Source organism: Ictalurus punctatus, chromosome 3, assembly GCF_001660625.3.
Source record: "Ictalurus punctatus breed USDA103 chromosome 3, Coco_2.0, whole genome shotgun sequence".
Taxonomy (NCBI): Eukaryota; Metazoa; Chordata; class Actinopteri; order Siluriformes; family Ictaluridae; genus Ictalurus; species Ictalurus punctatus.
This window is the reverse complement of record NC_030418.2, coordinates 27,249,207-27,308,641: the sequence shown is the minus strand read 5'-3', so window position 1 is coordinate 27,308,641 and position 59,435 is coordinate 27,249,207. Positions and strand designations below refer to the sequence as shown.

General features: G+C 38.1%; 1 protein-coding gene across 3 annotated transcripts; it reads left to right on the top strand.

The window, feature by feature from the left end:
• Window positions 1-27,566: 27,566 nt before the first annotated feature.
• rgs17 (regulator of G protein signaling 17) lies at window positions 27,567-58,122 on the top strand. Of its 3 annotated transcripts, XM_017462917.3 has the most exons (6): window positions 27,567-27,750; window positions 32,940-33,184; window positions 47,819-47,949; window positions 52,823-52,897; window positions 53,256-53,487; window positions 54,971-58,122. In XM_017462917.3, exons 2-6 carry the CDS (start codon window positions 33,182-33,184, stop codon window positions 55,154-55,156), a joined length of 627 nt encoding a protein of 208 aa, XP_017318406.2. In that variant the 5' UTR covers window positions 27,567-27,750; window positions 32,940-33,181; the 3' UTR covers window positions 55,157-58,122. The 3 variants fall into 3 exon arrangements, with proteins under 3 accessions (XP_017318406.2, XP_017318412.2, XP_017318402.2); XM_017462923.3 differs by lacking the exon at window positions 32,940-33,184; XM_017462913.3 differs by lacking the exons at window positions 27,567-27,750; window positions 32,940-33,184 and adding an exon at window positions 44,781-44,876.
• Window positions 58,123-59,435: the final 1,313 nt, after the last annotated feature.

Below are 59,435 nucleotides of genomic sequence, written 5' to 3'. Positions count from 1 at the left end.
AAAATTTCAAGCTTCACCCAGTAGCATTTTCTCCTCTAAACTCACCTCCTCCTTTCTGGAGCTGTTTAAATGCACTCCAAGGATTGTGGATTGAAGTAAGAAAAGTTATTCCAAAGATAAACAGATTAGCACAATTATCATTCCAGACTCATACTACAGTTTTCGGAATTAGATTGGATATTGTGAGAAGAGAATAGTAGCCTAGAATTAAAAAAACACTGCAGATAATAAAACACATGTTCATAAAAACAAGTGCAGTTATGTTTGTCAGTGCTAATCCTCTAAGGTAACAGTAGAGCAGTCAGTTCTAATAACTGGGTAACACAGTTAGTATTCTCAAATGTCAATTGCCATCATTTGGAGAAACTATCAAATAAGAAATATTGGATGTGATCTCAATTTTAGATATACCTTTCCCACTGATAGTCATTGAGGATGGCAATTAGAACCTCATAATTGTGTTGTGCTCTTGCACAGGGGAAAACTGAGTGTCCATGGTAACTAATAGAACAGCCAGAGAGTGAGTCATTGATGATGTGTTCATGTGTGTATAGCTGATTATGAAACACTTGCCACGTAAAAAAGGTGACCACTCAATTTGTTCACATCTATTGCATTAAGAAAATGGGAACGCTTTTCATTAGAGGGAAAAAATAAGCCATAAATGGGAGTGTATATGGCTACACAAGTGATTTCAGGCAAACGAGGAAATAAGTGCAAATTGCATCTTGGTAACACTTAGATAGCAGTGTGTAGCAAGGCAGTAAGAGCTCAGTGATTAAGGATCTGTACTAGTGAATGGAAAGTTGTGTTTTAATTCTAGGGCAGCCACAGAGCCATTATTGGGGCATGAGTGTTCAGTTTATATTCTGTCTCACTAAGTTCTAAAATGAAAATGCAGAGCATGCAATACCAGTATACTGAAAACGTAGGGTTGCGGGAAAAATTTCAAAATTACATAGTCATAGAATCTGGATTTCCTGATGAGGAAATGAGTGTAGCATATTCACCAACCTATACTAGAATTAAATACCCTATATGACCAAAAGTATGTGGATACCTAACCATCACAATCATGTGCACTACTTGAACATCCCATTCCAGAGTTTGCGTCCCCCCTCACACTTCTGGGAACACTTTCCACTATTGTTTGCAGCATGAATGTGGGGATTTTCCATTCGGCCTTAAGAGCATTAGTTTAATCAGGCATTGCTGTTGGTCAACAAGGCATGGCATGCAGTCGGCGTTCCAATTCAGCCAAAAGGTTTTCAGTGGAATTGAGGTCAGGGCTCACTGGAGGCCACTCAAGCTCTTCCACACCAACCTTGGCAAACCATGGCTCTATAGACCTTGCTTTATGCATAGACTGGTACGAGAAACACAGAACATATACTTTGCAATGAGTGAGTGAACTGAATGTCCTTATATACGGTGAGGTTGCTGTGAAGGTGATTGAGACCAGATGTGTGTAATCAATAATCAGGTGAGTGTGAATGTGAGTAAGTCTGGTTGGTGTAGTTCTTAGTGGTCATGGTAGTAGGCTGCATTGTTTTCTGGTAAGTGTAGTTATATGCTGAGTCCGGCATTGTCATGACAGAACCCCCTCTGAGGCCCTACCTCTGGAAGCGCTTCTTCTCTTAGGCCTCCCCCTAGGATGTGGGTCTTGGCAATTGGGGTGGCATGCATGAAAGTCCCGACACAGTAGGGGGTCGAATACATCGTGGGCTGGCACAGAGCATCTTTCCTTAGGGCCGTAGCCCTCCCAGTCAATAAGAAACTGAAGTTTACCACCTCGATGTCGTAAATCTAGTATTTCTCTTACAGAGTAAGCTGGCTCACCTTCAATATCCAAGGGTGCTTGAGGTGTGTGTGTGTGTGGGGGTGTCTTCTGCCCCTGAGTGACTGGTTTGAGGCAGGAGACATGTAAGGATGGAGCAAGGCAACTGTGGCGTGGTTATAACAGTTTGTAGGTGACATTGTTTATTCTCTGGAGAACTTTGAATTGGCCAGTGTCTCTGTGAGACAGTATATGGCTTCCCTCCTTGACCCGTAGGGCTCTGGTAGAGAGCCACACTCGGTCACCTGGCTCGAGGCTGAGTGTTGCTCCCCGTCGTTTATCTGCAAATCTCTTGTTACTTTGGGATGCATGCTCAAGATGTTGGTGGGCTTGTTCCCACACCTGTTCACTTTGCTGGAACCAGCTATCTACAGCAGGTGAGTCTGTGGCATTGGTGTTCCATGGGAACAGGGGTGGTTGGTACCCCAGGATGCACTGGAAAGGGGTGAGGTTAGTGGCAGAACATCTAAGATATTTCTAGGCATACTCTACCCAAGGGAGAAATCCTGCCAAATCCTCTTGACTGTCGGGGCAAAAAGTTCTTAGGAAACACTCAATTTCATGATTAGCTCTCTCCACTTGGCCATTAGCTTGAGGGTGGTAGCTGGACATCAAGCTTACCAAGTCCCCTAGCGTCTCCATGAAGCTTTTCCAGACCCAGGACGTGAATTGAATTGGACCCCCTGGTCACTCACAATATCCTCCGGGATGCCAGAGTACCAAAACACTTGCTCGAACACCAGTTTGGCTGTTTCAAAAGCTGATAGCAGGCCCAGCAGGGGAATCAACCATAGGGACTTTGAGAACCAGTTCACAACTGTCATTATGACAGTTTTGTTCGGAGAAGGAGGAAGATCGTTAATGAAGTCTATGGCTATATGTGACCATGGTCTTTGAGGTGTTGGCAATGGGAGGAGCGTTTCTGCTGGTAGTGTTCATGGTACCTTGGCCTTGGCACAGACAGAGCATGAGGCTATGAATCGTTGAACATCTCTGGTCATTTGTGGTCAGTATTTTCCCTTAAGCAGTTGGTATGTTTTGTGAGTGCCAGGGTGTCCTGTGGCAGGTGATGTGTGAGCCCACATGATTAACTTGTCCCGCAGTGATAATGGCCCAAACTTCTTCCCCACTGGGCACTGCATGGGGATTCTCACTATGTCCCATATGAGTGTCCCAATAAAGCATGACTTGAGCAGGATACATTCTTCCGTAGTCTCAAATGTGGGTGTTGGGTACAAGTGGGAGAGGGAATCAGCCTTAGTACTCTTTGATCAAGGGCAGTAGAACAGAGTGAAGTTGAACCTGGAGAAGAGTAGTGCCCAGCATGCTTGATGTGAGATGAGCCATTTAGCAGACTTGATTTACTCAAGGTTCTTGTGGTCTGTGTAGACAGTGAATGGGTGCAGACCCCCTCCAGCCAGTGGCTCCACTCTTCTAGAGCAAGTTTGACTGCAAGGAGCTCCCGATTACCATTGTCATAGTTCCTCTCAGCAGAAGATGGCCATGGGGTGGAGCTTGGGTTTCTTTCCTGATCGTTGTGAAAGGATGGGCCCCACCTGGATTTCTGAATCATCAACTTAAACTATGAATGGCTTGGTGGAGTTGGCATGTCACAGGATAGGTGGAGTGGTGAGGGTCCTCTTCAACTGCTCAAAGGCTTGATTGGCGGAGGTATCCCACTGCAGATTCTTATGAACCGTCGATAGAAGCTGGCGAATCCCATGAATCACTGTAGTACCTTGATACTGGTGGGGACTGACCAGTTGGTTACAGCGAAGACTTTGTCCTGGTCCATGAGCACCCCTCTGGCCCTGTGATGTAGCCTATGAAGGCCACCTTGTGCACATGAAACTCACACTTTTCCCCATCACATAGAGCTGATGCTTGAGTAACTGTGATAGAACTTTCTTGACATGCTGGACATGGGTGGTTTCATCAAGGGAATAAATCAGAATATTGTCGATGTAGGCAACAACATACTTCCCAAGCATATGTGGCAGCATTTCATTGATTAGGCACTGGAACACTGCTGGTGCCGAAGATAGCCCACATGGCATCATGCAGTCCTTGAAGTGAACAGAGGTGGTGCTAAATGCCATCTTCCATTCATATCCTTCCCTGAGGTGTACCAGATTGAAGGCATTTCGCAGTTCAAGCTTTATGAGATTCTTGCCTCACAGAGCAGTTCTAGTGCAGCTGGGACTAGTGGCAGGGGATAACGACATTTGACTATGACTTGGTTCAGGCCTCAGTAGTCAATGCATGATTTTAGTCCTCCCCTTTTTTCTCCACAAAGAATAACCCAGAAGAAGCAGATGATGTGGAGGGGCAGATTTACCCCTGTTTGAGGGCCTCCTCAGTGTATTCCTTCATGGCCTGTGCACATACGGTTGCGTGGGGGCACAGCTCTGGGCAACAATTCAATTGCACAGTCATAGGGGTGAGGAGGAGGGAGGCCACTACCCTTGTTTTACTGAATACCTCCTGATACTCTTGGTGTATGATAACAGGGTCTGTGGTTTCTGGACCTTCAATGGAGGTAACAGAAACCTTAACAAAGGGCAAATAAAGACAATTAGCATGACAGCGGTCTGACCAGCATGTGATTTGACGTTGCTCCATCAACATGGGATTTGTCACTGTTGCTCTGTTATGAAGTGGCCCTAGACCACCTTCTGCATCCATGGTAGGCAAAGTATTCTGTCACGAAGCAGTTGAAGACAGAAGTGGAGGTACTCAAAGACTTTAATGATCCAAGCAAACAGTATAAGGACATAATCCAAAAAAAGTGGTCATTGAACAGGCAAGGATCAGGCGATGTGAAAACAGTATAAACAAGGGCAGGCAAGATCAAATACATAAACAACAAAATGAGGTCAACACCAGAGAAACAAACAATGGAACAACGGCTTGGAATAGACTGGTACGAGAGACAAAGAGTGTATACTTCATGATGAGTGAGTGAACTGAATGTCCTCATATATTGTGAGGTTGCTATGAAGGTAATTGATTCGAGGTGTGTGTAATGAATAATCAGGTAAGTGTGAACGTGTGAAAGTCTGGTTGTTCTAGTTCTCAGTGGCCATGTTAGTAGGCAGCATTGTTTTCCAGGAAGTGTAGTTATATGCAGAGTCCGGCATTGCCATGACAGTATGGTTGAAATCGCCCATTAGAATTATTACAGAGTCTGGGTTTGTTTTTTCAATCACTGTAACCATGTCTGCTAATTCTTGTGTCTGGTAAGTGTTGGCCAATGCAGTAATATAAATCCTAGGTAGGATTACAGATGAAAATTCATTGGTGAGCAGAAAGGATTGCATTTGAGAAACATTACCTCCATATTGACTCTGCAGATATGTCAGATATGACAGATATGTCTTTGCACCAGCCTTGAGTAATATAGAAACACACACCTTTTTTTCTTTTTTCAAGGATCAGGGACTCAATCCGCTCTGTATAGTTCAAATCCTGGTAATTCCACTATAGTGGTAGGAATTGCATCGCCATGTCTCCATGTAGCAGTAAACTAAAATCAGTGAAAACTCCTTTTTTGTGCTTGCAAGGTTTTCGCCTTTGTCAATCTTGTTATAAATTGAATGCACGTTAGGCAGGAATATTCCAGGGAGTGGATATCGCAGACGTCTCTTCCTAAATTTGACCAGTGCTCCAGCATGCTTGCCTATACATCTTTTCCTTTTCCACGTGGTTTGGAGAAACACGGGGCGTACTTCAGGAGCAGCGCTAATAATGCGTGGATTGGGTTAAAAATACCGGCCACTGATCATCCAGTACAGTTCTTCTGATATTAAGAAACATGTCTCTTGAATATTGAATCTGAACTGGATCAATATTGACAGAAAATACACAAAAAGACAGACACAGGATGAGACGCCAAAACATCGTGGCTGGCATCTTGGGCACCAGCACTAATTTCTAATTTCATGTACTGAGGCTGCATTTAGGTCTGGATCCCAAACCATGCAATTAGTCTAGGGTATTAGACTTTTGTTTGCAGATAGCTTTGCTGCAACAAATAGTCAGTATTTCTATATTTGACTTGAAATTAACTAACAAGAACTTATGGGTTAGTGAACTAGCTGATACCACAAATGCATTCTTTTTAAGTAATAACATAATTCAGTGAAAGACATTAAAAGGGATAGGTGTAGACACATGAACAGGAATTGGTGAATGTTTTAAAATGATTACCAGTTCATTTTTAGATTACAGATACAGTTAAGTTTTAGGGGAGCCAATGACCCTGTGCCCCTACCATTAATGGGGCAACAATGAATTTATGTTTTTATGCTTAAAACTAAATGCATTTACATCTATGGTATTTGGCAGACACCCTAATCAATAGCAACTTCATCTCATTTGTACAACTGAGCAGTTGAGGGTTAAGGGCTTTCCTCAAGGGCCTAGCAGTGGCAGCTTGGCGGTGCTGGGATTTGAAAACACAACCTTCCAATCAGAAGTCCAACATCTTAACCAGAGCTACCACTGAAATCTGCAAATGCACATCCCTCATAAGTAATCTGTACATAGAAAGTGAATAGCAAATAACACTTTCCATGAGGTTTTGCAACTAAGCAACATGTAAAAGCTTTATAGATGGTGAGGATACATATATGAAACAACACATGGAGTTTGTCATAAGATCTAGATTGACTGTGAATTAATATATATATATATATATATATATATATATATATATATATATATATATATATATATATATATATATATACAGTGAGGGAAAGAAGTATTTGATCCCCTGCTGATTTTGTACGTTTGCCCACTGACAAAGAAATGATCAGTCTATAATTTTAATGGTAGGTTTATTTGAACAGTGAGAGACAGAATAACAAAAAGAAAATCCAGAAAAACGCATGTCAAAAATGTTATAAATTGATTTGCATTTTAATGAGGGAAATAAGTATTTGACCCCCTCTCAATCAGAAAGATTTCTGGCTCCCAGGTGTCTTTTATACAGGTAACGATCTGAGATTAGGAGCACACTCTTAAAGGGAGTGCTCTTAATCTCAGCTTGTTACCTGTATAAAAGACACCTGTGCACAGAAGCAATCAATCAATCAGATTCCAAACTCTCCACCATGGCCAAGACCAAAGAGCTCTCCAAGGATGTCAGGGACAAGATTGTAGACCTACACAAGTCTGGAATGGGCTACAAGACCATTGCCAAGCAGCTTGGTGAGAAGGTGACAACTGTTGGTGCGATTATTTGCAAATGGAAGAAACACAAAAGAACTGTCAATCTCCCTCGGCCTGGGGCTCCATGCAAGATCTCACCTCGAGGAGTTGCAATAATCATGAGAACAGTTAGGAATCAGCCCAGAAGTACACGGGAGGATCTTTTCAATGATCTCAAGGCAGCTGGGACCAAAGTCACCAAGAAAACAATTGGTAACACACTATGCCGTGAAGGACTGAAATCCTGCAGCGCCCGCAAGATCCCCCTGCTCAAGAAAGCACGTATACATGCCCGCTGAAGTTTGCCAATGAACATCTGAATGATTCAGAGGACAACTGGGTGAAAGTGTTGGGGTCAGATGAGACCAAAATGGAGCTCTTTGGCATCAACTCAACTCGCCGTGTTTGGAGGAGGAGGAATGCTGCCTATGACCCCAAGAACACCATCCCCACCGTCAAACATGGAGGTGGAAACACTATGCTTTGGGGGTGTTTTTCTGCTAAGGGGACAGGACAACTTCACCGCATCAAAGGGACAATGGACGGGGCCATGTACCGTCAAATTTTGGGTGAGAACCTCCTTCCCTCAGCCAGGGCATTGAAAATGGGTCGTGGATGGGTATTCCAGCATGACAATGACCCAAAACACACAGCCAAGGCAACAAAGGAGTGTCTCAAGAAGAAGCACATTAAGGTCCTGGAGTGGCCTAGCCAGTCTCCAGACCTTAATCCCATACAAAATCTGTGGAGGGACCTGAAGGTTCGAGTTGCCAAACGTCAGCCTCGAAACCTTAATGACTGGGAGAAGATCTGCAAAGAGGAGTGGGACAAAATCCCTCCTGAGATGTGTGCAAACTTGGTGGCCAACTACAAGAAATGTCTGACCTCTGTGATTGCCAACAAGGGTTTTGCCACCAAGTACCAAGTCATGTTTTGCAGATGGGTCAAATACTTATTTCCCTCATTAAAATGCAAATCAATTTATAACATTTTTGACATGCATTTTTCTGGATTTTTTTGTTGTTATTCTGTCTCTCACTGTTCAAATAAATCTACCATTAAAATTATAGACTGATCATTTCTTTGTCAGTGGGCAAACGTACAAAATCAGCAGGGGATCAAATACTTTTTTCCCTCACTGTATATATATATATATATATATATATATATATATATATATATATATATATATATATATATATATATATATATATATATACATATATATATATATATATATATATATATATATTTCAAACCTACAGTGACAGTTACAAGTTAAAACTGCCACAAATCACCGGATTGTCAAGGACAGACGAAGATTCATGGCCTCAGGAGGTGTGAAGTAGCTGTCTTCTCAGATATAGGCATGTGGATGCAACATTCTCCCTCATCTTGTTCCTGCTTCCCTTATTTCACAGAAAAAAACATTGAGTGATTAGCAATACTCTACACACTATATCCTGTAATATTGTGGTAAAACTGCCAGTCACAAATGGTTAATGAGTCAAATGAGGTATAAATGATTGACCAATGCTCCTTAAGGGCACTGAATAAAATAGACCAACCACCAAAAGGTACTGAGGTGAGAAATAAAAGCAAGTGACAATATCAGAGCTAAAGTTCAGAACAAGCAAGTGTGTGGCTACTTTGACCTTATACCACTGCACCATCTCATCACACAGAACAGGATGAGACACCAAAGCCAAAATCAGGGATGTAGGAATATTCATTGAAAAGGTTACGTGTCAAAATATGAGGAGAGGCTTTCTCCTGACATGCAAATGTAGGAGCATAAAAAGGCTATAGCAGAGAACCTGACATTAAATGCATACTATTAAAATGACTTTTTACCAAGCATTGCTCAGTTTAGTACATATTGCACTAATGGACAAATACACATATATGGAGGTCTCATATTTTCTAAATGATTGTACGCTCTTAGATAAAACCTAGAAGCATTGTTTGGTTAGTCAATTTGGAAGAACTCTCAAAGGTTATTTAGAATCCTTCAACACTTGATTAATTATTTTTAAAAAGCTTTTGAGGAACCTTTTGTAAGGGTGTATTTTATAAACAGTTTGTTGAAAATGTATACATCTACATAGCCTTACAAGATTACTCAAGGACAAAAATATTTGTGATTAAGTCATTATATAATTTTATATCATGGTGCTGTTGATTTCTCTCTCTCTGTTTGGTCAGAAGGTGTAGATTAGTTTTCTATAACAACATAGGTTAAATTTTTATGTGCTCATTCTCATACAGGCACAGGCACTTGCATGGCAGATGCTCTTTATAATTAAACATTAATAATAAACAAGAAAAACATATTTTCATTGATATGGTGAACCTTTCTGTAAGGAATCATTTGTTTAACATTTATAGAAGGAGTGTCCAGTGTTTTCAGCTTTTTGATAGTCTTTATGAGGACTTTATGATTTCTGCTTTCTCTGTAACATGACAAGCTGGGTTTTATAAAACTTCAAAATAGAGAAAAAAGAGAATCTGGTGAGCCTGGTTATAGCTGAAATAACTTAATAACAAAATAAATAAGTAATAACACAAACTAACTTGTTTCATGGACGTTCCACAACATTAAATGTAACTACAAATTATTAAAGAACATGATGTGCTGTTCATTAACAAATTGAAACTTGCAATCATTGGCAAATTGCTGTGTTATGAGAGGAATTAAACACACGCTGATTTTAGAAAATAATCAACTTTGTTGTTCCGAAGGTCCCATCACACCTCCCCAGCACTGATCATTTTCCTAAGAGCATGTCCTGTTGTGTTTTATTCCTTAGATATGTTTTAAAATGATAACTCAGCTGTGTTAAATTAAAGTGGAAGGGTGAACTCATCCCTGGTGTGTGCTGTAGGCTGCATTTAATAACTGCTGTTGCTGTGTACCTTCTGCTGAGTTCCATTTGATTCTTATTTGTATTAAAGAAAGATAATGATTAGTGATTACTGTTTCTTGATCTGTATCTAAGATCTCAGTTTTAACAGTTCCAAGAGTGTGACGTGGTCCATCCAAAAACAAAAGTAAGTAACCCTGTTTTCTAAGAGCCTGAGTGTATTTTCTTTTGCTGTTATGTGGTCTAGAACCCTTAATGAATGTCTCTCTGAAGAAACCCCTAATGGTCCTATGTTAGTGATTACTGTACATACTGTATGTTTACAATGTTACAACTGTGATAATGTTGTTGTCACATAAAGGAGGTGAAGGTGGGTGGATGCAAGTGCAGTTTTGAGTTTTAATGAAAAAACTAATAATACAGACAACATAGCTAAGACACATAAAAACATCAATGAGGATCTCAAGGCAAAAAAAGCAACATAATAATGGCAATGGACAACAATGGAAGACAAAAATAGACAATAAGTGAGGTGCAATACATGACTTATAGTATACACTAGTACTTATTAACAAAAACATGAAACGGGTGCAGGCGGTCATGTGACATGATGCAGTGGGGTGCAGTGGCTGATGGGGAATGTGAAGTGTAGATTCAGTCATAATCCTGACAGTTGTGTTGTGTTGTGTGGTACTCATTGTACAGATTCTTGCTTGGCATCTATTTATTGTGTTGTCCACATTGTACTGCCACTTTTTAAAAAGTGGCAGTACAATATTTTCTAAAATTGTGCACTACCTATAGTTGGGTGCATCTCACTGTTGTCACTGCAATGCACCAATGCCTTTGAGAATGCAATTTCATTCTGCTGTATACTTGTATATGGCTAGAACGACAATAAACCTCTCTAATCTATTCTAATGTAATCCAGTGATATGATCCATCTCATGTGGGAGCTGACCAGAGGGCATCCATTTAAAGTGCTCAACCAATTTCACTTGGCTGCTCTTAATATGGGGGAGCAGCAGCTCTACTCCGGGCTTCTCCCAGATTGCCTACTTCTTCACCCTTTCACAGAAAGGAAACCCAGCAACCCTGTGGAGGAACTGCCTTTACTTGAGATGTTCTTCTTTAAGTCATGAGGAGTTTTTGTAACACTGGAATGGTGAATGACGTGTGTGTGTGTGTGTGTGTGTGTGTGTGTGTGTGTGTGTGTGTGTGTGTGTGTGTGTGTGTGTGTGTGTGTGTGTGTGTGTGTGAGTGGTCTCTGTTCTGTCTGCAACCCTGCAACCATCTAACACTTGTTTTTGGCTAGTTGGTGGAAACTTGGTCGTGCAACACTTGTATTTCTGTCATTATTTTTTTTTTATCAGCTTAATGCTCGGACTGAATTCTACTTCACTTGCTATGTTATTCATGGTACAGTGTACATATCTCTTACTTGCATATATTTATATTTATATATCTATTATACTTTTTCTATTATAATCTATTGTAATGCCATTTGTATTGCTCATTAACCTACTGTACATATTCACTACGTGTGTATATATATATATATATATATATATATATATATATATATATATATATATATATATATATATATATATATATAATCCCCTCTAAAACTATTGGAATGGCAAGGCCAATTCATTGTATGTGCTATACACCAAAGACATTTGGGTTTGAGATCAAAAGATGGATATGAGATGAGACTTTTGGATTTCAGCTTTTATTTCCAGGTATTTACAGCAAGATGTGTTAAACAACATAAAACATAGAACCTTTTGTATCAGACCACCCAATTTTTAGGTGAGCAGAAGTATAGAAACAGATAAGTATTGAAGTAAATTTAAGGAAATAGCTCTTAATATTTGATATATTATATATATTATATTAATATTATTTTTATCCCTTGCTTGCAATATCTGCATCAAGCCTCCGAACATTGACGTCATAACTGTTGGTTTCTTCTTTTGTGATGCTTTTCCTGGCTTGTACTGCAGCCTCCTTCAGTTGTTCTTTGTTTTAGGGTGTTTCTCCCTTTAGTCTCCTCTTCAGGAGGTGAAATGCTGCTCAATTGGGTTAAGGTCTGTTGATTGACTTGCCCCCAAGCCCCCCAATTGTGATGCATTTCTTTGTAAATTTGGCAGACAAAATGTTTCTGTAAACTTCTGAATTCATTCTGCTGCTACCATCATAAGTTACATCATCAATAAAGATTAGGGGAGATTCCAGAAACAGCCATGCAAACCCAAGCCATGACACTACCTCCACCATGTTTCACAGATGAGCTTGTATATTTTGGATCGTGAGCAGATACTTTTTTTCTCTACATCACTCTGGTAGAGGTTAATCTTGGTTCCAACTTTTGTTGCTCATCTCTGTATTTCTTTGTGAACTTCAATTTGGCTGTCTGATTCTCACTACTGATTAGTGATTTGTATCTTGTGGTATGGCCTCTATATTTCTATTCTTGAAGTCTTCTTTAAACGGTGGATTGTGATACTTTCACCCCTGCCCTGTGGAAGTTGTTGGTGATGTCACTCACTGTTGTTTTGGGGTTTTTCTTCACTTCTTTCAAATGTTTCTGTCATCAGCTATCAGTACACCAGTGGTTTCTTTCTTTTTCAGGACATTCCAATACAACAGGACAATTGTTGTATTGGCTATGCTCAGTGTTTGTACAATGCCTCTGAATGGTTTTCCTTTTATCAGCTTCAAAATGGCTTGCTTTTCTCCCATAGACAGCTCTCAGATGTTGGTTATACTTTTTAACACCAAATGCAGTCTTCACATGTGAAACTGAATAATCACCCTATCTATCTATCTATCTATCTATCTATCTATCTATCTATCTATCTATCTATCTATCTATCTATCTATAAGTAGTGATGTTTGCCAAGGAAATAATAGGAAATGTGTCACAACAGAGCATATATTAACAATGGAGGCGTTCATTTATATCTTTGATTTTTATCCTGCCTGATTCTCTGACTATGAGTTCATCTACTGATTTTGATTTTCAATAAAAGGCTCAAGCTTACATGCAACTGCATCTGCTTTGAGACAGATCAAAATGCATTTATAAATATAAATAAGCAGGCAGTGAAATTTGGGAAGGAAGACTGAAGCTGGATAAGGGGAAAGCTATTGGAAAACAGAGAAGCATGTGATTCTGTCTTACAGTAGGACTAATCATATGCATATATATTAGTTTTAAATTAGTTTTAAATATTTTAAAACACACTATATATTCACAGCACTATAGAGACTGTGGGATTTTATATATTAATCTTCCTTACACAAAAACCAACTGCATAGAGCTTTTTTGATATGCTCTTAGTAGCATTCCGTAATAAGACTGAAAGCTGGTATGTTTTTCTTTCCAGTTTTTAAAGGATGGCAACAAGGACATTTTGAAGGACATGTGCCCAAGCATTGGGCTTAAATTGTGTTTATTGTATACAACAGCAATAATTCAACTGCTACTCATCAAAATCTGTTCAAAAGACTATTATTGGTGCATAAATTAACACCATCTGTACTGCTGTCAACATCAGGTCTGGTGATGATGAATGTGTAAGAACTCTCTTGATGAATGGGTGAAACTCTCTTCAAAGGCAAAACTGTTTGGAAGCCATGGTGGTTTTGGAAATGAAATCTCATAGTGGTCTGAGACCACTAGTGAAAATGCTTCAGTTTGGCATTCTTTTTCAATTCAACACAGGTTTTCATTATAAATTATATTATCAGCAATAACTTGAGTGAAAAGTAGAATCTTAGAAATATTGACATGTGTTTCTTAGTATTTGGTTACTTTAAAGCATAAAGCTGACACAGACTCCACAAGTTTGTCTAAAACCTGATGAGTCATGTTAGATCAAATATACTGGAGTGAACACGTGCTTCAATGGAAGGGATAAGACTCACAGAAAATTTTTACCCTTTATAAAAAGGCATTAACATAGTCAATATAACAAATTTGCTTAAAATTTGCTTAATTAATGAGAAATTGTGCAACATATTGAATATTGAATAGTGAAGATTTTGCACATTTCCTTTTTTGTTTTAGCATTTTCAAAATTTTAAAGCTTTCTGTTTGTTTCCATTTTTAAATAAATAAAAAAATACCAGATTTTCAATGTTGTCAAAGACTTTTGAACCCCACTGTATGTCCATATTGCAAAATCCATGCCTTGTAGAAATAGCCACTAACATAAATATACATCTATTAGCATGCATTTATGCACAAAAATAATTTTTTTAAACATAAATGAGCAGGCTATAAGTTTTGGAGGGGACACTGAGGTTAGATTATAAGATATAGGAAAAGAAAGGAGTATTGAGATTAATTCTGAACCAAAGAAGCATGTTAGACTCTAATTGCTAAATGGACGAAGGTCCTGGAGAGTAAGGGCTATTATGCAGAAGGCAGAGAGTTGGAGAGAGTCAGTGGAAAGATGGAAAATATTCCAGAATGTAGCAGACTGAAAGGTTGAGGGGGAAATGAGCAAAGTAGGAACATAATTACATAAAAGAGAACAAAAATGGTAGAGCACATTTTGCAAATGAGCATATTGTACTTCTACCAGCATTATGACATCCCAGTACTGAGACTCTATGAAGATATACATATATATTTATATTTAAACCACCCACTAAGCAAAGAAGGGCAAGAGCTGGTGGATCATACAAAAAAGGGCTATTTCCAATCATACATGATGGATCTGCCCGTTTTAAAAATTCCTACATAACAAACAAAAGATCCATTAACAAATAAAACTCACATGTCAACATCCTTAATGACACTATGTTTTTTTTTGTTTTGTTTTTTTAAATCACAAGGTTGAAAAGAGCTCAGGGGTGGTCTGGTAATTTACTGTCTGAATACACAATGTTGATTTTGCTCCAATGCATTGTGTGCATGCATGTGTCAGCTACTGTAGGCACTCTTATTTAGATTAAATAAATAAATAAAATTGCCAAGGGGCACCAGGATACACTGGCATCATCTTCTTTGGATATTTTGTAAATATATTTTTGTCAAGTGCTGTTCCATCATTCCAGTACCCGAAGACCTGTCGACCGGGCAAAAATTATGTTGTCTACAGTAGGTGCTCTCATTTACATAATTTTTTTTTTTTTTGTAGCCGAATACGCCACCTAGAGTTTAAAATAAGGCCCTAGGAATACTAAGCAGTTTCGTTATCGGGGGAAAGGATCAGTGGAAAAGCAACACCCAACAAAGTTCAGAAAAAAATAACCTTTTATTACAATGAAATTGATCAAAAAAAGGATCAAAGATCACAGAAGTCCAAGACTCAACAAGACAGTCCAAGTTCAAATCAGTCTCTGCTTAGCATCTGAAAAGCGTCTGACATCCGAATCTCTCAGTCCTGACAGAGGTCGTAACAGTGGCGATACTGGAAAACAGAGAACTGCCAGCATCCACGGCCTAATGTTCCATCACTTAATATCCACACAACTTGTACATTTATTAAGTAAAAACTAGCATATCATAGGAAATAATCGGGCAGTAAAGAGTCACTCGTTTATTATAACAGTAAATGGCACACTTATATAGCGCTTTTATCCAAAGCGCTTTACACTGTGTCTCATTCACCCATTCACACACACACACACACACACACACACACACTGACACACCACTGGTAGCAGAGCTGCCATGCAAAGCGCTACCTTGCCATCGGGAGCAACTTGGGGTTCAGTGTCTTGCCCAAGGACACTTCAGCATGTGGAGTCATGCAGGCCGGGAATCGAATGCCAACCCTACAATTAGTGGACAACCACCTGAGCCACAGCCACCCAATTAGATCCAATCAGATTTCAGGCTCGTTCTCTTCTTTTACCAAGACGACTTACTGAATATTAGAGGGTCCACCACTAGATCAACTCTGCTACACAGGCCAGCACCGTCAAGAGCTTAAGAAACACGACTCATTCCCTCTGATCTCCATGGCACTCGCAGTAGATTCCAGCAGCTGGTCATCAAACCATCTCACACGCTGTTATTCCTACAATGCTCTGCACACAACTTCATTCATCGTCCATCTTCATTCATCCACAGAGTGTTGTGCACTCACACAGCCTTAGCCGTTTCACCACACATGAATGACTCACTCCACAAGACTCCAGCGCAGGTGAAAACGTGTCTCTTCACTCACTCGCTCCTCTTGTTAGGCTGTCTGTAGTTACAATTTGCACGGTGCTGCCCCCTCATGTCCCAGCCACAGCCGCCCTTTTATAGGAGAACATCTTCACCATTCCAGTTCAAAGTCTCATCACTCATTAGTCCACAATCAGTTTGTTTGAAAGATAGCGGCATGGCCTGAGAAATACTACTTAAAAATTAAAGAAAATCACAGCAATCCAGACAAAAAGAAAAACACAGCAATTCAACGTGAACACACATACACATATGCCTATATATAAAGGAAAAAATACATCATGCAACACACAAAAATTTACCCATTAACCCCCCCCCCCCCCCCCCCCCCACACACACACACACACAAAAATATAAGCAGTCTCTGACACAATTTATAAAACTCACTTTCTATGTCTTGCAGGTCACAACCCAAAATTGATACATGTTGATCGTCTAGCAACATCCTTACCCACATTAACAGGTTCAGAATCTGGGGCAACCCAAACACTATAAGGTACAGGGTCCCAAGCCATGGCTGCAAGTATAGTATTAGAGGTGCTGGGGTCGATACAACTTCCACATCAGGGGCAGTACACGGTTTAAGTGCATTACAATGTAGGACCTTCTCCTTCCCTCCTTTTGCAGGCCTTACCCGATACACCAACCAAATCTCCCCCAGTGTTCCAACTACCACGTGGGGCACTGGACCCCACCAACCACACAGCTTCCCAAGACCTTGCCTATTATGATCTCTGACCCAGACTCGCTGACCAATTAGAAGAGTTACAAGCTTAGTCCTATAATCACATCTGTTTCATTGTCTCAGCAGCATGATCCATCTTACTCTTAGCTACAGCATAGGTCCACTTCAGCTTCTTATAATGATCTTGGACCCACCCTTTCAAATCCCACTTCTGCTGATCAAGCACTAAGCCCAATCCCAAATCTACAGGTATCCTCACTGTACGACCAAACATCAAATATGATAGGACAAAGCCCATAGCACTATGTATAGTGTTATCATATGCTCGCATCAATTCAGGGAGGAAGTTAGGCCGCCTGTCCTGTTTCTCCTTTTTCCAGTGTACAAAGCATATTAAGCAGTGTCTGGTTGACTCTCTCTACCGTGTCATTACCCGCAGGGGGATAAGGTGTTGTTTGACTCTTGGTCATCCATATAACTGACAAAACTCCTGAACCAACTCTGACTCAAAATTTGGTCCTCTATCTGAATGAAACTGCAAGGGGCAACCAAAGGTCTGTACCACATGAATCCAAAAGTGCCCTCACTGTGGTCTGAGCAGTTTGATCTTTTGTTGGGACTGCCCATGCATAGCGTGTAAACATATATATCATAACTTTTTTGATAAGGTATCATTAGGCTGTCCTAAGGACAAAAAGTCCAAACCCACTACTTCCAATGGACAAGATACTGAGATGGGATTAAGGGGGGTTTTACGACTGCCCCTACCCTTCTGCTGGCTGCAGGCGACGCACCCAGAATGGAACCCTTGCACCACCTCCCCCATCTTGGGCCAATAGAAGTGGCACCTTTCTCTGGCCAGCATATGTTCAATACCTGCATGGGCCAATGCTTCATGATAGTACCTCCACACCTACTCTTGCTTGATGGCTGGACAATCAATTTACACTCATGGGTATTGAATTAATCATCTTTTTATATAGTACACCATCAATGATTGCAAGTCTTGACACATGGTGAAGCAACTGTTGTAGAATCAAAGGCAATGTTCTCCTCTCAAGGGCAGTTGGTATATTAACAGACCTCATGTACTGCATCACTAGCCAAAGTTCATCATCCCCTTGCTGTGCCTTGCCACTTATCAATCCCCAAGGCACCGGAAGGGGTAGCACCTTCACTGGCATCTATCTGTTGTACAACATATCTGCAACATATCTACAAGCTGATTATGTTCTGCCGGGAGCACAGGTAGTTGAGACAAACTATCTGCATTCCAATTTTCTCACCCCGCCTGATATTTCACTAAAAAAAAAAAACACTGGCAAGTTAGCTGGCAAGTTGGGCAACCTAATGCTGTTCTACAGCCCCAAGCTTAGATGTCTGCAAGTGGGCTACTGGATTGTTATCCGTAACCACTGTAAATAATGATCCAGTTAAATTGTCTTTAAATTTCTGTGTTACGGCCCACTTTAAGGCCAGTAGGTCTAGCTTAAAGGAACTGTAATTTGCATCATTTTGCTCTGCAGAGTTGGAGACTTAGACTGGAATAAGTGATCACATATTCTCGTCCATCTTGTAATAGGGACAGGACAGCACCTAAACTTTGATGACTGGCATCTCTATACAGAACAAACAGTAAAGAAAAATCAGCATATGTCAGTACAGGGGCTTCAGTGAGTCAAGACTTCAAAGTTTCGATGGCAGCCTGGCATGCAGCAGTCCACTCAATCCGGCATGCACCAGACTGTTTGTCTACAGGGATTTTCACCCATTTAGAGGTTGGGCAATCTTGGAAAAATTGGTAATAAAATGCCTATAATAGCCTGAAAGGCCCAAAAAGGCCCTTACCTCCGAGACTATTGTAAGGGTGGGCCAGGCTTGGACTGCTGCTGTCTTTTCAGGGTCAGGATGTATGCCAGCCTTGTCTACCACATGGCTGAGAAACTTCACCTGCTGTTGGAAGAGCTGGCTCTAATTAGGTGTTAATTTTAACCCATATTGGAACAGCCACTGGAAGACCTGTTCGAGATGGCTAAGATGGGTAGAAAAATCAAATGAGTAAACAATAATATCGTCCAAGTATACTCATGAAAAATCTGCTATATAGCCACTTAAGCAATACTGCATTTATTTTTTTAATGGCCTTTTGGCACATGCTCTTATCCAGAGCAACTTACATTTATTTAATTTATACATCTGAGCAGTTGAGGATTAAGGGCCTTGTACAAGGGCCCAACAGTGGCAGTTTGGCAGTGCTGGGGTTTGAAGTCTTGATCTTCTGTGCAGTAAGCTAACACCTTAACCACTGAGCTACCACTGCCCTGATCTCTGGAAGGTGGCAGGGGTGTTGCACAGCCCAAAGGGCATACACTGGAACTCATATAGCCCCAGAGGCATGGCAAAGGCCTTAGGACGATCTTCTGGGTGTACACCCACCTGCCAATAGCCACTTGCCAGGTCCAGAGTACTGAACCACTCAGCCCTCTTCAAAGTGGTCAAAGTCTCCTCAATTCTAGGAAGAGGAAAAGCATCTTTATGGGTGACAGTATTCAATTTCCTGTAATCAGGAAACCACGATGCCACAGACCACGATGCCACAACCAACAATGCAGTTCTCGTAGCTAAACACAAACGCCTTGAAGGACTCATCTTGTCTCTGTCTACAACTGAAAAATGTGACCTAAGGACAGGGAGAGGTATCTCTCCAGCATACCGAGTGTCTAAATGCTCAAAAATCTTATTAGCTTTATCCCTATCTCCATCAGCCAAGAAGCCTATTTCCCTCTTTGCATCCCCACCCAGGGCACCCATTAAAATTTTTACTTTCTTTGCTTCAGGTACTTCTTGAGCTTCTAAGAGCCCTTGCATTTGTTCTTTCCAATCCCCATACTTTAATTCACTACCTATACCTATAAACTTGGGCACCCAAGGGGCACCAGGAAACACTGGCATCATCATCTTTGGGTATTTTGTAAATATATCTTTGTCAAGTGCTGTTCCACCGTTCCAGTACCTGAGGTCTTGCCGACTATGCCAAAATGATACCATCTACTGTAGGCGCTCTTATTTAGATTGAATTAAAAAATATATATTTTGTAGCCGACTATGCCACCTAGAGTTTAAAATAAGGCTCTAGGAATACTAATTAGGTTCGTTATCGGGGGAAAGGAACAGTGGAAGAGCAACCCTCAACAAAGCTCATATAAAATAACCTTTTATTACAATAAAATTGATCCAAAAAAGGATAAAAGAGCACAGAAGTCCAAGACTCAACAAGACAGTCCAAGTTCAAATCAGTCTCTGCTTAGCATCTGAAAAGCGTCTGAAATCCGAATCTCTCAGTCCCGACAGAGGTCGTAACAGTGGCGATACCGGAAAACAGAGAATAAAACATCCACCGCATACTGTTCCATCACTTAATAACCACACAGCTTGTAAATGCATTAAGTAAAAACTAGTATATCATAGGGAAAAATCAGTCAGTTAAGAGTCACTCATTTAATATAACAGTCCAACAGTTCAGGCTCGTTCTCTTCTTTTACCAAGACGACTTACTGAATATTAGAGGGCGCACCACTAGATCAACTCAATAGTACGCACAGCATGACTGGATAGCAACCCTGCTATTCAGTCCAGCATTGTCAAGCGCCGGAGAAACACATCTAATTCCCTCTGATCTCCATGGAACTTGTAGTAGATTCCAGCAACTGTTCATCAACCTATCTCACACGCTGCTATTCCTACAATGCTCTGCACACAACCCGGCTCGTCCATCTTCATTCATCCACAGAGTGTTGTGCACTCACACAGCCTTAACAGTTTCACCGCATATGAAGCACTCACTCCACAAGACGCTGGCGTAAGAGAAAATGTGTCTCTTCACTCGTTCACCCCTCTCGTTAAGTTGTCTGCAATTACAAATCGCACTGTACTGCCCCCTCGTGTCCCAGCCACAGCTGACCTTAACATCATTACTGTTCCAGTCCAAAGTCTCATCACTCATTAGTCCATGATCAATTTGTTTGAAGGATAAAGGCATGGCCTGGGAAATACTGCTTACAAATGAAGGGAAATCATAGCAAATCCAGACAAAAAGAAAAACACAGAAATTCAGTGTGAACACACACATATATGCGTATATATAAAGAAAAGAAATACATTATGCAACACACAAAAATTTACCCCTTACAACACATGGATGTAAGTTTGCGAGATAGATATTCAATGTAAAAAATTTTTGCAGCAGTTTCAGGATTTATATAGACAGAGATCCCCACTTAATCTCATAGTCTGACTCAGTGTTACAAGCACCATGGATTCATTGAAGTTACAGAGTTTGAGATCTGCTGTCACTACTCAAGGAGTGTTGCTGGAAACCCACGCACAGCAGTTCCAGCAAATCACTGCAGCTATGGAGGAATTGGTCCAAGTCTAGTTGTATACCCTGAATCACACTTCCCAAAAAAGTAAAGATCCCTTACATGGATCCGTGGGTAAATATAAGGGATTTTAAATGCCATGTGCTATAATATTTGCTAGCTCATTCTCTTTGCATTCCCAATACATCAATCAAATCTCCATAGTTCCATCCATGTTAACCAGAAGGTCCACAGCTATTCATCAAAGCTAATACTGTTCCAGATCACTTTCAAAGGTGTAACTGGCCATTCATCTAAGGAGACGGAAGACATTTGTGGAGTCTTAGTCAGGGAAACTACTAATATGGTTTCACTTTCAAAATCCCGACAGCACCAAGTGCCTACCACCCCAATCTCAGTGAGAACTCATCTGTAGGGACAAGAGTGCCTCTCTCAATAAGTTCATTCCACAATCTCTTAAAACTGACAGATTGCTTCACAACAGACTGCCAAAGCCCACAGTCAAAGCCCTACCAACGACCAAGCTTCACAAGGACAATGAGTTAATGATAAGCTTGCAAGAGCAACTGTGTCTGAAAGAACCAAATGCCCTTCATGTCTGCAGACTCAATTTTCATTGACATGTAATACCCAGGTATGAAGAAAAGAAAGTGCACATTTCCACTTTTTTACCTTTGTCTAACATGGTGGTAGATCTCCTTGTGAAGCAGAGCCCATACACTGTCTGTTCCTGAGACAAGAGTGGTGGAAGCTTATATCAGTGATGCCCAGGCCCCTTCTGTGCTGTCCTTTTACTATAATCTTGGTCATAATCAAACAATTCTTTAAGGATCACCTGATTATGACCAAGATAGTTGAGCCAGTGTTACAGTTGCAAGAAATTTTCAGCTGCTGTGATGGCACAGTGGTGCAGTATGTAGCACTGCTGACTCAAAGCTCCAAAGTCCATAGTTTTACCTGGAGTTTGGGTTACTGTCTTTGTGGAGGTTTGCATGTTCTCTCCATGTCTGCGTGGGTTCCCTCCAGGTTCCTTGATTTCCTCAAACCTAAATTTCCCCTAGGTGTGAATGAGTGTGTGAATATGAATAAAAACATAATAGCTGATTATTATTGGGAAATGGCTTATTAATGCAGTGGTATTAGAGCCTTCTGGAGTATTCGGTCTTTGTGAGTGATTCAGGATATTTAACAGAAAAAAAGTGCTATTATTTAAAAGCAAATTAAAAGGTAATTCAAAAGAATGATCAGCACATAAGCTATTATTCTATAATTATTTTTATTTATACATTCTTTAAGGGGATCCTTAAAGATTTTTCTTTAATAATGAAGGGTTCTAAGCTTCTTAAAAGGTTCTACTCTGAAGCTTCTCTGGTAAGAAAACACATGTGGTGTGGTTGTACACCGAACCTTTAATCATTCGCCCAGAGAGGCAAAGAAAATCAAAAGCACTAGAACCTGTGTTGGCTATGAGTCCGTTATGGTTTTCAGTAATTATTTTTCACTTTGATTTTCCTCAGGCTTACACTGGCATTAGGGAGCAAAAAAAAAAAAAAAAAGAAAGAAAGAAAGAAAAGAAAAGAAACGAAAAAAAGAAAAATGTGTACAACTCAGAAATGGATTTTGCTGTGAGTTTTGTGCCTTATTCTATTACTTTATCATTATTTTATATTATCACATAATTGGCCTGCTGGGCATGAACAATATTTTAAATTGATTTTCTTCAGGCCTACAGTCAATTAGGAGCATGAGCTAAAATTCTGTGTTAGCACTGAGAAATCAAATGATCTATAGAAATATATATTTTTTAAAAAATGTGTACAGATTTCAATTTAACTGTGTTAATGCATAAAATAAATTTAATACTAAAATACATGCTCATTTTGTTTTTATATATTCTGAGATATTTCTTCCCAGACAATAATTAGATCTAAATAAGTAAAGATGAATTTGAATTGACTTACAATAACAGTTCCTTTTCACATGATCACATTGAGTTTGTTTATGGAGAATGTCTGTACAAACGTCTGTACCAGAAAGTTTAAAATCTCAACGTTGTGTTTTAGCAAATATAAAAGCAGACATTAAATAATTATTTAATAGTAATATACATAATGCATACATGTGGTATTCATGTTGTACAGTGATGAATCATTTGCTCCATATTTATTTTTAAATGCTGCCTATTTCCATTGATGAATAATGGGGGCTCATTCATTCTCTGACTGTTTTACCGTCACAAATAGATAACGCTAGGAAGTGGAAGCAGTGGAAGCTACACACAAACTAGGACTAGCTAGCTTATGGTTTACCAGATAAAATTATATAATAAAATAAAAATATTTGTATATACCTGTCCACATACAACCAGAATCTTTATTGATGTTCTTATCATTTTACTTTCTCCAACAAATCCCGCCTTGAAGTAGGACCAAGCATATAAATGTTGGGAAAACTGTTTTCTGGCCACATGCCAATGTCTATGTACCACAGGTTCTTGGGGAAGTTGTAAGGGTAACTGGCGAGTCCAATTGCCTATAATTTAAGCTGATAATCATTAGTTATACTAGTGTTTGTGTAGCTTCCCCTATTAAATCCAGCCATTTTGCAATGCTTTGGCACTCAGTCTGACCTGGGGGGTGGGGGTGGGGGTGGGGGTGGGGTGTGTGTTCTGGATGGAAAGTGATGTCAACACATACCCTCTATAACAATATGCAGGTAAAAATTTCATGCATATACAACAATTCATCCCCAGAAATTTGTGCCATGCAAGATTTCACAGTCCCAGACTAATGATAAGGAAGCTAACAGAGAATCCAGCAGTCACTCAATAGGAGTTGCAGGACGACCTGAAAGCAGCACGAAAAACAGTTACACAGAGAACAATAAGCCATGAACTGCACTGCAATCATCTCCTTTCCTACACCCAATACACAATACTTCTCTGCTAATAAATAAATAAATATATGATAAATATAATTTAAAAAAAAAAACAACCACAGAGATATATATAAAATTTTCACATGAGCATTTAGACAAATCAAAACACTTTTGGAACAAAAGACCAAAATAAATACAACACTTTGGTAATAATTTGGCTTTTCTTGTTTAGAGAAAGAAGGGTTGTGCAAATAATCCTAAGAACACTATAACCACAATGAAGTAGAGAGGGCGGAGCATTATGATATGGGGCTGGTTCGCTGCAAATGGTTCTGTGGCATTACATGTCATCTAATCTCATAAGCCAGATGGACATCTCAACAATACAATGGCCCCAAACAGGCATACAGCCAAATATAATAAACAGCCAAAAGAACCCAAGACAGGTTTCTAAAAAAAGAAGATGAATAGGCTTGCATGGCCAAGCCAATCTATCAACTATTTATAGAGGATTTTGAAATTCTAAATTCCTTGGGAAACCTTTGGGACTTGAAGGATGATTTGCAATGAGGAATGGGCCAAAATTAAACCAAAAGCTGCAAAATGCTAACTACTTCTTATTGTAGATGTTTCAAAGCTGTAACTGCCAACAATGGCTTTGCAAAAAAGTGCTAATATTGGTAACTTGTGGTGTCCGAATTCTTTTCACTCTATCAATTTAGTTTTTTAGACAGATCTTTGTATAGTAACATATTTTTTCTGTTCATATTTATAAGCAATATCAAAAGACATCATGGGTGTATATTTAAAGTGGATATATGCACTGGAAGGGGGGCACGGTTCTTTATATCTCCATGCTGGGGGGTTAGATTCCCACCTCCATCTTTTGTGTGCATGTTCGCCCATGCTTTGGGGGTTTCTTCCGGGTACGCCGCTTTCCTCTCCCAGTACAAAGACATGCATTACAGGTTGATCGGCATATCTAAATTGTCCATAGTGTGTGAGTGTGTGTGCAATTGTGCCCTGCGAGGGGTAGACCTCCAGTCCAGGGTGTCCCCCGCTTTGTGCCCTGAGTCCCCTAGTATAGGCTCCAGGCTTCCAACAACCCTGTGTAGGATAAGCGGTACAGAAAATGGATGGATGGCTGGCTATGCATTGGAAGTGTATTAACAAAAAAAAGTATATCAATACTTATTTCACGTAATTGTATGAACACATACATACATTATACATACATTGTACATGGTTTTCACATCTTACAGCCTCAGAAGCACTTTACTTATTAAGGACATTTGCTCAAAACATCAATTTATGTAACTACAATCCTCTTAAGACTTGATAAAACTTTCCCTCAAATGATAAAATTTCATTTCATAATTTTTGGTCTAATTATATATATATATATATATATATATATATATATATATATATATATATATATATATATATATATATATATATATATATAACATGATAATGGAACATATTCAGAAATATATTACCAAGATAATGGAGTGCTTCTAGCTAATGATTATGGTTTAATCAGGCAATCAATAATATGTACTGCAGTAGAAATGTGGGAACTAACATTTCCACTAAAGCACTGCAGACTTTTCTCTCCTGGAAAGATGTATATTCTATAAGCAAGCAGTGCATTATATGCAACATCTAAATCACTCAACAGAGCCATTTCAGACATTATGTGACACTTTTATTGTCTATTCTTCCTAATGCAATGTTCCCTGAGTTGACGTCTATGTTATATAATACAATAGTTTACAGGCCACTAATGTGATAGATATCTCGCCACATATAGCCAATCTTTTTTTAAAGACAGCAGTTGATTCGAAATTAGAAAGAAAAGGAAAGGAAGTTATTTAAGGGGAAATGATAGTTGTCCCAAGACAGACACATTTATTTTATCCAGATGCTAAAGTTCTAGGAACAAGGAAGTAAACTTGGAATTTTCTACTCTTATAGGAACACTCTAATTTTGAGAAATGAAATATTGAAATAAATACTGAAATATATTATTGCTATAGAATTCCTTTTATAATATATTTTCCAGTTATATATTATATCTTAATTGGTCTACCAGGTTTTTCATAATGTTAGTATCTCTGCCCGGAATTGCAGTTACATGACATAATATTTGTGGAGTTTCACATATTCTCCCTGCCTCCATGTGGGTTTCCTTTGGGTTCTCCAGTTACCTCCCACCTCCCAAAAACATGCTAATAGATGGATTGGCTATGTTAAATTTTTCCTATCTGTGAATTAGTATGTGACTGGTGTCCCATTCACTGCATCCCTGCTTCCTGCACAGTGTTCCTGGGATAGACTCTGGATCTACCCTGACCAGGATAAACCAGTTCCTAAAGAGGAATCAATCAATTTTCAGTTAAATAGATTTTCAAAGTGTACAATCTGTGTGTGCCAAGAAGCCGATCATATATTTATCTGTGATAAATTAATGGATGATTTAAGCTGAATCATGCACCAATTTCAGCACTTCAATATGTCTTTCCATCCAATTCACAGTTTAACGTGGACTATAGAGATGTTTGTTGAATTACAAAGTAGTCTTGAAATGAGCGTAGCAAAATTCAGCAACTGATGTATCAGCGCCTCCTAGTGGACAGCAACGCTGTATTGCAAGAGCAGGAACCAAAGCAAAAGCCAGCATGCTATAATCATGTTCTTAATTCACATGTATGCATGCAGCTCATAAATGTATGTGAACTTGATGAAGCATTAAAATATGTGTTTTGTTCGGCTACCTTGCCTTTCAAAATTGAATCAATGCAGCTATAAATAATGTATACAAAATATAAGATCATCTCATCTAACTGGTTATTAAAAAAACACACACAATAGAGTATTTATTTATTTGCTTATATACATACATACATACATATATATATATATATATATATATATATATATATATATATATATATATATATATATATATATTGCTGTTGATTTCTACAGGTCGCTTAATTACTTTAGATACAAAGCATTGTCATAAATACCCTTTGCATACCACTTAATTTAATTAATTTAACTGAATGTAATGCAATTGAATTGAAAAAAAAAAGAACTGTAAGGATGTAAAGTGCAATGAGATTTTTTTATTTTTACAAAGCAGTAATATCGACATTACTGTTAAAATTAAGTATTATTTAAAAAAAAAAAAGTATGAAGTGTGAAATATAAAACATATGGAAAATATTTGTAAGAAAAACAGTTATAACCATCACATTTCTGCTGTCATGTGAGTGAGTGAGTGAGTGAGTGAGTGAGTGTACATACAGTAAATTCAGGTATGCTAAAATAACTTTCTCTGCATGTCGTGACTGTGAGCGTACACCGCATACTAGCACACTAGACAGTCTAAACAGTACGAACCTTAGGTTACTATAGTTACCGTACTACTTAGTAGGGTAGTATGCGGTTTTGGACGTATAGCCTGCAGCTTTCGGTCGGTGCGCGTTGACAGCTGGAGCCACGCGGCGCATGCGCAGTCCGATCCCCACTGGCTCGGTGCTGAAGTTGGGCGGATGGCAGAAAAAAACAGGGTGAGCTCTGATGGAGATAAAACGCCAGGGCGTGCGTTCGCCGCGTGACACCGCGAATATTGGTCAAAAACAGCTGTAAAGTCAACTCGTTCAGAAGAGTAACGCCGGGAAAACGAGACGGTAAGATGAGAAATGTTCTTTTGCCGGTTTCAAAATGTCCCGCTAGCTCCTGGCGGCTAGCACCGCTCGCTAGCTGTCGCCCTTCTCGTCGCGTAGAATATGAATCGGCTAACGTTAGCTAACCGAAAAGTAGCCGTCCTGGACAAAATGCGGGTTTGTTTGTCGTGTGCTCGAAAACTGTAAAACCATAGCAAGTATTTACGGTTGTTTACGAGATGAAAGAGCTGTCTCCGTGGCTTTGCGCTTTTTTCTCTCTCTTCCTCTCCCCCTTTACCTGCAGTGACTTGGTTCAGATGCACAAATCAAATCTTTTCACAGCTGCAAAGTGAGAAGAGCAACGCAGCATATCACATGTAAAACATATTGTCATTGTACACAACAATCCCTCAGGGTTGGAATTATTCCTGAAGGAGTGCTGATCATTTCTTGCTGACTTTCACTGCACACATTAAGGACTACATTACACTGGAGGGTTGTGTTGTTGTTGTGATTTTTTTTTTTTTTTTTGCGTGAAAAATCGTTGTTCCTTCTCGTTTTCCCACGCTTCCAAACAGTAGCTCTCCTCCCACTATTGCCTCTTAAGAGTCCTCTTGCTTTTGATCGCCCTTCTGCTTTCCATCAGCTGTTTATTTAAGACCTGACAGATGATGCACACCAAAGGAATAGTCCTCCTCACCTACAGAAGCACTGAGGATAAACCGAGTTGTGTTGTGCTACACTTTATTAGTGCTGCAAACTGCACTGGGCCTGAACTGGTCGTAGATATCTTCTGATCCGACGAGGGTGATTTGACCGTCATCAGATCTTCACACTCTGTCGGACGGTGCTTTTCTGGGTTTTATTTTGGCTGTAGTTTGCAGGTGCGGGCGCCAACATGGTTTCATGCGTACAGATTCATAACAATTCACACAACTCGGATGGTGTCAAAATATAAGTGTTAATAGGAAGGGTTGGAATTTGTATTTTTTTACTTATTTTTTTTCGTAATTAAAAGGTTGCTCAACGGTTAAGGATCTGAGTTACTGATCGGGAGGTCGGGAGTTCAAGCCCCAGCATTGACAAGCTGCCACTGTTGGACTTTGAGCAAGGCCCTTAACCCTCTCTGCTCCAGGGGTGCTGTATCATGGCTGACCCTGCACTCTGACCCCGACCTTCTAACATGCTGGGGTATGCGAAGAAAAGAATTTCAGTGTGCTGTAATGTGTATGTGACCAATAAAGGCTTCTTCTTATTCTAAATTATACCACATGGCTTGCACCTCAGTGGTTGGGGGTTCGGTTCCCACTGCTGCCCCGTGTGTGTGTGCGGAGTTTGCATGTTCTCCCCGTGCTGCGGGGGTTTCCTCCAGGTACTCTGGTTTCCTCCTCCAGTCCTAAGATATGCATGGTAGGCTGATTGGCATGTCCAAAGTGTCCGTAGTGTATGAATGGGTGTGTGAATGTCAGTGACGTGTGGTGAGGTTCATGGCTGTGGATGCACTGACTCTTTCAAAGTCAGATGTACAACTATATGAATTCAACAGAGTAGCGTAAATTCACCATTCAACTGGCTGCTTGCACATTGACTACTGGTTATGTTTCATATACCATATCAGCATTCTTTACACACACAGGTAAGGTATTACATATTTGGCTAAAGAAGAACGTTAAATTTATAGCGGCTCAGAGAGAGCGCATTTGCTCTACACCCTCCGTGTGTTCTTAATTTGTCATCAAAATTCCACAATTCATACTCATTCAATACAAATGAAGGTATATACAGTCTACAACAAAAAGACAAATGTAGTTTTATTCTTTAAAATAACTTAATTTTATTTCTTATCTTGTTTTATATAATTTTTTTTACTTATTATTAAAAAAAAGGGCTGGTCTTTTATTTTTGTCGTGTACTGTACAGCAGTGTATGCATGGTCTTACCTTTACTTGTCTGTCATTACTCACATCATCAAATCCCAAAAACACCTCCCTCACTTCATGCCACATAACGCAAAATGATAGAGATCTGGGCTTTGTTCGTGACATCCGTTGTCTCGTCTACTTCTACAGCAACAAATAGGTCTGCATTAATCTCATTTTTTATATCATTTCTAATCACGTCACTTATTGCTTCAATTAAATCGTTCTGAATTCTGTTTGATAAGCCTGAAAACACAGAGGATGTCTCCAAATGTCAAGCTAACCTATCATCTTTCTCAGCAAAAGCATGTAATAGTTCTACATAGCTGCCACGATTAGAACAGCTCGTACTCTCATCGTTAGCACGAAATGCTAATTGCTGTTTGGCTTGGAAGCAAGTTGCATTAATGAGGTCTTTTATAATCTCTCGGTTTTCCTTTACCTTAGCATTGTGGACGCTAATATTTAGTCTCTGCTGTTCATTCAAAGCCAAATCTATCCTTGCGTTTCCAAAAGTTTTAAAGCAATTTGGCTTTGAATGTGAGTAGCTGAACTTTCTTGTCTGCTGAGGCTTCTTGGTATATTTTTCAAGTCACAAAATCCCGTTGTAGTCCAGACACTGTCACTCGTTGTCACTTTTATATTTATATATATATATATAATCTTCCATTTTTGCAGTCAGGGCAAAAAATAAAAATAAACAGATCGATGCGGTTCACTTGACTTTCTCTACTTGACTTTTTTTAGCTAGCATATTACCCACAGTGCCATTTGTCTGTTATACATGAAGAAGAACAATAGCAGAACAAGCCTGTATGCTCACACACGCCCCCTTCAGTGACGCAGAGGTACTGGCTTTTTCACTGCGGTGGTATGTCAGATCAGCAAGACTAATAAGTTATACACATACGTGGAATACATGACCTAGACTATGGAATGTGAGGACATATAATAAAAGTGTGTACAAACATTACAGTGGTGACATACAGACAGATAAATTGCACATGCTCAAGTTGAGCAAAAAAAAAAATGAGCAGCTCAATCCAGTTTGTCAGCTCGTCGCTGCCTCCCTTCACGTTTTTCCCCCGTATTTGAACAGGAAAATACACAAATTCAGCAATATTGACTATAAAAATCATTGGAATGATTGGAATCATACAATAATTACATTTCTATCACAGATAAATGGACAAATATTTATTTATTTTTTTAAATCATTATTTGTTTTTTTTACATTTCATGATGACACAGGGGAGGCACTGCCTCCCCGACCGCACGTCACTGGTGAATGTTTGTGATTGTGCCCTGCGATGGATTGGCACCCGATCCAGGGTGTTCCCTGCCTTGTGCCCCATTCTCCCTGGGATAAGCTCCAGGTTCCCTATGACCCTGAAGGATAAGCACTATAGAAAATGGATGGATGGATGGATGGATGGATACCACAGCGCTGTTGAAGTCTTGATTCTGATCAGTCATGTGTTGATTTTTAAAAAAATTTTTTATAACAGCAGCTCTGAAAATAATTTTCATCACAGGTTCGTATTAATGCACTTGTTCTAATACGTTATCGTTTTTACAGTAACCGCTCTTACACAGGAACTTGTAAGGGGGCTTTCACACTGGCAGTTTAGTCCAAAACAGAGCACAGTTTGCATGAAAAATTGGTAATGTGGACCAGGAAGCGCACCATGTTACCGAACCCGAGGAGGTGGTCTGAGTTCAGTTGCACTGGAACTGTGCTGCGATTCCTGTGACTGTGAACGCAGTTCGTACTCGGGTCCGCACTTGTTCAGGAAGTGAAGTAACCTGCACACACTTGACCATGAGTGGCAGGGGAACATTGTGGGACACAGAAGAGGTCCAATGCTGCACACAATAATTGCTGCGCATAATAGCAGCGAAATTATTTTAAAAAATAATAAAGTGGCGAGTCATGTTGTGTTCTCCATGCGCTTTTGTGATGATGCAAGATGAACGCAAATGCACCGGGGTTTAGTAGGATCAAGTGAGTTTGAAACCCGACTGGTGCCGGGAACAATCGCACTCGGATTCGGACCGCAACAAACATGTGAAAACCACCCAAGACGGACATCCAAATAATCTCAATATGCATAACAAAAATGTTTAAAGTATATAATCATTGATATGGTGAAGTTTTCTGTATTATGGAAGGAGTCTCCAGTGTCGGTGCTTTTTTGTCCAACCTCGAGAGAGTACTTCCTGGTGACTTTACGGTTTTTCAGTAACAACTTGTTCCTTAATAAATATAAATTTGTAATCGTTGGCAAAGGTGTGTGGTAAAATAGGAATAAAACCCTTCAGAACGCACTGTTTAAAGAACATAACCCACTTAATGGTGGTAAAAGCATCACACCACCTCACTGTTTATTTTCCTAGAACAGAATGTCCCGGCATGTTTTATTACTTGCATTTTATTAGTGCAACCACGTTGCTTTGAATACATATGAATTTCTCCTAAGAAACCTAAAGTTCAAATTAATAACTTGTAGAATAAATGTTCAGTGTGATGTCTGCTCTAGCATGTAACAAGGATCATTGTGTTGCCGTACCTTTGGGAAACTGGATCCTGGTTGGAAAGCGGGCAAAATGGATTGACATCTTTCACATACTGGTTCAGTTAATTGTTTATTGAATAGAGGTCGACCAAATGATCAGTTTTGCTGATTAATCGGCACCGATAACCGATTGCTGGAACTATCGGTTATAGTCAAAAAATACACACCAATAGTTTTTCCCGGTTGCGTCAGTTGTGTCCGTCACTGGAGCAGCTGAGAACGGTCCGATGTCATTATACAGTACGAGAGCAGCCTCTAGAGGCGAAATAAAAACTCATTTTGTCGTGTTATTGGAAGTGTTTTTGATTCATTTTGGACATCTCTATTTTTATTTATTATTTGGAGTGTTTGGTTCAGTTTGGATTGAGATATTTCATTTACCTTAATACATATTAATAGTTAATATAATTGATATTTATTTCATTTAAAAATATAGTTCGTTTTCATGGTACAGTCAGTACTGTTTATTTTTTAAATAAAGTTCAGCAATATTTTACTTTAGAGTGTTAAGTTTTCATACAGTATCAATTTTAAAAACTATCGGTTGATTAATCAGTTATCAGCAGGTCCCGCCCAACTTAGTGGATTTTACCGATAACGATAACTATCAGTCGATCTCTATTACCCACTGAAGGATCTGTGTCTGGCATATCATGTTAATTAACATGAAAGTTTCATTTTGTTGGCACACAAAAGTAACAGTTTTTATTATTTTTAGATGTTTTATCCTGGTGTACCTTGCCCTTGATTGAAGAAAAGGATTTGCCTGTGAATACCAGGTGTAGCAAACCTACCTCTACCTACCACACCTTCTCTTCAAGCATCCTCAACCAGTGATGGTAAGAGAAGAAACAAGAGGCCACCAGTGCGTTTATATCCCGGCACCGTTCCCAACGCGACGTTCCACTGTATCGCCATGAGGTTTCTGCCTGATGTGTGGATTAAGAGCTGCTAATTTGCATGGTAGGTTTTGCATATTATGACACTTTAAAATCTCTTTTGTGAGATTATTGAATGAAGTCCTGTATAAAAAGTTTGTGCTTTCTGTGCCTGTGATTCCCTTTTAAACACAAGGGCTGCGGAGGAAATCACATACATTTTTGTGAAATCGCATACAAACTCCGTTTCTTCATAGCACTAACCCCACCAGACTGAGTTCCCTGAAAGCATCACAGCACAAAGATCCTCTTAAAATGCTAGAGCAAGCATTAATTTGAACACTCTCTCTAAAGACCATCTTAACTTTACAATGCTTTTGTGAAACTGGGCCTTGAACACATGTTGCTCTGTTGAGTGTCTGATACATGGTGATTTTTGATTCAGTTGATTCAAAATGCACTACTGAAGTGGCAGAACCCAGGTACATGACACACTACTACATGGTATGCATCGTTTATATTAGTGTGTAGGGCTGCAACTAAGGTTTAATTGATAATCGACTATTTCCTATTCATTTTTATGAGCTAACACTACTACAGAACTCTTAACTAGGCTTAAATAAATAAATAAATGAATGAATGAATAAATAAATAAATAAATAAATGGCACACTTATATAGTGCTTTTATCCAAAGCGCTTTACACTGTGTCTCATTCACCCATTCACACACACACTCGCACACCAGTGGTAGCAGAGCTGCCATGCAAGGCACTAACTTGTCATCGCGAGCAACTTGGGGTTCAGTGTCTTGCCCAAGGACACTTCAGCATGTGGAGTCATGCAGGCCAGGAATCGAACCGCCAACCCTACAATTAGTTTACAACCTGCCCTACCACCTGAGCCACAGACGCTGATAATTAAATATCAGCTCACTAACTGCATTGCAACATCACTGACACTTATCGGATAATCTGTCACAGCATTAGAATACAAATTGTCAAGTGCTTATGTTGACCAAATGAGACACCAAAACTAATGCAAGGTAACTATTTTGTGCATTCACGCCCGACATTCAGGATTCAAGATTCTTACATGAAGCTGTACTGTTTAGGCATGTTGTAATATTCCACATTATTTCTCCTAGTGACTTGGGAAGGGTAGCTCTCAGCATCTTACTGCCACTGGTGAAACTGATTAATGTCACAATTGTTAAATTTTCATCCAAACAGCTGAAATGAGTAATTAAATTTCTATATTAAAACACAAATGATATTTTTGTAGACTTGTTAGAATAGTATTCTATTATATTAATGCACATGCACAATCCATATAAAACCTGCTGTTATTTGGAATAGACTATGTTAGTAAATTCATATTTCTGGCTCAATTTTATACTTTAGAAAATTTGCAAATAGAATATGTGGCACAAATAATACTTTATTCATAAAATTCTTCCTGAAATGGTAACACTAACTGGATTATTGGATTAAAAGACTGTTCTTATAGCAAAAATAATGTACTATAGGTGCCCAATATATTATCACAACATTGCAATCATTGCAATAAGAAGCTGATAATATGAGCATTTTAACAAACCAAAGTTATTGTATTATGTTTGGTGACCTAACTAAGACGTTTTTGGCTGTATCATACCAATACAGCCTACAACAACCAGTGCTAAATATTACTAGTATATTATAAGTTAAATGCTACAAGGATTAATTGAAAATGTTGATTATGAAAAAGTATCAACATGGGTTTGTATAATAGTAGTGTAAGAATGCGTGGACCTCTATTGCTGTATAGAATGTAATAGCATTATAATGCCACTGGGGGCAGCAGCAGGATGACACTACTGCACCACATAGCACTGTGCGCAAAGAGGTTTTCAGGCCCAACACTAACTACGTTTACATGGACAGCAGTAATCTAATTATTGACCTTACTCTGAGTAAGATAATAATGTGATTAAGGTGTTTACATAAGTCGCTTTTAGAATACTCCTGTCATGTTCCCGTTTTACATGTTCTAGAACATAATTAGATTAATAGCCCGCGTCATTACGTCGCCGTCCGACGTCCCTCCAGAATTTCACGTATCAACGTACAGTTCGTCTTCGTTATGGTACCGTATACAGTTTTGGGTCCATTTATTTAATTTTTTTTACGAACGCTTTAAGTGCAGTTAATTATTTGTCATGCTGTACGTGCAAATAGACAACTGCTTGACTGAGATACATGTATTTTTCCCCACTACAGTCCTATAGTAGGCAAGTATGTGGTTTGGGACGCAGCCGAACTCTCTTGTTCGCCGTAAAATGTAAAACTGCCGTGTGTGATCGTGTCCTGTCGCAAAATGCGGTGAAAACCCTCACACGACGTTCATAATGTGATTAAGGTCTGTACATGTCTGTAATACATGTCCATAATGCGACTAAAACAGGAGTACTCCACCTGTCTTAATTCGATTAGTGCTTACTTCGAGTATGACCTTAATTAAATTAAGGTAATTAAAAATTGCTGTTTACATGGTAGTTTCTTAATCAGAGTATGATCTTAATCGGGTTAAGAGTGGATTATTGTTGTCCATGTAAACGCACTCACTGTTAATGCCATTTTAAAGAACAAACGAACAAAAAACAACAACAGATTGACTGATTTGAATGGAACTGAAAAAGTAAAGCCTAAAACACTGGTAGTGATCACTCAAATAAGTCAAATCATGGTACAATTCATTCTTTGCAAAAACATTTCATAGCAGCACATTGATGAGATTCACGAGCATTAAAAATTAAAGCACCTCCTGCTTGGGTAATGAAATCCATTTAAATGCATAGATTTCAAGTTTCTTGTGCTTTTATTTTAAAATAAATTCCTTAGCAAATTCCTTATTTGGAATTTAAAATAATTATAACAGGGAGTAGAGATCATTAGAGTTAGCCCTAGAGGAGAAAGTCAGTAGAGTAACAAGATGTTAAATGTTCAGAAATGTTTTGTTTCACATTAAATGATTGAAGTAAAATGCCAAATGATATTTGTTACAGCATTTCTAACTTATAAGCGACTTTTAAGACAATGAATTGATTCTGTTGATTAATTCACATGACTAATCAATTATTATAAAAAAATCTATGTTATATTTTTTTTCATCTGTTACAACACCCCTAAATGTTATTGTGCTACACTACAAAAGAAATAATTCATGCTGGTGCATCGTATGTCATAACTAGTTTGCACAAACTTGCTAAAATATCAGTTTAATTAGTTATTTTGTCATAGTTGTAGAATTTGGATTCTACAAAGGAGTAGAGAAGACTTTTTCACTTTCCCGTAAAATACAGAGTATTTTTTAAAGATGGTTGAAAATGAATTAATCGGCACGTGTTGATTGTAGCTGTTGTTTCATCAATATCCACAATCTGCCTTTATCAGAGTGACATATTCATCCTGCTGTGTTGGCAGAGAGGGCTGAGATGCAGTTTAGTCAGATGAAATTAGTAGCTAATACGAAAGAGAGAGATGTTTTCAGAATAAGATTGTATCTATGTCATTTGTGGGATGATTTTTCCGGAGTTCGTCGCTGTTGCTTGGCTGTAGTTATTAAACACTAATGTGGCACCACAGCTTGATTAATCATGTTGTGTGTCGAGTAAACAGGAGGTCCCGGGTTTATTTTGTCCCTTTTATTCTTACATTCTTTTATATTTATGTTGTGCATCTTTTGAAAGTCTTAAAATCTTGTTTTATTATATTACTGTAGAGACACATTTTTATTTTAGGTAACATAAAAAAATAGAAGAGCTCTAATCCTAGACACATCAAATGAATCATCTGTTAAAGAACTTGCAAATGATTTACTTTAACCAATTTCCCATCACTGTAGGGAAAACTTGACAGTAACTGCACTATTAATTCATTTACATGTTGCTCCAGCTTCTGTATTTTGTTTTTATCTCGAAACTCATTAGGATCAAATGCACGTTTTTGTCTTTTTTTTTTATATATATATACATATAAAATTTGTGTGCTTTTTAACAAACACACAAAAAAGTGTAGCTTCTTCACTTTCCATCCATCACTTTGCCATGATCATTCAAAGTTCTGTCTGCGATGTGGTATTTCTCCCATGGTGTTGCGGCCCTCCCTCGTGTTTTCTATCAGTCACGTTTAAGTTCACGTGACCTCATTGCAAAACAGTCTGTATACGAATCCTATACAGTGGATACAAAAAGTTTACACACCCCTGTTAAAATTGCAGGTTTTTGTGATGTAAAAAATTAAACCAAGATAAATCATGATGGATCTTTTTCTACCATTAATGTGACATCGCAGCCAACAAAATTCAAGTGAAAAGCGATGCTCGATGAGACGATGAGATTTCGTACATGCTTTAAGCTCTTTGTGGACCATGGCTTCAGCAGCCGGATAAAACTAAGAGATATCCATCCATCCATCCATCCATCCATCCATCTTCTATACCGCTTAATCCTTTTCAGGGTCACGAGGAAACCTGGAGCCTATTCCAGGGAGCATCGGGCACAAGGCGGGGTACACTCTGTACAGGGTGCCAATCCATAGCAGGGCACAATCACATACACACTCACACACCATTCATACACTAAGAAGATATCAAGAAATGTAAATCTTATAGAAACAGCTGATCTTTATTTGGGGTTAATCAGAATCACTTAATTGATGACAGGTGTATGATAATTACTCTTGAACATGAGTTTGAATGTTATTGGTTCATTCTGAGCAGCCACATGACTTGTTATAAAAGGGTGTGCGCACTTCTGCAACCAGGTTACTGTAGGTTTTTTTTGTTTTTTTTAAACAGTTTGTATTTGGTTTGCAATTGAGTTTTGTTGAGTGCTATATCACATTAAAGGTGGAAAAAAGGTCTTTCATGATTTATCATGGTTTCATTTTATTTTACATCACAAAAACCCTGCAGTTTTAACAGGGGTGTGTGCAATTTTATTTATTTATTTTTTAAAATATCCACTGTATGTTGCAAGTGGTATCTGTCAGTCTGTTTTATTAAAAGTGTTTAGACCACTTGTATATTTGTGGTGCAATACTATTAGCACTGCTGCCCCTACAGTAACAACACAGGCCACAATATGGTATCTCACTATGCATTTATTAATGTTTTGAGCCCAAAAGTCGAGCAGTGTCCTGCTAACCTTATCCATGTAACCGAAAAATGCAGCATCATTTACATGTAATTAACCTTCTCCTAACAAAATTATTTCTTTATCAGTGTTCAGTAACTGCTTTATGCTGGTCAGGGTTGGGTTGGATGCACACCACAGCTACCTGGGAGGCAGAACAGAAATACACTCTGGATCACAAAAAAAGCAACAAAAACCAAAACAGAGACACATGTACACATTCACACTGTGGAAATTTAGAGCAGCCAGTCCACCTCGTGGCATGTGTTGGAAAATAAGAAGAAACCCATGTGAGTAGGAGAGTACCGATAGGAAATGTGAACAGTGCAAATTCTTGTACTGTTTGCTATTATAAACAATCACATGGTATACAGGGTTTAATCCTGCTGGGTTTGAGTGGAATGGTTTGTGTATGAGAATATCTGTTACTAAGTGTAAGGCACATTTCTTGTATGGAAAGTCACCTAGGTTTTTATTGTCATTAAATTTATATACACATATACACAATGAAAGTGCCTCTGGGATCACAGTACAGCATAAAAGTCAATATTTGGCTCTGTGCACAGGAGTACATAAATAGTGTGACAAGTTGATCACAATACATTAAATAAACACGAACAAAGAACGTGTAAGATTTCATTTTTTTCCTAAACATTGTTATTAACTGAAATAGTTGTGACTCATATCTGGATATAAAATTTTTAGGAGAAGATCACGTTTCCTATTGGTACTCTCCTACTCATACAGGTTTCTTCTCATTTTCCAAACACATGCCACGAGGTGGACTGGTTGCTCTAGTGTGAATGTGTACATGTGTCTTTTGTTATGTTTTTTGTGATCCAGAGCGTATTTCTGTTCTGCCTCCCATGTAGCTGTGGTGTGCATCCAACAACCAGGATAAAGCAGTTACTGAAGACTGATAAAGAAATCATTTTGTTAGGAAAAGGCCAGCATACAGCACGTCTGCCTCTTTTGGAGCCTCAATCAGAGACGATGACTTAAGTCAGTGACATACAGTATCTCACAAAAGTGAGTACACCCCTCACATTTTTGTAAATATTTGATTATATCTTTTCATGTGACAGCACTGAAGAAATGGCACTTTGCTACAATGTAAAGTAGTGAGTGTACAGCTTGTGTAACAGTGTAAATTTGCTGTCTCCTCAAAATAACTCAACACACAGCCATTAATGTCTAAACCACTGGCAACAAAAGCGAGTACACCCCTAAGTGAAAATGTCCAAATCGGGCCCAAAGTGTCAATATTTTGCCTGGCCACCATTATTTTCCAGCACTGCCTTAACCCTCTTGGGCATGGAGTCCTCTACCACTCCTCCATGATGACATCATGGAGCTGGTGGATGTTAATGACTTGTGAGATACTGTGCACATGCATATATATATATATATATATATATATATATATATATATATATATATATATATATATATATATATATAAAATTAGATATACATAGTAAATGGAAAATTATCAAATTTATTTCAAACTAAGTTTATTGTTTTGTTTTTTTAGCATGGAATTGTGTAGAAGGTCAAAAATAGTAACAGTGCATTCTGTAGCAAACAGTGCAGACAAAGTTTCTTATAAATGAAGGATACTTATATAAAGGATATTTAAAAGAACCATTGTTTGCCCTATTTGCTGTACATGGTGCTGATACTGTATTTGCACAACTTAATGAACCCTTATTTCTCGACAGAGTAAATTGTCATCGTGTCCTTTGTGATATGAAATGCCACCGCATCAGTAATTACATTCCCCTGGTGGCGCTTCTAGTCGTATTGAGCTAGAAAATATTTCAGCTAATGCTGCGTTTGACTCACGGTTGCAACTTGTAATTCCCAACCTCCAACCAGTGAAAGCCAAACTTGAAATTCCTTCACGTCAACTTGGAGTAGTCTTCTCAACTTGAGTTTCTTCCCCGTTTAAAGGGTGACATCAACTTAACATGGCTGCTCTGAGAATCAGCAGTAACCACACCAGCACTGCTTGCTTTAGATCACTCATCACAGTTAAGCTAGGTTGTTGTTAATAAAAGACAAACATGGAGGCGTCCATTTTTATCACTGGGTCCATCAAAGGTGAAAAATGACATAATTCCAACTGGTGGATTACCACTTAAGTGGCAGTGTCGAATGCAACATGTGTGCACGGTAAGTCGACTGCAACACGTGTGACTTTTCAAACCCGTACTAACTCCATATCCCAGAAGTGATATTTCCACCTTTCTTTACTATGAGCTCAGTCCTCAGCGAAGTGCTGCTTGTTTATCTTGGCGCTGCTTGGAGGCTGATAAGGCACGGGCTGTAGGAGTTAAGAAGGCTGTGTTTTCCCTTCATAATGGCTTAAAATCTTTAATAGAATTTTTAAATAAAGAAAAGTTATTTGTAGAATGTCAACAATCTCAAATAGAACATTTATTGTGGAAAAAATTGTCTTTTTTTTTTTTTTTTTTTTTTTTTTTTTTTTTGTCTGCTGCTCATTCACATTATTAAAATTACCTATGTGTAGGCACTAAACTTGCCATATTTTGTAAGTAGAAGCATCCAAGATGGGTTTTTGATTGCATTTTCTTACACTAAACACTTGCATTTTAGCCCCCCAAAAATGGAATAAGATGTAACAAAAACAAGAGACAACTTTTAAATGAAACAAGGCTAATATGATGGTACAAGAATGAGAAGATGGATTTAAATAAAAATCTAGTATACATATATTGCCCATATATTGTTGCATGAATAGGCCTGGTAGTAATTATCACATGAACCATTGTACGTTTGGTGTTATTTTAACAATATGGCTTCAACCCTCATTATTCTGCAGCTTATCAAATAAAAGAAAAACTCTCCGCTCCTTATTTGTAACTCCCAAACGTCAGTATGAGTAGTGTGCAAGTCTGAATACAGATGTGTGCAGTGTCAGTGTTAACTCCTGACTACATGTGCATAACTCGACTCTATTGGTTAGTACATTGCTATTTAAACAGATACTCATTAGAACAAACACACTCATTCCTGGGTTTGAAATACATCTAAACCTCTCTTTTTATTAGGACGGGTATCTTAGAAGCTTCCTAATTATTGCAGCTACAAAAAACAAACCGAATACCAGATACTAATAGATACTAATCTATTTTAAGCATTTTGTCAAAGTATTGATGCAGTTTATTGTTAATAAATGAATGTGAGATGGACTTGTTCTGCTTCACATGGGGTGTGTGTTGTAACATCTGTCTCAAGGGCGCTAACACTGTGCAGTCAGCCATCGCTGTGCTCTCTATCACTTACTGCTCTGGAATGTGTGTACAGTAAAGTGCACAGAACACTTCCATGGGGACTGTTGGGGAAAACAGGATAAAGGTACAAAATCACATACAAAGCTGTTTGACTATGCAGTTATAAAGATGTTCTTCAGACTTCCTGGAAACAAGCACAAATATAGCTGAAGCTGCAGTTGCCAAAGAACATGAACATTGTTGCTTAGTCCCAGCATGTGACAAACAAATACAGCAAATGTGGTGTCGGTACACAAAAGCTTTGCCAAAATATGACCTCAGTTATTGTTTCCAATAGCAACCCTCCAGTGAACAAAGAACACCAAAGTCCACATTACTAAGTTCATGGTCTTGTGTCCTGTTTGGCATCATCACCATTGTCACTGGTATATATAAAGGTATTACATATTAAACGTCCTATTGGTTACGTATATCAGGCAACATCTGAATATAAAATTTGTTAATGATTTGAGAAAATTGTCACTAGTAGTGACAAATGTAAAAAATTGTAGATGGTTCTGTATATAGTGGACCAGAATCTATGGGGCCAAAGGGGGCAACTCCGTATTAAGAATGCCCATGGTTTTGGAATGGGATGTTCAACTCCCACATATGGGTATGATGGTCATTTGGCCATAGAGTGTATGACAGTGTTTCTTGCACTAGGATTACCAAAGAAATGGTATGAACAAAGAATCATGCTTTTTATGTCAAATGGTTTCAATTGCCTAAACAATTTTGATTATATTTTAATCAGATCACCAAAGTATAGTGTCAGTACACCAAGTTTACTGTCAGTACATTAAATAACTATTGAGATATAGTTATTTAGATAATGAGATTCAAGTTTGTTGTCTTCCCTGTTAGTGGTCACTGCCGTTAGTACTTCTTTTTCTACAATATCAGAAAAGACTGAAAGGTTATGGTTCAAGATGGTGGTCTTTGATAAAATCATAATGATTTGACTTCTAGTCAGTTGGATTGTTGATTATCTGAGAAATGTTTGCAGTTATATTTAGAACTGTATGTCCAACCTTGGCCAGTTTGTGGCACTAAAGGGTTTAAGGGGCACACCCAAAAAATAGGTACAACTATTTATTTGTACCATTCCAAATCAACATGCTGGATGTTTTAAGACATGAGTGAATGGTTGTGTGATGTGCCTTAGACTTCCATTAGGCATGTACAGGAATAATAATAATAATAATAATAATAATAATAATAATAATACTACTACTACTACTACTACTACTACTACTACTACTACTACTACTACTACTACAATAGGAACTTGAGCACCAGAGAATTTACTATGGGGAAACATCCTATATCATTCAGACAGACATCAATATAATAAAAAATTAATAAGTAACTTTTGTGCAGACGTGTGACATGTAGGCATTTTGGTGGCATAGTTTGCATCTGGGGCGGCTGTGGCTCAGTTGGTAGAGCGGGTTGTCCACTAATCGTAGGGTTTGCGGTTCGATTCCCGGCCTGGGTGACTCCACATGTCGAAGTGTCCTTGGGCAAGACACTGAACCCCAAGTTGCTCCCGATGGTAAGCTGGCGCCTTGCATGGCAGCTATGCTACCATTGGTGTGTGTGTGTGTGTGAATGGGTGAATGAGACACAGTGTGTAAAGCGCTTTGGATAAAAGTGCTATATAAGTGTGCCATTTACCATTACCATTATCTTCGTGTCCCCTTAGAGGGAAGCTTCACTGTAAATCTTTCACTTTCAAATCTTTAACAAATCTTTATGATAAAAAATGTGTATGCTGATGGGGTGTCTCTTCCAGGATGACTCTGTCCCCATCCACAGGGCACAAAGAATCACTGAATGGTTTGATGAGGCTGAAAATTGTATAAATCATGTGCTATGAGCCGTCATGCTCACCAGATCTTAACCCAATTGAACACCTATGGAAGACTGACATGTTAGACAGCGCTCTCCACCACCATCATCCAGTGGGGATCATTCCTGGAGTACACTTCCAGAAATTTGTAGAATGTGTGTTAAGGCACATTTAAGTGGTTCTGGTGGCTAGTGGTGGCACAACACCTTATGAAAACACTTCTATATATGGGTGTAGTGTATCCATTATGTTTCATTTCAGTTAGACAGAACTGACATCAAGGTAGTGTGGCAGGTAGTGTTGGTGCCTCATAGCTCCAGGGTTCCTGAGCTCTGGTCATGGTCTGTACAGAGTTTTGCATGTTCTCTGGTGATAAGTAAACTGGCTTCGGAAAAATGACCACTATGTGCAAATGAGTGTATGGGACTCCTGGTTTAGGGTAAAGTGCTTACTGAAGATGATTGAATGCAAGACTGATGTCAACTGAATACAGGTCTGTCTTTCATAAGGTTTTTACCTTTCTGTGTTTGCCTGTATGGGGGTTTGATTGTACCATGGATTGTGTCCCTGACTAAATTGTTAATTGGAAATAATGGTGCAATGATGAGCATACTGACATACAGACTGTAAACCTGATACAAATAACACTGTTTGCTACCTTTGTTTACTTTGCAGCATGTTTAGATCCTCGACAGTCTGTAAACAAATTAGGTTATTCACATCATAAATATGCCATAAAATCCACTTCCCGTTACTGGATACCAGGGACGAATCCAGTTGACCTGTGTTCCATATCGATATCTGGATGTATGGCAGTTTCACTTTGGAACTGAGTGTAGAGATACTCATGAAGTTGCACAATCCATGCACTCTGCTTTATTAAGTTGTCAAAAAAAAAAAATGACCCACTTGGATTTGAAATGATTCCCAAATCATGGCGATGTATGCTAACCCAACACACATGGTGCTAATTCAGTTAGCCACACCCAACATTTTGAACCGTGGTTTAGAAAAGTACACAGAGGCTCTTTGTCCATTGGTTATTTTATAAGCTAGTGGTAAATTCTTAGACCACATGGATGCGGGGAAAAACTGAAAATGACAGACTGAAAGTACAGGTTAGAAACACACCACAGATGTCTTCTCAACCATTTATTATTGTTTTCTCTCACCCACTGAGAGCTTACTCTTTTGCATGTTTCCCAAAGTAGTTGATGAGTACAACAGGCATAAACAAAGGAGTTCCTCACCATGTTTTGCATCAATATGCATGTTTTCCACTGCCTAACTGGTGCTGGTCATGCTTTGCATGTACACTTTTAATGACATGAACAAAAGTTGTAATGCACAACAAAAAGGTGCTCGTTTAGCTGACCTTTGATTGCTGCTCTTGGATCACTGTGAGAAATGCACTGTATTGTCAGGCTTGAAGACAACGTTATGGATTTGCGGGTAAGACTATCATACCATTTTACATTATGTTGTATTCTACTGCACTGTATTCTTCTTATTGTTGTTATTAATGTTATTGCAGTAATTATTGACAAACAATACTATACAATGCGTACTTGTATTTATTTGAACTGAAAATCTTTGTACAGAAGACACATTCTCAGTGGTTCTCTCACACATTAAGTTTTTGTTGAGCTTTTTTTCTTTTTTCTTTTAACTTAAACTTTTCTAAAAAAGTTTAATTACTCATTTAACAGAATGACAAGCAAAAGAAGATGCTTGTTATTTATATATTTATATATATATATATATATATATATATATATATATATATATATATTGTATATATATATATATATATATATATATATATATATATATATATATATATATATATTGTATATATATATATATATATATATATATATATTATACATAAAAAGGTAAATGTAGATCATTTAACCTTGAATTCACACCAAGTTGAACGAGGTCATGAGGCCGTGTGTGTATATGGTATGAATTGTCCTTAAAGATTCCTTGGATTTTCTCTTTGATAAGACAGTTCAAATTTCTGTGAAAGATCATGCAACAAACGGTTTCTCTTTCACACAAGGTTTCAAGTAAAATTGTTTATTAACCATCGAAAGAACTCTGTACACTGACAGAGGTATCTCAGTAGTCTGGTGATTGAAAGGTTGAGTTCAAATCCCATCACTGCCACAAAGTCAATACTGAGTCTTTGATTAAAACCCCTAACCCTCAATTCCTTCGACTGCATCATTTCTTCATAGAAAGCCGAATGAATCAGTAAACAAACATGAAAGTGTGTGTCAAGTGGGGGAGTGACATTAAAAATGTTGTATACAGATGAATTGACAACAAATCATAAAATAAAATATGTAAGTCATGAAGGTCATGAAGTTTTCTTCTGAGCTTCCGATTTGCATGCAGAACTGCAAAGTTATACGAGCAGGAAAGCTTTAATGTCTAATGGGTTTGTTAAGGCGTTGATGTGTTTCTCAAATGAGTGGTACTATTCAGAAAGGCTGAGCAATATGACAAAAATATCATATCACAATATATCATTTAACAAAATGTCTGCAAAACAGTAGTGAAATAAACAAAAAAACTTTTCTTTAATGCCTACAAAAACGAAGAAGAAAAGTGTATCAGGTAATAATTTATTACAATATCGATATTTTAATTTTTATATATATATATATATATAAATAATATGATATACAATATATGATTATACAGTGTGTGTGTGTGTGTATATGTATGTGTGTGAATATAATATAATATAATATAATATAATATAATATAATGGGGGGGGGGGTATTTTAGTTATCAAACACTATCTGACAATGAGTGGAGGTGCACTCCAAAACGCGCACACATGCATGCACATAGACGCGTGCGCGCACATACACACCTTTATACTCTGATTGCAAGCATTAGTTTAAATTCACTGATATGGTGGCAGACCAAAAGATTTATTAAAAGCATGAACACTTGAATAATTATTAGTGACGTTAGGCTACATTTACCTGACAGGACACGGGCTGAATGGCGATGCATGGTGGCCCATTCGGAGGTAGTGTATAACACGGCAATCTGTTAGCGTCATTAACAAATAACAGGCTATCGCTAACATTACATGGTGCATAACGTTAGTTGGTTTCACAGCCACAATGCCAGCTGCCTCAAACAAATATAACATAGGACCCGTCTTTCAGGTGCTTCGCCAAATTCTAGGTGTTTCCTCGCTTTGTTTGAAATGAACGATAGCATCGGTTGCACACCGGAAACCGATACTAGATTTCCTCTCTTTTCCTCTCAACGAGTCGGGGCGGAGCTAAACTTGTTAAGCTAAGCTAATCTTCTGTAGTTTTTCCCGTGTGCTTGTAGGCGTTCTTCTTCTTCCCCACTTGTGGACCGACTAAAACACTTGCGCGTATTTGCTGCCCCCATCAGGTCCGGAAGAATCGCAACAACGGTACTTTCATTACAAACGGTACTTTGGTTACAAACGCTACTGCAGAAAAACAACTGCCGTCACATTTTAAGAATGTTTGTACCAACTTGGTACTGAAGTATCGGTTCTCGTGACATCCCTAATGTGTATCTAGTTTAAAATAGATTTATGAAAGCATATGAGGGTGAAATATTAAAATTCCAATAAAAATACACACCTTTTGCAAAATGTATGCTGTTTGCATTAACACAGACAAAATGATTTTTAAAAATGTCCATAAGGATGCACAAGTGTTAAACAAAGCATATTTAGATTTCCACTGTTCCTCCCTTTGAAGCCCCAGTGGCCAATAGGATTTCAGCAATTTCCATGATGTGTTACTCTTTTCAGGTTAATTTGATTTGTATCATGCATGCCATCCTGTTGAATAAAAATAAAGGGATCCGATAAAGCAGCATCATGGAGCTGAAACTTATGTGGTTCTGCCAGGTAACCTGAACAAACCAGAGTGTTAGATGAATAAACTTTGAACATGTTACTGCATTGTTGAAGTAGAAAATATGAAGTAGGAATTGTTTTGTAGAGTTTTTGTAAAGAAAACTTGAAATCACATTAAAACGTATAACCTTTTGAAACTTTTCTTGGTCTTCGCTGTATTCACAAAGAGTCAAAGCCCGATGACTTGATTCGAAATTACTTGAATAATAAGTGTTCAGACATTCAGAAATTTGCAAACCATGCCTTTTCCTGGAGCACACATTAACTTGCCAGTGACTATGACTTTCGAATTCTGAGGTTCTGTAAAAATTGAATGTCGAACATTTGTAATACTAAACTCACATTATTAAAATCTATTTATTTGTTTTTACAATATTTGATCTCAGTTAAGTCTTTTCTTAATTAATGTAAAATTTTGCTCACTTTTTGCTCACTTTAACCGAAGGTTGTCCTGATGTTTGTTTAGCCGCAGAACGTGAGCGGAGTTGAGATGAGGAAACAGCAGCAGGCCCACATTGAAGGACCCCCTCAGGCCCCCGGGCACCCGAGACCGAACACCTGCTGTCTGTGCTGGTGCGGCTGCTGCAAATGCCTCTGGTAGGTCATGTTGTATTACAGGAACAAATGTTGGATAAAACTATTAGTTGCTATGTGCATTGTGGCTATTGTAGCTGTTTGCAGCATCTACTGGTATTTTAGCCATTACCATTACCAACTCTTTATCAGATCCTGGATATAATTTCAGTACAGGGCATGACATACAGTATTCCAACTGGCATGCATCAATACCATTTTTTTTATTTATTATTTTTATCCCATCCCCCTAAATCGAGTACTAGAAATTGTTTTTGGGTTTGTTTGTTTTTTGGTAAATACCAATTCTTATACTGATGCAGAAATAAGTAATCTACTTATATTAATCAGGATTGTTACAGAACATTTATTTCAGATCTGTTTACATTCCCCCCGGGTTAAAATATTGGCCACACGTGTGTTTGTGCACTTAGGCTTCTGTGCCTGTTGTTTATTAGGTACAGTACACAGTGAAGGGAAACAAGGTCCCTCCTCCTCCAGGGCCATGGTGCTACATAAAACAACAACTGGACCGGTATCTGATATGATTATCTGTATTAATGCATCCCAGATTTAAACATTAATTAATAGTTAACAAGTGTGCATATACATAGATATTTAGAAATATTAGCAGCTTATTAATTCTTTATTCAGGGTTCTCATATACAGTATCTCACTAAAGTGAGTACACCCCTCACATTTTTGTAAATATTTGATTATATCTTTTCATGTGACAACACTGAAGAAATGACACTTTGCTACAATGTAAAGTAGTGAGTGTACAGCTTGTGTAACAGTGTAAATTTGCTGTCCCCTCAAAATAACTCAACACACAGACATTAATGTCTAAACCGCTGGCAACAAAAGTGAGTACACCCCTAAGTGAAAATGTCCAGATTGGGCGCAATTAGCCCGTCCCCCGGGTGTCTCCTGCCTCATGCCCAGAGTTCCCTGGGATGGGCTCTAGACTCCTCGTGACCCTATGTAGGATAAGCAATACAGAAAATGGATTGAATTTTCTATTTACATTTTTTTTTTTTTAACCCTTGTGCATCCTTATATACATTGTTGTCGTTTTCATCTTTGTTTTTTTTAGCATCTTGTCTGTGTTAATGCAAACAGCGTAAATTTTGCAAAAGGTGTGTATTTTTATTGGAATTTTAATATTTCACCTTCATTTATTTTCATAAATCTGTTTTAATGTAGATACACAAAATAGTTACACTCAGGACCTTAAGGACAAAAATGTCCCCGTTGAAAACCATTCAAACTGCAATATTTAATCTCCATGACGTTTAAGCATTAAATCATGCATTCTGTGTTAATAGGCTTTTATTTTGTTTCAAAACATTTATTTTTTTAAAGAATTTTCTGAAATGTGTACCATTTTTCTCAGGTTTAGCCTATGCGGAAAATTTGAAATATCGTGGAAAAGTTAGGTTTTTTTTCCTGTAATTTAATTCAAAAAGTGGAACTTTAATATAGTCTAGATTTATTACACAAAGTGAAATATTTCAAGCCTTTTTTGTTTTAATCTTGATGATTTTGGCTTACAGCTCATGGAAATCAAAAATCCAGTATTTCAAAATATTAGAATAAAGAATTTATAGTACAGAAATGTCGACCTGAGAAGATCTCTGATCAGCTAATTAACTCAAAACGCCTGCAAAGGTTTTCTGAGCCTTTAATCTCTCAGTCTGGTTCAGTACACAAGCACAATCCATTTTCAGATGAAAGTAAATTTTGCATTTCATTTGGAAATCAAGGTCCCAGAGACTGGAGGAAGAGAGGAGAGACACAGAATCCAAGTTGCTTGAAGTGTGAAATTTCCACAGTCAGTGATGATTTGGGGTGCCATGTCATCTGCTGGTGTTGGTCCACTGTGTTTTCTCAAGTCGAGAATCAATGCAGCGTCTACCAGGAGATTTTAGAGCACTTCATGCTTCCATGCTGATTTCCTTTACCAGCAGGACTTGGCACCTTCCCAACTACCAAAACTACTAGTAACTGGTTTGCTGACCTTGGTTTGCTAACTGGTTTGCTGACCATATTACTGTGCTTGATTGGCCAGCTAACTCGCCTGACCTGAACCCCATAGAGAATCTGTGAGAGAAAAATGAACATACAGAAAAAAAAAAAAAAAAACTTTTCCACCATATTCAAATTTTTTCTGTACATGCTTGTCAGTGAAAGTGGAAAAACATATGCATATATAATATTTCTCTGACATTTTTTTGGCATGGACATTTGGTAATTTATAAAAAATTTAAAAATGTTACACTGCATAAATATATGATGTTGTTAATCATTGACATATCAAAGACTGTAATAAATAAAGAAAAAAAAATCTGCTTAGCATTTAGTATGTGGAAAATAATGAGTATTTTTCTTTTTTTCACTAAAAAAAAAAACATCTGTGGCATTATGTAAACGAACCAGGATTTAAAGGGTTACAGTTGTGAAAATGAATGAATGTTTGGTAATTATTATTAGAACTGATGCTGGTTAAAAAAAAAAAAAAAATCGATGTCAGTGAAAGTGGAAAAAACAGTTCTTAACATGGACATTTGTGTCCTCTATGGACCTATGTGTAACTTTTTTTTAAATTGATGCACACGGGTTAAATATCTTATTTACTTATTTATTTATTTATTTGGTATTTTAACTACTTTTCTATTTTTATACAGTATAGGGTTAATTCTAGCTTCTTTTCTGTGCATTTTAGTTCCTGCACTCATGTGAACACAAATGACACAAGAAATAAAGAAAACATTGAGAAGTGTAGGTGGGCGGTGCAAACCTGTGGTTACAAGGTCAGGTTTCCACAACCATACCCTGTTATGCTCTGTATTTATCAGCTGTGTATTTCTGTCTCCACATCACATGCAAAACAGCTGTGTGGAACACTTTATATATTTAGAGTGCTCTCAGCATGTGCGGACCCCTCTGGCTAGCAGGCCCAATTATACTTACACAATAGAGACTTTGAGAAGCAAAAGGCAGCCTCTCTTGTCTATTAACCCAAAATAGAAAGTCTTGAATGGCTTTGGGAATTATCAGATCAGTTAGTTGAGAGAGAGAAAGTTGTTGGGGGGTTTTATAATCTTCTTCATACTGATCATTTGGGAATTGTTTACACTTTGGAGTTTCTAGTTAAAATTCTTTTGAAGAGACTTTGCCATAAAGGGAAATCCACTCTGAAAAACCCATCATTAGTCCTGCTGCTCTTAGGGCCATTAGCAACGTATCCAGAGTTCCTGTTCCTGTGTCTTCAGCGCATTCATTCAAATGTTGAAATCAAGCCACCTTCGTTAGATGAATGGATCTTTGTGTAGCCAAGCCTTACCTGTGTGATGAAAGGAACGACTGCTTTGCCTTCTATGTTATTCACCCTAGTGTAGCTAAATAGTCCATTAATTTAAGTGGATTAAGTGGAACTAAAATCATTTTTGAACTCTGCTGTTGTTAGATACATCTGTAGGATTTCTTTCCAGCTTTTCAGTATATCCCTGGGCCTGTAACATCATGCTAAAAAGAAACAATGTAGTATAGCTTAATTAACCTCAATTTCTTGGGAAATGTGGTACCCACATGTCTGACCACAGATTACTAGGAAAAGTTTTAGGCTATGATTTCAAATTCCCCCATGTGAATCAAATAATTATTGAATCATCAAATTATCTTTATCACAAAAAAAAAAAATCGTGGCCATAACTAACATTCAGAATACACATTCCAAAAACCAAGAGCTGGATTTTTAATTAGCCTTTTTTTTTTTTTGTAAAATTGCATCGATTATTTTTATTATTCTTGTGAATTAAATGTAACTATATAACATCACTGCTGAATGTGTTGATCAGTTTTCTATAACAGCAGTCTGACTGTTTGGGCTGCAAAACAAATCACAGGTTTATATTAATTACGTTATGTTTAATTACGTTAATATCGTTTCTATAGTAACAACTCATTCACAGGGACCTGTTTGTATTGTGGATGATAAATATTATAATATAAAGAAATACTCTAAATCTTATAATAAATGGATAAACAAATGTACTTTTATTTAACAAAGAAAAATGTGTAACTGTTGATTATAAGTTTTATTTAACATGTATGGCAAGGAGTCTTCAGTGTCATTGCTTTGTAACAGACGGTAAGTTTTCCTCCACGGGAAAGGACAGAGCACGTCCAGCTTCTCAGTACCTTGACAAACTGCAGGGTTATTTGTTTGTTTTTGTTTTGTCTTATTAACTTGAAGAGAAAGGAAAAAAGATGAGGTGAGGGAACAGTGGTTTATAGCTGCTATATTGTGAATGATAACAGGAACAAACTCATCTCCACAATATCAAATGTAACTAAGAAATAACAAACAACTTGTCATCCCATTAAAAAACTGAAAATTGTAACCATGGACAGATTTCTGAGGTGTAAGGTACATAAAATATTTTGGGAAATGCTGTTATAAGAAACTCTTGGTAACTGTGCTTTGTGTCAAGCTGCATCACATCACCCTTTTGTAGATTATTTTCCTATAAAGCACATCCCGTGTACAAGATCACTGGTAAAGATAAAACCACTAATTTTTATTCTACACAAGCAGCGTAAAATGCTAATCTAGCACTACAAGAAACACATGAATATGTCAAGTATTTATGCATGCATGCATGGTACAGACCGGGAATTTCCAGGATGTGTGATGTAGCATATGCCTGTATGAAAATGGTGCATATGTGTGATACCAGTCAGTCAGAGGATACAGATGTTTTCAAATCTGAAATGAAAGTAAATTTCATTACTTGAAAATAATGTGTGCCCTTTTCGTACTGGGTTACGATAGATTGGTTTTCTTCACAGAACTCAGTGCTTTTACTCAGCCCCATTTGTTCTTACCCTTTAGGAATGAAGAGAATATGGAACATCCCGAGCGGCAAACCTGTACAAAAATGGACAGCATAGAAGCGACAGAAGAACAGTAAGTAATCAGTAACTTTATTTTTAATCCTCCACTCAAGTCAACATGGATCAGGGGTCTATATGAGGGGTGGATGCAAGGTGATCCCATAGTATATTTGCAACAAAATAAATACATAAAAAACAAAAATCATCCTCCTTATTGTAAATAGTTGTTAATATTATTCATATTTTCATTTAAACACGCGTTTGCCTTAGGCATTAAATTATGCTTCTTTTATATAACACTTCTCAAAGGTCCTCATCCATTAAAGCTTAATATAGTTCTATTTCTATCCCTGCAGTTTTTCCAAAAATGATCCATGTTATATTGCTTATTAAAGCCTTATTGCCTGTGTTGCTTTCCTCCCATGGTGAAGGCATCCCACACTGGATGAAGTTGTAGCCTGGGCACGAAGCTTCGAGCTCATGATGCGCTCCTCAGAGGGCAGAGACATTTTTAGGCAGTTCCTCAGGTCGGAATACAGTGAGGAGAACCTGATGTTCTGGATAGCCTGTGAGGAATTAAAGAAGGAAGCCAACCCAACAGCTATCGATGAGAAAGCAAGGATCATTTATGAAGATTACGTATCTATCCTGTCACCAAAAGAGGTAGTATATCAATACTTTTCAATACTTGTAAAGTCAGTATCAATACTTGTATTTTGTTATTCCGACTTGGATTGAGCTTGTCATTGCTGATGTGTCTATAAAAGCTGCATGTATATAAACACCATCACTTGGATAGAAGCTCTAATAGCACATCATTTAATTTCCTGACACATTCATTATACCTTACTGCAAAAGGTGTAGGTGTAAACAAAGCCTCTAATTGGTGTGATTGTTATATTCTGTTTCCAAGTCATTCGGATGAGAAACAGCTGTCTGAAATGCAGCTCTGGCAACAACTCAAGTTTTCTGACTTTTTCAATTTTAACTAGTGATTCCTCAATACTGCATTTTAGCATGTTGATGCACTGAATACACTCTTATACTGAAACATCGAGGGTTGTAGTGCAAAGTCACAGTTCAGCAGATTGACTAATGATCAAGCCACAGCAATTTTAGGGTTGCCAGAAACCATCCCAAAGATGCAACCTGGACAAATTATTTTTTTCATCTCTAGGTGATTAAAAATGGCCCAAAGATGTTTGAACATATCAGCAATGACTAGTGTAGGTTGTTGTATTGTGTTTGAACACCTACAGCGGCTTTTATTATTCACACTATATACTGTATTTTTTTATATATGTATTTAGTTTTTATATTTCATGCAATGGTGTTCTTTAACATTGTTTCTGAAAGTCCCCCCTCCCCACAATTTTTCAGTAGGTGAAATTTTAAATAGGACATAGTGACTAAAAATTATTATATAGACAGAGGCATTTGGTGTAGAAGCTATGCATTTTAACATCGGAATATGCTGCTACTCACGCAGAAATACACAAAAAGTACAGTCTAATTTTTCCCCAATAAAAACATCAAATTAGCCAATCAACATGTGAATCTAGAATGACTGACAGCTGCGAAGGTGTATTGAACTCTCTAATATTAACTGACACCCTGGAAGCCCCACCCCCTTCCCCCATCTCACATTAGTAATCTCTCGTCTCGATTTCTCCACGTGAATGAGGCACTGATGCCGTGGTCTCACTTTCTGTCAAGGTAAATGGAGAATGGTTTGAGTTTGTTAGTGTACATCAATCTGTGTATATTTGACTTAGCTAACGTTAGACAAGTATATAGTTAACATCAGTCACAGTGACACTAGCCAATCATGGCCGTCTGTGAGCTGATGTATGTGGAAGAGGGAGTATAGCATATGTAGTATAGTAGAGTATAGTATGTTCTGCGAATTGGAGTGTGCGGATTGTGTGGACCTGACAAAATGACAAGATGATTAGGATTACTGGTATTAAAACCTTGCACATTAATACAGAATGTAGTTATTGTGATGTGGTCGCAGGTGTGCATATACAACAACATATACAATTTTACAGCGGCTTTAAACATGACTCAGCCAATCAGAAACAATCCATTTTATACTCTTTTGTTAGTATATATGTAAGTGATCTAGACATGTTGTGTTTTGTAGGTCAGTTTGGATTCCCGGGTGAGGGAGGGCATCAACCAGAGCCTGGCAGAGCCCAGCAGCCTGATGTATGAGGAGGCACAGCTCCAGATCTACACGCTCATGCACAGAGACTCATTCCCACGTTTCCTCAACTCATCTGTTTACAGGGACCTCCTGGAACGAAAGAGAGCCTGCTTAGACACCTAAGGTTCCAGTCAAAAACTCGAGACAAAAAAAACATCCTAAGGTGCCACTACGGAAAAGTGTGAGGTTTCCTATACATAGAGCGAGTAGTTAAGCAATTCTTACCGTCCAGTAGTGAGCCCAAAGTTCACTTCCTGTTTAAGTGCCAATATGAGCTGCTCAGCCAACTGTGACAAAAAGAATTGTGTAAGGAAAACCATCCGAGCCCTACTTCCTGTTCTTTACCCATCTCTCTCTCTCTCTCTCTCTCTCTCTCTCTCTCTCTCTCTCTCTCTCTCTCTCTCCCCTTTCACTTGCCTCGTGTTTGAGGACAGCTGAATAATGATCATTTATATGATTGGATAAGAGTTGTTACAACAGGTAACGCCTGACTTTGCATGATTCAAGATTTTGGAATTGGTTATAGCTTTGACGTTTAACTCTTTGCAGGACTGCGGCGGTTTTCGAATAAGAAATGTACTTCTCATGCTGTCATGACGAGCGAGCCTTTAAAGCTCTGGTAAGCGAAGGGAAAATGTAGTTTTTCTGTTGGAAGCATTACCACTGTCATCCGTCTGCCCGATTTCTCGTCCGTCTTAACAACATTTTCACTGGGATATGTAAGGGCTAGTGTTGTGGTTGGGCAGCTAAACAAACCATGAACATGACTTTCCTCTGCAAAAAAACACAATGTCTCTATATCGATTAAGGGCACAGAAGCTGCTGATGCTGACCAACAACCACAGTTAATTGTGCACGTCCTCCCAGGCCCTCCCAGTCCACCCGTCCCTGAGAGAAGCACAGGTACTGTATGCCACTCGTTGTAAGCATTGCTGGATTAAGAGTTTCGCTTGAAAATAAATCAGCAACATCTCAGAGGTACGTGAGAGAATTAGAATTGTCATTTACATTGAAATGCCTTTTTTTGTTGTTTTTTTTTAAACCAAGTCTTAAGGTTTTGAACACTGCCTTGTTTTTAAAGGCTTCACTGTATTTGAAATAATGACTTATGTCTTTGTTCAGGCACTGCACAATGACACATTTTCTCAGAGGTGATGTTAAGTAACATGCTTCTGGATTTAATATAAAAGGTTTTTTTGTGGACTGATGTGTATTGATGGTTAGATGATTATATATGTAGGCTTCATGGACTTGTCTGTATGACGCTCAAGGAGCATTTTGACTGTGGGGCCGCTTTGTGGTAATAGTGTTTTAAAGAGGCCACCAGGAGCAGTGCACATCCTGTTAGCATGCATTTATGTGTTTGTGCACTGAACGTGTCAGAATACACAATCCGAATAACCACTACGGATGAAATTGCGCTAAGCGTTCTTGAAAGCGTTTCTATATGGTTCGAATTTTATGTCCCTGAAAATGACAGTATTTCAGCTCAGTTTTCTTCGATTCAGACTTGAATCTTGCGCTATCAACTCGATGCCAATTTATTTCCGGTTGCAGCAGCCAGTGCATGACAAAACAGTATGTAAATGCCTGCTTGGTATCACCACGTTCTCGTCTCTTAGCTTTTAACGAGAGTAAAATATATCCTTGTTCAAAACTCTTTGAGTTTGAAGATGGCACTTTGATGAAAAGGTTTGCTAATGAGTGAGGCTGTTTTTGTTTTGAATTTTCTTTCTTACTTTTTTTGGTGCTTGGAAAAGCGCTTAAAGTGCCAATCTCTAGCTGTACAATAATTCACTGAAGACCTTTGTCACTCAGCCAGCATTGCACTGATGCCATTTTTAAAATCACTGTTAAAGCATTAGTGGGTTCACACATCAGCATCAGCCAATGCGAAAAGAGAACTAGGTCAGCCAGCAAGCCTTTACACGTCTTACTTAAAAAATAATAATAATTTAAAAAAAAACCTTGCATGCGTTTCAATGATTTGGACTTGAATTAAATTGGAGTGCGTTTGTTTGTCACTCATCATTCAAAATGTGAACTTGCTGACTCAAAAGAAAATAAGGGAAATTTACTCAATATAACTTGTGCGTTAATATATAGCTAGTATTGGAGGGGCTGAGAGATATGTAGTGGGAATCCGCGACAGTGTTGAGTCATCTTAGGATAGTAGAAATGCTTTGGACTTTTAGATATCAGTGAAAGTCTGTGGTGAGTATTTTAATAAAAGCAGTACAAGCCCACAATCATCGTGCCATTATAAACCCTTCTCTTCAGTCAAAACGACGTGTGCCATCGTTGGCATACATCATATATTACCAGTTTATAACGCATGCAGCCTCTTTTAATGGTTATTTTACATTTAATACACACCTATTTCTATTCAATTTTTGTATTAATGCTGAAGCATTGGGAAGTCATGGACTTGAACTGCGTTTACATTTAAACAGTGTGCCATGCAGTTTGTGAACGACGAGTCAGCAGGGCACAGAGTTGGCTGGATGTTTTTTTGTTTGTTTTTTTTTGTTTTTTTGGATATGTCACATAAAAACTATTTAAAAGCTGAAAGCAGTGTGCTGAAGATGTTTATTTTTTGGTGTTCAAGCCAAAAGAAAAAAAGAAAAGTTGATCAATTAATCCATGACGGTTTTTTTTTTAAGATTCACTGGAATAATGAATTTGTATGGTTATGCCGTAAAACATAGTAGACGAAAACAATCAGTCATGTAAATGTTTCATTTTACTTCATTTAAAAAATTAAGGATTCATTCTTATGTAATAGCATCTCAGATATTGAGTAATATTGGATATACTAAAATGTTTCAGCTAGTGTTCACATCTGAGGAATTGATGTGTGATGTCATGGATTAATTAGCACATAAAATTTTTATGCTTTGGCTTGATTTTATCCTGCCATAAGAGACAGAGTTTTTGCTTGAAGGCTGTCTCAGGGAGCAGCCAGCTATTGACTGATGGTCGCAAAACACGGCATTGTTTGAAGCTCTCTTTCTGCATTTTTTGCTGAAAGGCTCCTTCTTTTTCTTCTTCTTCTTTTTTTTTTTTTTTTTTTTTAAAAAACAAACAAACAAGCAAACAAAAAAAAAAAAAACATGCGAAATGGACTCTTAGATCATGTGTGATCAGAGGAGCCTTGTAGTGACTGACATGTCTCGGAAGAATATCATTGGGTTTCCTCTACCTCTCATGTTGCATTTTTGTTGTTGTTCATATTTAGTTCAGTTTGTTTCTTTTGATCTACTTGAAGCCTAACACTGTAAATGACGTGCACATGTATACTGAGGTTTGACAAAGAGTAGCTATTATTTGTTGATTTTTATTTTTTTCACTCAGCATAATTAGATAAAGATTCAGGAAAACACACTGTTTAAGGGCTAATCTCATTTTGCCTATGCAAATATGTTAAGTGTCAGACCGGGAGAGACGATGGTCGAGGGACGTTTTTCAAGAAGTCGGATGGAACATGGTTTACATTTCCCTTTGCTGATATTCTTCAGTCTAGGTCGGAAAATATGTTGTTTTATTTCTGTATATAAATAAATACATTATATATATATATATATATATATATATATATATATATATATATATATATATATATTACAAATATATGAAAATAGTATACCTTATTGATAAAAAAAAAAAAGATATCCAATTAACATTCAATTAAATAAATTTGTGTTGTGTCAGCTGTGGTTGTTTTTAACATCTAGTTGAAAATGCACACACTCCATGTACAAGTGTCCAAAATGGTTTTCTCTATATATACAGGAAGGGTTTGGGTGTGAGGTGATGTCAATACTTTAAATTATTAATCCAGTCATACAGAATGAACGAACATGTCTATTTCTAGTTTTTATGGTGCTTCGGTCTCTTTGACACACCTATCTACCTCTGTTCTATTCCTTCTGTCCTGCTTGTAATTACAGTAGATCATCTCACTCATGGCAGCATCTCAGTTCAGAGGCATTAATTGAAGTTGGATTTTTTTCCTTTCCTTTTTTTTTTTACTTTGTACCTTATTGTGGCACCTCATGTCAAGGACACAGTGAAATAGAAACCTCACAGATGAAAGTTTAAATGAGTTTAAAATGAGGCTAAGGAGTCTATAGTAGTGAGAGGTGGTACTGCCACACTCGCAGAATAAAAGCTACGTTCACACACACACAGTGATGTTATCTCTGTAACCCGCCAGTCGCTGTACCATGAAGTCACCAGTAGGTGTTAGTACTACTGGTTGCCATAGATACATTTATCAGTGGGTGGCGCAACTAGCATTCCACTTTTGACAACAAACCAGTTACATTCTAGAGGGAGAGCGTTTGTAGATTAAATTCAGCAGTGTATATATGCATCAAATCCTACAAGGTGGAGGAGAAGC

Coding starts and splice junctions, on each gene's coding strand:
- rgs17 (XM_017462913.3), top strand. CDS start 44,832: ATGCACTGTATTGTCAGGCTTGAAGACAACGTTATGGATTTGCGG. Junction 44,877..47,818: donor ACAACGTTATGGATTTGCGG/GTAAGACTATCA, acceptor ATGTTTGTTTAG/CCGCAGAACGTGAGCGGAGT. Junction 47,950..52,822: donor GGCTGCTGCAAATGCCTCTG/GTAGGTCATGTT, acceptor CTTACCCTTTAG/GAATGAAGAGAATATGGAAC.